The following is a 71213-nucleotide window of genomic DNA, read 5'->3' as shown; positions in this document are numbered from 1 at the left end:
TTAGTTATGCTCCCTGCAGCAGGAGGTCAGAGCAGACATTTTCACAGTTGCCACACACATCAAGCAAAAATTTTAGCACTTAATAGGTGCGTGTCTCTCTTCTAGACATTAAAAAAAAAAAAAAAAAAAAAAACCTGACATAGTTAAATATTCTATAAGAAACTTAGTTTCTTAACTTTCTGTAAGCCAGTAAGACTTTTGCAGTCAAGTCATTTCTGACTCATAGTGACTCTATAGGACAGAGTAGAATTGCCCCATACGGTTTCCAATGCTGAAATCTTTACAGAAACAGACTGCCTGATCTTTCTTCTAGGAAGAAGCTTGTGAGTTTGAACCACAGGCCTTTTGGTTCGCAGCTGAGTGCTTAACCATCGTGCCACCACAGCTCCTTAGAGATGCAAACATGAGTAATAGTAATACACATTCCTTGCCAGCAAATCGAGTGGCTAATAATAAAAGTTATCTCATTTGGTCTGCAACTGAAGTAAGCACCCGCACCCTATATATTAGCCAGAGTTTGAAAAGCAGAAGCTGTTTTCTAATACCTTATATTTAATTGACTTTTCAGAATGTTCATTCTTCCATTAAAAGTCAGCATGAAAAGGAAACTCTCTTTCCCACCCTTAGTTTCAGCAGGGGCTCTTCAAAGGTCACTGCTACCCAGAAAGCTTAACCATTTTTGTTCTTACCATTGAGATATTTTCAGCCCCAGCTCCTTCTTTGAGACAGTTTTGTACAATGCACTGAGTGACAGGTCTCCTGACATGCAAACAACAGGGAGAATACTGGAATAAAAAGGAAGGGGAGGAGACCACTATAATAGGGAAGGTTCTATTAAAAAGCATACGCCCATTCTATGTCCAGTTAAATTCCTCTTAGCACACAGAGTATAGGGATCATTTTTTAATGATTACTCAAAGCCAAATGAAATGAGAAGTCTTATTTCAGAAATGTGAGTATGAAATGGAAAATTGGGCAAAGTAGGAAAACAATTAGTTGTGATCTGTGTTTAAAAATGCTCACAGACTCACTTTAGAGATCAACTAGTCCAACTCAGGCTAAGGAAGTATAAATGACTTCCCAAGGTCACACACCTGCAGCAGAGCAGGGGCATGAATCTAGATATCCTGATGCCAATGTTCTTTCCTATTAGGGAATCTTAACCTAGGGTCCAGTTTCAGTCTATGCTTGAACTTCATGGGAGTCTATATACTACCTAAAACTATAAGTAAAATGGTGTATGTATATGCATTTGAGTATTTCTGTGTGTGGGAAGGTGTGGTGGTTAAGTTTGTAATGTCAACTTGGCTGGGCCTGGTTGAGTGACTGGGCAGCTGGATGTAGTACTCCCCATGATGAGACTGGTAATCCACTCCATGGTGGAATCTACTGTGAGCAGCTGAGTAGCTGCCTTTGGGATGTGGTCTGCTTCCTGTATATAAGCAGCAGCCTTGGGGAATGGTCTCCAGCTGATGGCACACTTGAACCCTGCATGTAGCTGTGTCGTTGTTCAGCAGCCTGCCATGCTCTGCCAACCTTGGGACTTTCAATGGACTTGAATTAATGGCCTGCTTTGTGGTTTGGTAACATCGGAATTGTGCGTTTTTGCTTGTCAGTCTCAGTAGCTGTCAAAGTGAAGAAAAGCTTCTAGCTCCAGAGGGCCATGAGCAGGAGGCAGAACTGAAGCCCAAGGTTGAGGGGCTTTCACCCAGTCCCTAGAGCCTGGCATTTTGAACTCAGATTTAAAGCCTCCAAAGTTGTAAGAGAATAAACTCCTGTTTGTTCAAGCCATCCCATTTGTGGTATATTCTTATCAGAGCGACACTAATAAGCAGAACAGAAGGCATGCTATAATTTTGTTTTGGTTTTTCAATCAGATTATACTAGTGAGAAACTATTGGTATAATAGTTTACATGGAATGGTTAAAGAACAGGGAGGTGGGAGGGTGGAAATAACTGAGCATACACACCTGACAACTATATACACAGCACTTCCTTTTGGGAAGTCACTGATAGGCATTGGGCTGAAAAGGACAAGGAAGATAGTGAGGAATATTTAATTGTACCATCATTTTGAACAAAAACAAATAGAATAAGGTGGGTTTTGTCCTTAAGAGATCAAATATTAGATAGCTGTCTAAGTGGAATGAAAGGTACAGATTGTATACGAACCACAGTGAAAATATTAAAGCAACGCATGAAAAAACTACACTATGTCAGATTACGCAATAAGCAAAGCAATTACGGGCTTACTTGTGCTTGCTTACTAATCTGTAGTTAACGATGTGGTGAAAAACGTGAAATGCAGAAAAACATGTTCACTATAGATTTACAAGGAAGCCGATGCTTACCTTATTGAGTAATCTGCCCCCGAAACTGTACCAAACTTTTTTTTTTTTTTAACATTATTGTGATTGGGATGAAGTTTACAGAGCAAATTCATCGTCCATACGCAGTTCACATATACTTTGTCTCATGACATTGACTGCAATCTCCCACAATGCAACAGCTCTCCTCCCACTTCCTCCCCATAGCCACCTCTTCCCTGTGCCCTTCCCTCCCAAGTACTCCTGCCCCCTGAGCTGTCTCCCTGTGCATACACTGCCCTTCTATCCTCCCATGATTGATCTCCCCAAGGAATGTATGTACCTAATGTAAATGTTCAGGTCATATGCTTGTCTTTTGTTTGGCTGAAAACCTCAGGAGTGGGTTCAATTCCAGACCTGAAGGGCAGCTAGGGGCCATAGTCTTAGGGGTTCCACCAGGCTCTATCAGACCAGCAAACCTGGTCCCTTTTGTGTGTGTGTGTGTGTGTGTGTGTGTGTGATTTTGAGTTTGGGTCCACACTGTTATCCCACTTTATCCAGGATCTCCTACATAGATCCCCCTCCAAGTGTTTGACAGTGGTAGCTGGGCACCATCTAGTTCTTCTGGTCTCATAGTGATGTAGGCAGAGGATCACTTGGTATACCAGTCCCTTGGACTAATCGTTTCCATGTGTCTTTGGTTTTCTTCATCCTTCTCTGCTCTGGATGAGGAGAGACCCATTGTTGCATCTAGATGGCTGCTTGCAAGCTTTTAAGATCTCGGTCCCTACTCGCCAAACTAGGATGTAGAACTGTGTTTCTGTGTAGTATGTTATGCCAGTTGAGCTTGATGTCCTCTGCGACCAGGGTCCCAAGCCCACAGATCCAACTACTTGTTCCCTCTGGGTAGCTGGCTGTGACCAAGAAGTGACTATAACCTTGTCCTTTGTCAACTCTACTATATACCTGGCAATTCTTATAGAGCATACAAATACACTTGTAGAAACATCATCTGCCAACCGTATATATACATGGTCATGGGCACACTCCCCCCTGCATAGATATACCTAATCGTTAAACCTGTCCACCCATCTATCCACTCATAGATCAATGTTTGCCATTACTGACAATGCAGAACTGTATATGCGAAAGGGTTCATCTTTGCTGTCTGTACCTCCCATGCACCTCTCTATGTCTTCCTCTTCCTCAATGACACCGTGTTGATCACTCACATTTGGTACACTGACCTTCCCTTCACCCAAATCAATACTGTCTCTACATATCTAGCAGTGTTCCCTCCCTTCCCCTCCTCTCCCACCCCTGGTAACCAACAAAGAAAACTTCCTTTCACATATAAGCCTTTCCTTGACTTTTTTACAATAACAGACTAATACAATATTTGTGCTTCTGTGATTGACTTATTTCACTCAGCATAATGTCCTCCAAGTTCATCCATATTATGCAGTGTTTTGCAGATTCTGTGTTATTCTTTAGGGTTGCATAGTAGTCTATTGTGTATATGTACCATAGTTTGGTTATCCATTCTTCTGTTGATAGGCACCTAGGTTGTTTCCATCTTTTTTATAGTAAACATTTTACAGCATAAACCAAACCCAACCCATTGCTGTCCAGTTGATTCTGACTCAAAGTGACCCCCATTGGGTTTCCAAGGCTGTAAAGTCTTACAAAACCAAACTGCCTCATCTTTCTTCCACGGAGCAGCTGTGGGTTTGAACCACCAACCTTTGTAGTAGCTGCCAAATGCTTTAACCACTATTCCACCAGAGTGCTTTTTTACAGCATAGAAAAAAATATAACTTTACCAAACATCTTAAGGGACTGAGTCACTGCCTTTGAGGGCTTAAGACCATAGTCTTAGGGAGCATCTAGGTCAACTGGTATAATAACAGTCCATAAAGACAATGTTCTACATCCTACTTTGGTGAGTAGTGACTGAGGTTTTAAAAGCTTGCAAGTGGTCATCTGAGATACAAACTATTGGTCATTTCCTGTCTGGAACAAAGAAGAGTGAAGAAAATAAAAGACTCAAGGAAACAATTATTCCAGAGAACCAATGGACCACACAAACTACAGTTCCATTAGCCTGAGACCAAAAGAACTAGATGGTGCCTGGCTACCCCTGCTGACCACTCTAATTGGGATCACAGTAGAAGGTCCTAGACAGAGTGGGAGTATAATGTAGAAGAAAACTGAAAATCATAAAGACCAGACTTACTGGTCTAATTGAGACTGGTGGAACCCCTGAAACTATGGTCCCTAGTCATTGTTCACACCTGAAACTGAACCTACTCCTGGAGATCACCTTTTAGCCAAACAATAGACAGGCCTATAGGGTGAACAGTACACCCGTGAGGAACATGCTTCTCAGTACAATCAACCATATGAGACCAAAAAGGCAACATTTGCTCAGAAACTAAGTTTAGAAGCCAAGAAGGGGCATAAAAGATGAATGAATGTAAACAGGGAACCCAGGGAGGAAGTGAGAAGAGTGCTGTTACATTGACGGGATTGTAACTAATGTCACAAAACAAAATGCCTATACATTATTGAATGGGAAACTTAATTTGTAAGCTTTCACTCAAACCACAATAAAATGCCCCCCCCCCAAAAAAAGTATAATTTTGTGTTCGGGGAGTGTAGATAAATGTATAATAAATAGGTGAAATTGGGTAAGTGAGAAGATTCTCCTTGATCACATCTGGATGACGAGAATAGACTGGCCTGGCTTAATTCACATTATCACAGAGGATAAAGAGATTGGTTAACAAAATTTCATCTGCACTTCTATTTTTAGAAGATGCTACTGAATTGCCCAAATATTCTACATACCTTTTATCATCTGTCTATTTATTTATATCTTTTTATTTCAACAACTATTTCTTAAGTACTCACTATGTGCATAGAAGGAGCCCTGGTGCCATAGTGCCCAAGGCATTTGATTGCTAACCAGAAGGCTGACGGTGCAAACCTACCAGCCACTCCTCAGAAGGAAGATGGGGCAATCTACTTCCGTACTAATACCACCTCGGAAAACCCAAGGAGGGGTTGTCATGAGTCAGATCCTGTTCAACAGCAGTGAGTGAGATGTTCATAGAACTGTGCTAGTCACTGAAAAAAGGTTCCTCCTGTGTAGGAATGTGTTATCCAGTGAGAAGATAAGCCACAATAACATACAATTACATTATAATTTCCAGTGCATTTTAAAGCAGAGACATATCAGTCTTCCACAGTACTTTTACCCAAAATTACTTGGTATTACTTAAAATAAATACTTGCTTTTCCCAAAATAATCTCTTCAAGAGCCATCCTAGGAAAACTGCCACACACCAGATACCTGCTGAATATTAATAACAGAAAAGTCATAGCACTTGATGATGTTTTATTTTGGTTGCTCATGGACACCACCAAACAGATTTTAAATGGAGATCTCTAAAATACATGCCACTCCTGGATAGGGCAAATACCAATAGCAAGAATTTAAATATAAGCATGTGCAAATCTAGAGCATCCCCAAGGAGGACAGTTACTCACTATTACTTGTTACTTACAATAATAATGTGAATTAAGCCAGGCCAGCCTATTCTCTCCTCAAGGAGATGTGATTAAGGAGAACCTTCTCATTTACCTCTCAATTTGAGACAGTAACTCATTCAACAAGGTGGGGGAGTAGAGACCCACACTGAGCAGATTGTTTGGAAGGGAAGGACTGTGAAGTAACAGTGACTTTGAGAAAGGGCTGTTGTATGCTGAAAATGTTCCCCCCTTTGCCCAATGTTCATGACCTAATCTTTAAAGCCTGTGAATGTTACCTTATATGGTAAAGACTTTGCAGATGTGATTAGGTTAGGGATCTTGAGATGGGGAAGATTATCATGGATTATCCAGGTGGGCCCTAAATGCAATTACAAGTGTACTTGTAAGAAGCAGGCAGAAGGAGATTTGATGGCACTCAGAAGAAGAGAAAGGGACATGGCTACAGAGGCAGATATTGGAGTGACACAGTCACAAAACAAGGAATGCCAGCAGCAGCTACTAGAAGCTGGAGGAGGTACGGATGGATTCTCCCCCAGACCCTCTGAAGGGAGTGTGGCCTTATAGATGCCTTGATTTCAGCTCAGTTGTATTAATTTTGGCCTTCTGGCCTCAAGAACTGTGAGAAAATAAATTTCTCTTGCTTAAGCAACCAAGTTTGTGGCAATTTGTTACAATAGCATTAGGAAACAAATACAAGGACTAACCCAACATTTCCAGGAAACTGGAACTATTCAGACCAATCAATCAGTTTAACTCCATGGTCATTTATAAGCAAAGAAACTATCTGTGATTCTGAGAAAGAAAAACAACTAACCACAGAATACCATACAAGATTCATTTGTTCAACCTAGAGAAGTAAGCTGGGCAAAATCTCTAATCATGTAGCCATACTTTGACATAAAAAGAAAGCAGCAATTCAAAACCAGTTTGAAAAAGGAAATGCAACAGTTACAGAGCAAGGAAAGTGACTCCGCCATTCAGGCCAGTCGTACTGATTTAGGATTGCTAACTGTCAAACATTACAAGAATGAACTATATATCATATGGGAAAAAAGGGGCAGATGAAACAGTAGTACCTACCTAACAGTGATACGTCACAGTTTTCAAAACACTTCCAAGTGCATAATAATAGCAACTACTCATTGAGTACCCAGTGATATGCTTTATATCTATGATATCATTTAATCCACACAAAATAATCAATATTGGTATTATAATACCCATTTTACAGAAAAGCAAGCAAGGAGCAAGCCACAATCAACAGATCTAGGATTTAAAACCAGTGTGTTCTGGCTCCAAAATCAACACTTCGTATTTCACTTTCCTGCTTCATGACACTGTTAATCCTCACACTTGCTCTGCAGAGTGGACTGTGAGCTTCATGAGGCTAGGCACTCAGAGTATCTATCGTCATCACTGCATCTGATGATCAGTAAGTATTTGGTAAATGAATAAATGGAACAGATGAAGCCTAGGAATGTAAAGGAATTTATCCTCGATCACACAGCTACTATTTGGCAGGGCCAGATTTTCTGATTCCACTATAAACTGAGTAAGACATTATAGCATACTGAGCTGTGTGTGTGTCTTGGGGTGGAGGTATGGTAAGAAGAAGACAAACAGGTAAAATACCAGAAGAGTTTTTGTAGAAATGCTGAGATCCTACATTAATGAAGTTAAGTCTAAAGACTGTGGCTGAAAAAGATGAATTTGGAGCAGTTAGGAAAAAAGATAAATGAATTGAAGACAATGGAGTGAAGCATTGCTGGGTGGGGGAGCAGTCTGGGCAAAGGCCAAAGTAAATTGTATACAGGGGACTACAGCCAGCCCCCAAATACCATGCCATCAGTCACAGAGTATGTGGGTACATGCCAATGGCAACTTTGCCTGTTAATCGAAGTAGAATAAGTAATTCCACGTGGTGAAAAGACTTCTGAGCCAAATCAACAGAGATTCTACTTGCCTGAAACGGAACTATCTGCCAAACTCTCCCAATGTACTGGCTGGACATCCAGACTGGAAATGAGAACTCAAGAGTAATGAGAAGGACTGTTGTGGGAGGTGGGGTGACTGGAGGAGAGACTCACCACGGAGTCTGCAGCTTGACTTGTTGCTCATTACAGCACAATCTCCTTGTAGGGAAAGGAAAAACTTTTCACAGGATGTTCAGATCAGAAGCCACACCAGAGGCTCTCCAGGTAATAACAGACAAGAAAAGGTATATTCCTCTGCAATTTTTAATAAACTTCTATCAGTTTCCAAGAGGAAGCTTTCTGATTTAGGGTTACCCCTTCTGGCTACTCCTATACCCAAAGGAGACAGTTGCTGATGGCAGTTCCATCACATAGCCCTGTGAAATCCAGGACTTAAAGAGGGGGGTGAGTATATTTCCTCTTAATGAGTTTTGGAATCACATCCATTTGCATCCCCAGCATCTAGGAAAGTGCCTGAAAAACAAAGGGCAACTGATAGTAAAGGAATCATTAGACATATAGCAAAATAGGTCTAAAAATCTGTTTTTATAGGAATCATTGGGCTTACATCATCAGTATTTGAGAGTGGAAGAAAATTAAACATCTTCTTCCAAAGGAAATATGAACCAACACATTTGAGATTTACCAAAATAACAATTACCAGTTAGTAAGTACCCATTATGTGTCAGGTGTGATATCTCATTTAATCCACATCATAACCTTTGAGGAAACTGAAGCTCTTTAAGGTGAAGCCATTTCCCTCTGGGGACAATAGCTGGTAAATGGCAGAGAATTAATCTGGAATTTAATCCAGACCTGTCTGACTCCAAAACCTCTCTGTGCTCTTTTCACTATACTTCCTTTAGAGAATAAAATAATAACTACTGTGTAGGGAAAGCCCTGAAATCTCTGTATTGTTAAACTATAAAGTTAAAGACATAGTCACTTACAGGCCAAACAGGACTGGCCAATCACACAGAATTCCATATCTAAATTTTGTATTATATATGCCTATTACTAGTTACTTACACTCTTACTTGTTACCCATTATTACTTGTTACTGATATAAATTTGGAACTTGAACTCAGGAAAATCTGTATTAGATAAAGGAAAACACAAAATCTTCACATCCCCTTTTCAGAAACCCTAGAAATTAGGCATCTTCACGATGAAGATTTCTAATGCAAACAGGGTTTCTGCCTGGCTCATACACACAAAATTTAACATCGAGGGAGCCAAGCTCTGGATTTTTTCTTAAGTTCCTGGCCAACGGCCAGGAAAACAGAGCCAGCCAGACAGAGAGGCCCAAGGAGAGAGGGTCCATACTACAAAAGACACCAAAGTGAAGTAGTAAGTCACAGGAAGCTAGTGTGGGGTTGATACGGGTCCTAGATTTAAAGACGTAAGTATTATGAGTGACTTGTGAAGGTAGGAGGGTTACCTAATGACTCGAAAAATCTGAGGCTATATTGGAAATCTCATAGTGAGTAATAAAGGAATGAAAAAGTCAACGTTAAGGAGATGGACTAAATAAACGGAGGAGTCCAACAATGAGATCACAAAAGATAAACTGAGAGGGTATGGGCAAGAAAAGCCTTTTATCTGAGATACAGGATAGGATCCACAACAAAGGGGAACAGAAGGTGTTAAGGCATTGAAGACAGAAGGAATTCCATTTCTGAAAGAGAAACGGTGAGGAAAAAAAAGAGAGTTTTATCTCAAAAAAGGGGTCCCTGGAGAATATAATAGTAACTTAATAAATGTGGGGAGGGTGCAAGTGTGCAAGTGTGTGTGTGTGTGTGTGTGTGTAGCCAGCAGGAAACTCTCCAAAAGGAAATGCATGTGAGGGCTCTGCGCCAGGAAAAGCGATCCAGAGGACTATAAGAGCGAGGCTCACGTAGGGAGGGGGGTCTCACAGGCGGCCAGACCCACAGACTCACCTCGGCCGTAGCCCTGGGTGTGCTTGGCGAAGCTTCTCACCACTGCCTCCACAGCCTCCCGCAGTACCGCTGGGCTGCCGGCCGCGCCGGGGGGCAAGGGCAGCCCGGGGCCCCCAGACAGAAGCAGCGGGGGCGGGGCGGGGGGCGGTGGAGCCGGCGGGGGGCCTGCTGGGGGTGTGGTGGCAGCAGCCGCGGCCCCAGTCACTCCTGGCCGCAGCGCTCGCAGAGTGCCCCTCCCGCCAGTGCCCACTCCAGGCTGCAGCCGCTGCGCTCGCATCGTCTCCATGTCGTCCTCCAGTGGAGTAGCGGCCCGGACCCTGCCAGCCTGGCGAGTTAACGGTCTCACCACCCTAACCAGCGAGCGGACCGAGGGCGGTGCCGTGGCCCAGCCATCAGTCAAGCGGAGGCGGGGACAAGCCAGGCCCTATGCCAGTCACTGGAGGAGGGGCGGGAGCTGGCGGGCTCCAGCTCCGCCATAGGCAATTTATTGAGGAGGGCGGAGGTTCTGAGCAACCAACTGCAAAAAGAAAAAGCGGTATTCTCTTTAAGGGAGAAGCATAGCTAGGGTGCGCCTCTGGAAGTCCTGTGGTGAGTACAAGAAAAAGAACCAGACTCCTGGGGCGGGGCTTGAAGGAAAAATAGGACTGGATACAAGACAGAGTGAGAAGATTTTTAGAAATCATTTGTGTAACCACCTTAAGATGTAAATGAGGAAACTATAGCTCAGATAAATGATGTGACTTGTCCAAGATCACATAAATTGGGTGGTAGAACCAATAAGATACGTTTAATGAGCATATACTAAATATCAGACACTATATAATGTGTATTGCTGCATTGTCTTAATGGTCACAGTCACTAATTGGATTTTATTATTTAGTGAATAAGGAAATTAGCATTCGGAGGTGCTAAATGGCCCGAAATTAAATAGCTAGGAAATGGCAAAGAAGGGTTCAGACATAGCTCTTTTGACTCCTAGTATTTTGATCTTTTCATATGTCACATTGTTGGGTATTTTTCTCATTTCACCTATTCTAAGGAGCCCTGTTGTTGTTGTTGTTGTTGTTGTTATGTGCCGTCAAGTCGTAGCTGACTCATAGTGAACCCCTCCTTGGGTTTCTGAGGCGGTATCAGTACGGAAGTAGGTAGCCCAACCTTCCTTCTGAGGAGTGGCTGGGGGGGTTGAACTGCCATCCTTCAGGTTAGCAGTCAGATGCCTTAGGCACTAGGCCACCAGAGTTCTTTAAGGAGCCTTAATGGTACAATTGTTAAGTGCTTGGCTGCTACCCTAAAGGATGACAGTTCAAACCCACAGCTGCTCCACAGGGGAAAGATGTGGCAGTCTGCTTCTGCAAAGATTACAGCCTGGGAAATCCTATTGGGCAGTTTTACACCATCCTAATCGATGCCAACGGAAGCAGCAGTCAGGACATTAGACGACATGTAGCATTGGGAAAGTCAACTGCGAAGGAACTGTTTCAAGTGCTGAGGAGCAAGGATATTTCATTGAGGACTAAGGTGTGCCTGACACAAGCCATGATATTTCCAATCGCCTGGTATGCATGTGAGAGCTGGACAATGAATAAGGAAGACCAAAGAAGAGTTGATGCTTTTGAGTTGTGGTGCTGGCGGAGAATGCTGAAAGTACCATGGACTGCTAAAAGAACTAACAGATCTGTCCTGGAGGAAGTGCAGCCAGAATGCTCCTTGAAAGCAAGAATGGCCAGACTTCGTCTCGCCTATTTTGGTCATGTTGTAAGAAGGGACCATTCCCTGGAGAAGGATGTCATGCTTGGTAGGGTGGAGGGTCGACGAAAGAGGGGGAGGCCTTCAACGAGATGGATTGATACGGTGGCTGCAATGATGGGCTCAAGTATAGCAGGGATTGTGGGGCTGGCGCGGGATCGGGCAGTGTTTCGTTCTGCTGTGCATGGGGTCGCTATGAGTCGGAAAAGACTCGACGGCACTTAACAACAACAACAAATAGGGTCACTGTGAGTTTAAATCACTTGAGGGAAATGGGTTTTAAGTTGCAGGAGGGAGTAAGAAAGAGTAGATGGGCAGTCCTCTACTGCCCATTAAAGTGAAGAAGAATTAGAATATATGCAAAACAAACAAACAAACAGAAAAACCCCAAAATGAGAGGTCTAGAGGGTAGAATAAGACAGGTACCCTTGTTTATAGAACCTGTCAGACTGGGTTTCCTCTGGTTATTCTTACATATACACACATACACTATACACCATTTGTCAGCTGACCAACATGTTATTTTTACCTAGTTGAGGGTATATACTAACTCCTCTCTTCTCTCTACACCCTACAGTGGCTCATGAATTGTGATAGAGTTGTGTCAGCTTAGCCGGACAATTCTAACTGGTTTAAGCAGTTGTGATGTGTATTATTCCCATGATGAGATTGGATGTATATGTTTTGAGTAGCCAATCCATTGAAAAGCAGTTTCCCAAGAGTGTGGCCTGCTTTCAATATATTTATGGACATCCTGGGAAAAGAGGCACTTTTCTGTGGATCAGGATCCTATTGTGCTGCCTACAACTGTCTGTGAGCGAACAATCCACCATTTGGCCTGGAGATCCTGGATTTGTCATTCGTTGGGAGTCAACAGCCGGTATACTGCCTGCCAATCTGAGCTCTTCAGCCCCTGCAGCTGTGTGAGTCGGGAAAAGCCTCCAACTTGACGTTTGATCCAAGAACTTAGGACTTGCCAGCTTCTATAAGTGTGAGCCATTTTCCTAAAATAAATTTCTCTCTCTCTCTCTCTCTCTAGATACATATATAAGCTTTACTGGTTTTGCTTCTCTGGAGAACCCCGACTAACACATGAATCAAGGAATGGAAAATAGAGGCCAAAAGTAGAATAGGTGAAACACACCTAGTGAAATGGAAGTTAGCCCACAAGGGAAAACTCTAAACCATCAAGTCAATTCTGACTCATAGTGATGCCCATCAGGTTTCCAAGGCTATAAATCTTTAAGGAAGTAGATTGCCTCATTTCTTCCTCCCATGGAGCAGCTGGTGGGTTTGAACTGCCTACCTTCACCTTGAGTGGAAGCTGTGCCAGTTGAGCAGCCCAATGCCTCAGCAGGGCCACCAGAGCTCTTTACAAGGGAAAACGCCAAGTGTTTAAAAAAACAAAAAACCATGAATAGTCAACCTACTTACTGGGATATATCTAATGAGAGACTCTGTGTAGGAATCTAAGTTTAAGTTTGAGGATGGACATAAGGGAAACTGGAGGAAAGGAAAGCCTGTCAAATGTCTTAAAACCTTTAGGAGACAGGACACTGACCTTTTCTTCTACAACCACAATTAGTTGGTGTCCTGGAAAGAAGGTGGCTGGAGCCTCTAAGTATCCCCTAGATCATTATAGCTATAGTTAGCATCACCCGCCTTTCCCATTCTTCATTCCCCCCACTCAAACACCCTGCATGCAGAAGAGTGACAAAACAGAGACTTCTGAATACATTTATTTGATATGTCAGTTGGAGAGAGGAGTAACTTTGGGTTACTCCCCACTTTTATCTGTAGTTCATAAGCTCAGACAGAACAGAGAGCAACTGAGAGCCCATGACCCATCCCCTGGGAAAATGAGACAACCTGCTGTAACGAATTGGTTGGTAGAACAAGGTAAGAATAAAAAGCAGGAAGTTGAAAAGGGAAGCTAAGAGCAAGAGGGCAGCTATAGAACTGAGGCTGGGGGGTTGCTGCAGGAAACCTCCAAGGAGAGTGAAGAGAAAGATATCCTGAAAAGTGGACCTGGAAGCAAAATGTGAACAAGGAGCCCAGCCTGGAAAGAGAAGCAAGACCTGTAGAACAACAGGGTGGGACATTCATGAAGTGGACTGAGTGTGCAAAATCATGATGGAGCCTGTGTTGTATGTAGGGCACACATGAAAAGCAAGGGGTTGCTATCCAGGGAAAGTTTTCAGCAGGAGGGCAAAGATCAGGAACTACCCCAGAGTAGGGATTCCCTACTGCTTCTGAACAATGCAATGAGTTTGGGGCCCATTTGGAACCCTAGCACAAGTAACCCTGTGTGTTTATCGGTGTACCATGCCTGTGGGTACACAAGTAATCCCACATGCATGTAAAGTGACCAGGGCATGAATGCACGTGTCTGTATGCCCAGCAAAGAGAATTTACCCTTCCCTGAACAGTAAGTGTGCTTGTGGACACATGTTTACCCATGTGTGCATGTACTGTGCCCATGAGCACATGCAAGAGACTCCTATGGTCCACGGCGTCTGTGTGAGCTGGTTCCCTCGCCTGTCTAATCAAGCCTTGATCCCACCCTCCCTAGATCTTCTCACTCCTGTCAGCGCCCTGGCTCTCCCGGCCCGCCTAGACTCTGGAAGCCCCCTAGCAGGCGGATCTGCTCAGTCTGCATGGAGTGGCGCCTCACCAACTTGCGCTTGGTCCTGGGAGAGCCTGGCGCCCCGGCTTGGGGAGGAGCAGGCAGCGATGGCGCCCGACCTCCGGGTTGGGGGCGAATGTCGGGGATGGGAGGATGGGGGCTGACGTTGAGTGGGGGCAGGAAGCCGGGCCTCGTTTGAGCGATGTGGTCCAGGAGCAACGTCCCGGAGCCCCTTCGCTCCAGCAGCCCAGGACTCCGCCTCCGCCCGCTCAGCGGAGATACTGCTCCAGGCAAACTTTCCTGGGACTGGCGCGGGGAGGGAGCTGAGCCCGCTAGAGGGAGGGTCAGCGGGGAGGCGCTGTAACGGCGGCGCTCCAGAGACAAGCGGCTAGACTCTGGAGAGTCGGGACAAAGATGTCCGGGGGTGTCGAGCTCCACCGGCTCCATGCGGATCAGTTTTTGTCTCAGCCCTGAGGATAGACCAGACTCCTGAGCCTCTGGCGCGGTGTTTCGGCGAGAGAGAGCACCCCCGCCCGTCACTTTCTCCGCCCATGGGGGCGGGTCCTCCGGGCCTTCAGTGCTGTGACGTCGAGAAAGACGGGGTCGACCGGTCAGCGTAAGGCCGTTGAACTCCATGGTCAGGCGTTCGATCCCCGGCCTCCCCTCGGCGGGCGGCACTGGTTGGGGAGGGGCCACTAGGCCCCAGGGCTCCGAGTTGAGCCTTTTGAGTGGTTTTGGGGGGTGACGAGGTGGTTTGGGGAGAGGCTCAGATGGGGTGGGGTCATCGGGGGGTTTGGGAAGAGGGAATTCAAATACGTCCCGCTTCTCCTCCTCCTCTTGGGCACGAGGGGATAACAACCCCCGCCCTCCTGCTGAAGTCTGCAATTGGATTTCCGAAGGCGACGTGCAGGCCCCCGGGCTAGGGGGAGCGGGGGCAGGTTCCTCCACCCCCGGGGACGGTGGAGAATTGAGATACTGCCGGGTCTTCTTGGTGCCCGACGGCGAGGTGTCGGTGGTGATGATTATGACCTCCGTGCCCTTGGCTTTGCAGGCATCTAGAAGCGTGGCAAGAGTCTCGCGGTCCCCGCGGTCCAGGGCGTGGACAAGCGCCGAGGCACCCGCGTGATCCCGGACAGAGGGGTCTGCACCGTGGGCCAGGAGCAGCGAGGCCACGGCGGCACCCCCACCTCCCGCGCAAGCGTGCATGAGCGCCGTGCGCCCCAGGCGGTCTGCGATGTTGGGGTCTGCGCCTTGCTCCAGGAGGTAGCGTACCATGCGCGCCTTGTTCTGGGGGTCGTCGTAGCGGGCTCGACAGGCCGCCATTAGCGCAGTCTCTCCCTGGGCATCACCTTCGTTCACGTAGGCGCCCCCCTCCAGAAGCAAACGGGCCAAGCGTAGCTTACCCTGACCCACGGCCCGAAGAAGAGCGTGGCCCTCGGTGTGCAGCATAGCTGCGGCTGAATGAAGCCAAGATTGGGACCTGCAGAGGATGGCTAGGGGCGCGGGGGTGGTGGTTGGAAGAGGCCTGAGGGCTCAGTGCCAAAGCCGACCCCTGCGAGAAAGAGAGAGACCTTATAGACGGATACAGACAGGGAAATTGAGGCACAGATAGAGACCCGGAGTGGGATGGGGGAGCTCTCCACCGTACATAGTCCTTCCTAACTCAAGCCTCTAAGTCGCCCCTTCCCCCCCCCAGCCCTAAACGCATGCTGGAAGAGGTGGGAAGGGTGCACCCGCACTGAAGGACTAGCGCGTGTGCAAATACGTACGTGCACGCGCAGGGATATCCGCACCCCCACCCTCACCCCACGGCTTATCAGACCTTTCCAGCACCCCTTTTTATTATCCGCATTTGGAATACCCCTTTCTAGGATGAACGCCCCCATCCACACACATGCATACATACATTCACAGATATCCCCATTCCTAACATCTTTTAGATTGCCACAGCCCCAGATATTGAGTTGGGGGAGGGAAGCAGCTTGCGTTTGGGACCTAAAGCGGGTGGGAGAGATTTTTTTTTTTTTTTTTTTTGCCCCTGCTGATATGTTCTCCATCACTCCTAGCTCTTTCCCCTCCCAGGCTATGCGCCCAAATAGATACCTGAATGTCCGCAGAATGTCCGCTGGGCCAGGGCTGAGGCCGGGGCCACGGGGCAGCCGGGGTGGGGGAGCCGGCTTCCCGGGGGCCCACATGGCGTGTGGGGGGGCACCTGGATCTCCTTGGTGTCAGTGTCTGAGGCCAGGCGCCGGATCCTTGTCCCTCCTCCCGGTGCGCCCCGGGCACAGCGCCGACTCGGGAGGAGAGAGGCTGGGCGGGGGGGAGGGGGGGCGGGCGGAGCTCTGCCATTCTATTTATAGCCGCGTCTCTGCGGGTGGGGGCGTCCGGCACCAAGTCGCTCCCCCACCCATGTACACACAAACCTTCAAAACCTAGAAGCTCCAATCCTGACTTCCCTTTGCCAGCCAACCTCCCCTCAGCCCCAACAAACCTAAGTAAGTGTTCCTTAGGGGAACGCCTCCGCGAACCCAGACCCAGACCATCCCGATTCCTCGCTGAGCTTCAGCAGCTCTTTTCCGCGCTTGGTGTGTTTATGTGCGCCTGTGCGCCAGACCTGACCTGCCACACACAGCACATGGTATAATGTGCAAAGTGGTGGAGAGAACCGACGTCCATACCGTGCAGCGATATCTGGCTGCCTTCTTGTAGTTTAAATGTCAAGAGAGCATGGTCCAGCCAGGAGTCGACACAGTACATGCTCACCCTACCTCCCCCAAAATGAAACACACATCACAGACAAGCTTGAATCTCAGCTCTCTTGCATAGACCTCTTAGTATAGGGAGGGTATCTGGAGTCATTTTTAGATACAGCAAAGGGCATTTCCAGATGCCTCCACAGCATATTCTTGGGGGGGGGTGGATAGAAAAGCGGCATAAGAAAGAGGTAACCTTGTAACACTCTCACTGCATCTCTTTTTAATCTCAGTCTTGCTTAGATTGATTATTTTTCATCTTGTTTTAAGGTCTCTGTCCCAATGGCTCCTTATCTGTCTTCTCTCTTCCTATTTGTCACTATGGGTCTCTCTGCCTGTGCCTCTCCTTGCCACCTGCCTTGTTTCTATGGTTACTATAGTTTCCATCTGCACATTTAGGCATGAGTTTGTGTCCAGCTGGGAGGCACCAGGGGAAATAAGGGATGAGAAAAATATCCTAAGGATTTGTAAAGCTCACCTAAAGTCCTGTGATATCTCAGAGGCTGGAGGCCACTAGACACAAGATACTAAAATAATGTGTCTGGGGAAGACAGAAATATTTGCAAGGAAGCTACACATCTTACCAGCTACCATTTATTGAACACCAACTATATGCCAAGTGTTTTACCTACACTATCTCCAATCCCATCCTCACAGCAACTCTATAGGTTAAGAATTATTGTCTTCTTGTTATGGATGAGGAAATTGAGGCTTAATAAGGTTAAGCAAGTTCTCTAAAGCCTTGTAGCTATGTTCTGTTCCAAAGACTGGGCACTTGTCACTATGCCTACAGCCTCTGAGTCTAGAAATTTCACTCTCAGGACCCAATATTGTCTCTGACATCTGGGGAATAATTCTTGACTGACTTTCAGATTTTATCTTCATTTTGACCTCTTGTCCTCAGTTTCTGTTGTCTGTAAGAGTAGGACTCCCCATTCCACCCTGACACCCTTTACAGGGAACTATGAAAGCCGTGGAAAATGCAGGAAACACGAGGTCCTGCCCAGCCTCCCCAGTACTTGTTCTCTGATCCTTAATCCTTTCTTCCCAAAACCTGTTCCCACCTTCTCACAGACACGGCAGCAACCCACAGAAAAGTATTTTTAGAAAAGAAGTATCTTTTGGTACTGCTGGAGGGGGCAATGTAGTATTGAAGGGAAGATGGGGTAATGGAGAAGAGGCCAAGCTAGGAAACCAGGGTCAGAGAAAGGCTGGTCCCCAAAAGAAGTTTCATAGAGGTTCATTTCTCCGTAGGGGCTGTCATCGTTTGGCCTCTCAGTGGGGCCTCCCTCGCGAATGTCCCTCGGTGAGAGCTGAGTGTCAAGTTCCTCTGTGAACTCTCGCTAGCCAGGTGCTCCTTTATTTAGGGTGAGGATGGAAATTAACTGATCCTTGGTTGATTCCGGAGCCCGATCTCTCGCCCCAACCCGATTCCCAAGCCTAGGTTCCGGCTGGCTCGCTTCCTCCTCCTGCTAAGCTTCAAGTGGGCGGACGTCCCTCCCCGGCTTCTCCCAGATTGGCCAGAAGAACCTACCAATGGGGAGCACAGAGAGGCGGGCCTAGCACTCCCTGGGCCGGAGGAAGACGAGAAAATTTCAAGTTGGCTGCAGTGTGGGCTCCGTATGGGGGAGGGGCGGCAGGTAAGGCTCGAACAGGGTGACTTTGTTCTGGTTCGGTACCGTACTTACTGTACTAGTTCACCGGGGCTGGGCTTCTAGATATGCAAGTTTTTTTCCAGCGGCGTGTTAGATTAGCCCCGGTTGGCTCCATACCCTTTCTCCCTTGGCTCCCATTGCTATGTTGTTTATATGCCAATGAACTGTACATTTGTTTCGCATAATACAGAAGAGGTAAGAAAGCACAGTGTGAGAAAGGTTCACTCTTGTACCTCTCTAACTCTTTGCAATGGCATCAAGCCCCCCCCCCCCCGGTCTGTTAATATTATTCCCCTAACAGCCCGATAAAACCAAAAAAACAAAAAGGGAGCTCTGGTGGCGTAGTGCCCAAGGCATTTGACAGGTAACCAGAAGGCTGGTGGTTCAAACCTACCAGCCACTCTTCGGAAGGAAGATTGGGCAATAAACTCCTGTTTATCTATGAAGTCTCGGATGAAATAGTGCCTGCTACCTGTAGCATTCCTGAATTCTCTTGCAGAATCGTTCTCCTCTCTAACTTTAGGGTTTTATGCATTCTTCATGTATACCCATACATACTTCTTCCATACGCTCACTTTCTTTTAATGTTTTTATTCTTTTAAGACTATAAGATTTTGGAGAGCAAGAACCGTACTTAATACTTAGTGTCCAATAAGACCAGAAGACTGGCGGTTCAAAACCACCAGCCACTCCTCAGAAGGAAGATTGGGCAATCTACTTCTGTAAAGATACCTCCTGGGAGACCCAAGGAGGGGCCGCTATGAGTCGGAATTGACTCCACAGCAGTGAGTGAGTGTTCAATAAGAGTTAATTGAATGGAATTGATTCCAGGAATTGTTGTTGTTAGGTGCCATCCAGTCGGTTCTGACAGCGACCCTATGTATAATAGAATGAAACACTGTCCAATCCTGCACCATCCTCTCAGTTGTTGCTGTTTGAGTCCATTGTTGAAGCTACTATATTAATTCATCTTTTTGAAGGTCTTTGTCTTTCCAGAACCTGATGCTTTTTATGAGGAGACAAGATTTAAACTCGTATATACTATACTGTGTTTTATTATAATTACAGAACAATAGAAGACAATACAATATAGAATCCAAAACCGAACCAAACCCACTGCCTGTTGAGTTGATTCTGACTAAATTTGTGGTTCATAATACAATTGCTTCCACAGTTAGAGAAGGAAGAGAGCAGGGAGCACTGGAATGGTAAGCAGAGGTTTTATTAATCACAAGGTCTCAAGTTTGTAAGCGCCCTTAGAAATCATGTATTCATTCATTCTAAAAATATTTATTGAGCACTCACTACATGCCAGACACAGTGCTAGACAATGAGGGTTATAGTGAATTCTCTATTCTAGGCATGAATCCTTCCTTTGATAATTCATATTTGGTAAATTATTATCTAGCCTTTATTTAAACATCTTTAGTAAGAGAAAGGCCTCTGATGGAGCAATGGATAAGGTATTTGGCTGCTATCCAGAAGGTTGGAGGTTCAAACCCACCAGCTGTTGCTCAGGAGGAAGATAAAGTAGTCTACTTCCATAAGGATTTACAGCCTTGGGAACCCTATGGGGGTTGCTATGAGTTGGAATCCATTTGTGACGGGGTTTGGTTGGGTTAGTAAAAGAATTCACTGTCTCACTCTGAAGGTCATTTCATTTTTGGAGATTTGTTTTTCAGTTAACATCAAACAAATATTCTACACAAGAAATATGTAGTTCAATGAAATGCATTCCACCCTTCCAGTGGAAAAGAGGAAGATGTGTCCTACTGACAACATTTTTAAAACAAAACTATTCTTTTTGTTTTCTGATTATAGAGGTAATATACATTTATGTAAAAAATTGGAAACATAAAGGTATAAAGAAAAAATACCTATTATTCCATGACTGTGATGTAGTGATAACCATTATTAACATTTCACTGTCTCCTTTCCATTTCTTTTCTGTATGGCTGTTTTGGTTACTTTGTGCTGCTCTAACAGAGAATACTACAGATGGGTGGTTTGAGCAAACAGGAATTTATTCTCTTAGAATTTAGGAGGCTAGAAGTCTGAGTTTAGACTGCCAGTTCTAGGGTCTGGGTGAAGGCCTGTTGGCCTTGGGCTTCAGCTCTGCCTCTTGCTCCCTGCCCACTGGAGCTAGAGGTGCCTCTTAACTGAGGCAGCTGCTGACTGCTCAGACTGACAAACCCAAGGTCCACAAGTACAATGGCACAATCCCAAAATTATCAAACCACACAGCAGACCACTAATTGAAGTTCATTAATAGTCCCAAGATCAGCAGACAACATGGCACACTGCTGAGCAATAGTTCAGCTACATGTAGGATGCAAGCTTCCCAAAAGCTGCAAGACCTTTCTCAATGCTTCTCCTTATGTGCTAGAAGCAGATCACATCCCTCAGGTAGCTACTCAGCTGCTCACAATGGATTCCACCATGGCATTGATTGCCAGTCTCACCATGGGGAATAACTACATCCAGCTGCCCAGCTACTCAAAACCAGACCCAGCCAAGTTACCCTTAACTATCACAATGGCCATATCATAGGTACAATTTTATACCATGTTTTCTCCACTTTATGTTATGTTGTAAGCATTTTTTGCCTTTACAGAATATTTAAAGTCTTGATTTTATGACTACATAATAGTCTAAAATGGATATATATTTTTAACTTTTGCTTTATTACTGGATCATTTAGGTTGTTTTAGAATTTTTGCTACCATAAATAAGTCTTTGACGAATATCCTTGAACCCATATATATGACTATATATCTGCTGGTTGCTTTAGAATGGATTTTTAAAGTAAGATTACTTGAGCAACTTAAAAAAAATGCTATCAGCTCAGTTCAGGGTGATCAAATGTGTTGTCAGAATAGAGCTATGCTTCATTGGGTTTTCAATGGCTGATTTTTATGAAGTAGATTGCCAAATGGGAGCTCTGGTGGTATAGTGCCAAAGGCATTTGACTGCTCACCAGAAGGCTGGCTGTTCAAACCCACCAGCCACTCCTTGGAAGGAAGATTGGGCAATCTACTTCCTTATTGATACTACCTTGGAAACCCAAGGAGGGGTCACTATGATGGCAGTGAGTTTGTTTGTTTGTTTTTTCAGATTGCCAAGTGAGTCACCACTGCATGAACTTAAACTGTCAAACTTTACACCACCCAGGAACTCCTGGATTAAGGATACCGAAAACAAATTCCCTTCGGTCGAATCAGTTTCTTCCATCTTCCTTCCAAAGAGTGGCTAGTGGGTTTGAACCACCAGTCTTCTTGTTAGCAGCCAAATGCCTTAGGCACTATACCACCAGAGCTCCTTGGATTAAGGATGTAAGCATTTAAAAGACTTGATGTAAGTTGTCAAATTGCCTCCCTGAAATATTGTATTTGTTTATACTCCTTCCAGTGAGGTATGAGTCCCCATCTCAAAAAAAAAAAAAACTTCATCACAGCATGATTATTACTGAAATCTTTTTCAGTTTTATAGATGAAAAGTGGTTTTATTAACCATTCTCTCTTCAATTGCCTGTTCATGTCATTTGCTTACGTTTCTTTTTATTGGGGTGATTTTTTAAATTTGGATTTCCAAGAGTTGTAGTAAAATAAGAATGTTAACTCCTCACCTTATTTATTTAAAATATGGCAAACTCTAAACATTAGAGTGCCCGAAGATCCAGTCTCTGAATCTCTTTTCTCTGTTCACATTTCACTCCTTTAGGGATCTCATTAAGTTTCATGTCTTGGAATATCAAAATATTATTTATATATTGATGGCTCCACTAGATTCTAAGCACCATTAAAATCCCATGGATGGAGCAGATTTTTGTTCATTTTGCTCACTTCTGTGTCCCTCGCACCAAGAACACTTCCTGGCACTTAGTAAGCACTCAATAAATATGTGTTGAATTAATTAAAGTGGTATTAGTCCCATTTTTACAGATGAAGAAACAGGCTTAGAGATCCTAGATAAGTTGCCAAAGACCACATAACCAAAAAAACAAACAAACTCATTGCCTTCAAATCGGTTTCCCTCCTTGGGTTTCCAAGAAGGTACCTCTATGGAAGTAGATTGCCCAGTCTTCTTTCTGAAGAGTGGGTGGTGAGTATGATCCCCCATCCTTCTAGTCAGCAATCAGATGCCTTAGGCACTATGCCACCAGAGCTCCCAAAGAGCACATAGGTAGAAAATAATGCGATTGGGATTCAAAGCCACATTCTTAACCATTGCACTATTCTGCCTGTCTTAAATTTGATGTAATTGTGAGAGTGTTTTTCTATTGAAACCTGTTTATTAGTAAATTCCACAGGTATGCATAATTGGGAATGAGTGTAGTATGTTGTTGTTGTTTTGGGGAAAAGAGCAGTGCAGGATTGAACACTAAAGAGGGTTAGTGTAAGGAGTAGCAGATTGGGACCAGAGTGTATGAGACCTTAAATATCCTCAAGAATTTAGACTCAACATACAGCTAATTGGGCTGAGGCTCACCACTGTGTTCCGAGCACCCAGCACACTGTAGGTGCTTAATAAATGGTTGTGGAAGGTTGCAGGCTTTAAAAAAAAAAAAAAAGAATTTAGACTCAGTTACAATCTGAAATAGCAGAAACTCATGATAAGTTCCTCAGCTGGGTGGGCTAGAAATGGTTTATAGTTTCTCAACCACCAACTGATTGTCTGGATAAAATAAAATTTTGTCTTCTTTTGATCCTGCTTCCTTGGTGGTTACTCAATTAGTATGTGGAGATAGAGTTACATTTGTCTAACCTCAAAAAAAAAAAAAAAAAGACTCAAACCCACTGCCATCTGCCATTGGGTTTCAGAGTCGGTAAATCTTTACAGAAGTAGATTGCCTGGTCTTCTTTCCACGGAGTGGCTGGCAGGTTTGAATCGCCAGCCTTCTGTTAGCAGTCAAGTGCCTTAGACACTGCACCACCAGAACTCCTCTTTTAACCTCAAAAGTCATGGCCTTTTTTTGACTCCTCACCACTTTACAATCAAGATAGCTTCTATCTCCACAGCTAGAACTGTATCATTCAAGTGGAAAGGCACATAAACCAGCTAGTTAGTGTACTCTTTCCCTTGAAAAGGGTTGAAGAAATGACAATTCTTACTCTTTCCTTAGTCCCACCTCCCCTAATTTGCCCTTTTCAAACATATCACAGTTTAATCTGTTAACCAACGCCATTTTTCCTCACATTTTGCTTTGCAATTGAACTTGAAACTTTCCAACTTTCTCAGACACACACTACACTTTTCTACCCTTACCTTACTGCTACAGATTAGCATGAGGTTAACATGAGGTTAACATTAGCATAATCTCATGAGGTTAACTAATTAATCTCATCAATTATTCTGTTACTGGATTTTTAAATTTCATATTACTATTTTTCCTCTTATTACAAAAGTAGAACCTATTCAGTGTGTGTGTGAGTGAAACTTAAAATATTCATGAGAGGAATAGATTAAAACTTCATCACCTCAAATTAACCAGTGTATATTTTTGGTGTATGTATGGGTCCGACTCGACGGCACATGACAACAACAACAGCAACAACAACATCCTTTAAAAAAAACTTCTTTATTCGTGTGTGTGTGTGTGTGTTGGGATTAAGATTCAAATCCACATTCTTAACTACTACACTGTGCTACCTGCCTTAAATTTGATTAATTGATAGTGTTTTTCTGTTGAAACCTGCTTCTTAGTAACTTCCATAGGTATGTATGATTGGGAATGAGTGTAGCATGTGTGAGATGTTGTTTAGGGGAAGGGGCAGTGCGGGGTTGAACTCTAAAGAGGGTTACTGTTAAGGAAGAACATACTGCTTTCTAATGTTTTTTTTTTTTTTTTTTTTCACTAACTAATCTTTCTTTTGCAAACTTTTAATTGCTACTCAAATTTTATTTGTTTTATTAATGTGTATTTTTTAGAACAGTTTTAAGTTTACAGGAAAATTGAACACATTGTATAGAGAATTCCCGCATACTCCTGGCATATAGTTTTCCCTATTACTAACATCTTGCATTATTAGTGTGGTGCATTTGTTACAATGAACCAATATCGAGACTTTATTATCAACTAAGGTCTATATGTACTTGAGGAGCTCTGGCAACATAGTGCCTAAAGCACTTGACTGCTAACCAGAAGGCTGGTATTTCAAACCCACCAGCCACTCCTTGGAAGGAAGGTTGGGCAATCTACTTTCGTAGTGATACCACCTCGGAAACCTTAGGAGGGGTCACTGTGAGTCGGCTATGACTCAACAACACATAACAACAACAACAACAACAAATGTACTTGATTCAGATTTCCTTAGTTTTAACCTAATGCCCTTTTTTGGTTCCTAGATCCCATCCAGGATAACACATTACATTTAGTTGTCATGTCTCCTTAGGTTGCTCTTGGCTGTGACCCTTTCTCAGACTTTCCTTGCTTTTATTGACCTTAACAGTTTTGAGAGGTATTTGTCAGAATCCTCCTCTATTGGAATCTGTCTGATGTTTATTTTCATGATTAGATTAGGGTCACGGGTTTTTGGAAAGAGGATCACAGAAGTAATGTGCTGTTTTCCTCACATGATATCAAGGGGAGCATCATGGATTGAATTGTGTCCCCTAAAAATATGTGTCAACTTGGCAAGGCCATGTTATATGGTTGTCCTCCATTTCATAATCTGATATGTTGTTGTTGTTGTTATGTGCCATGGAGTCGGACCCGACTTATACCGACCCCTCCTTGGGTTTCCAAGGCAGTATCACTACGGAAGTAGATTGCCCCATCTTCCTTCTGAGGAGTGGCTGGTGCATTTGAACCACCAGCCTTCTGTTTAGCAGTCAAGTGCTTTAGGCACTATGCTACCAGAGCTCTTTTAATGTGATGTAATTACCCCCAATTTTGTGATGTGTTGTGAATCCTAACTTCTGTATGTTAATGAGGTAACTTGATTGTGGAGTGTATCTTGAGTCATAGCCTTACAAGAGGGTATAACTTGAGTTGCATCCTTACTCAAGTCCCACCCTTACCCAAGTCACCATCCTTACTCAAGTTATACCCTTGCTTAAGTTACACCTTTTATCTTAAAAGCGATAAAAGGAGAGAGAAGAGAGCAGAAAGGAGAGGAACCTCACAGCTATCAAGAAAGAAGAGCCAAGAGTGGAATGTATCCTTTGAGTCTGGGGTCCCTGTGCTAAGAACTTTCTAGACCCAGTGGAAGATTGTTGCCAAGACACACGGAGATCTCCAAGGAAACCTGGGCCCAGAGTTGTTGAAAGGAGACAAAGACCTTCCCGCCGGTGCCCTGAATTCAGACTTCTCCTTCTAAACTGTGAGAAAATTAATTTCTGTTTGTTAGAGTCATCCACTTGTGATATTTATGTCACAGCAGCACTAGAGAACTAAGACAGGTACATGGTACATACTATCTACCTGCCTTATGACTGGAAATTGACCTTGATCATTTGGCTAAAGTAGTGTTTGTCAGATTTCTTCACTGTAATGTTACTTCCCTCTTCCCCAGCCTTCCATACTGTACTCTTTGGAAGGAAGTCCCTATATGCTTACGCATATATGTGCTTGAGGGAGTTATGGTTTTCCTCATTTAGGTTGGAGTAGCTATCTAATTTATTTGGTATTCTGCGTGGGATATTTGTCTCTTCTCCTTCACTTATTAATTTATCCAATCATTAATATCAGTATGGACTCATGGAAATTTATTTATACTTTAGGTTATAATCCAGTACTACACCTACTCACTTAGGTTCCAAAGACCAGATCATTATATGAAAATCAGTGTTGTACAAAAATGGAAGATGACTACATCATTACATAACTGCCAAATTACATCATTACATAACTGCCAAACCACTGACAATCATGGCCCAGCCTAGTTGACACATAACCTTAACTATCACATCCAGTGTTACTCTGACCTTGCATGGAAGTGAGTTCAATTCCAGATCTGAAGGGTAACTAGAGCATGGTCTCAGGGGTTTCACCAGGCTCTATTAGACCAGTAAACCTGGTCTTTTTATGATTTTGAATTTTGTTCCACTGTTCTTCCACTTTATCCAGGATCTCCTGCACTGATCCCTTTCTGAGTGGTTGACAGTGGTAGCTGGGAACCATCTAGTTCTTCTGGTCTCATGGTCATATAGGCTGAGGTTTCCATGGTCTACCAGTCCCTTGGACTAATTGTTTCCATGTGTCTTTTCTTTATTGTTTTTTGCTCTGGGCACGGAGAGACCCACTGCTGCATCTAGATGGCCACTTGTAAACTTTTAAGACCCCAGTCACTACTCACCAAAGTAGAATGTAAAACAATGTTTTTGTGTAGTATGTTATGCCAGTTGAGCTTTATGTCCCTGCAACCATGGTCCCAAGCCTACAGGTCCAACTACTAACTCACTCAGGGTAGCTGGCTGTGGCAAAGAAGTTATCATAACTTTGCCCCTTGTAAGCTCTATTATGTATATGGACATTCTTATAGCACATACAAATACACATGTAGAAGTATCATTTACCAGCCTTATATGTAAAATCTTATATATAAAGTCATGGGAGACATAAGGGAACAATAAGTCCAAGGGACTAGTAGGCCATGTGATCCTCAGCCTATATGACCATGAGACCAGAAGAACTAGATGGTGCCTGGCTACCACTGTCAACCACTCAGAAAGGGATCAGTGCAGGAGATCCTGCATAGAGTGGGAGAATAATACGGAACAAAACTCAAAATCATTAAAAAAAAAGACCAGGGTTACTGGTCTGTTAGAGCCTGATGAGACCTCTGAGACTATGGTCCCTAGCTGCCCTTCAGGTCTGGAACTGAATTCACTCCTGTGGCTTCCAGCCAAACAAGAGATGGGCACCTAGGGTGAACATTTACATCAGGTAGATACATTCCTTAGAGCAATCCATCAATCATGGGAGAACAGAAGAGCAGTGTTTTCACAAGGAGATGGCTGGGGGACAGGAATGCATAGGAAGGAAAGACACAGAGAAAAGTACTACAGGGAGGAAATGGGAAGAGAGCTGTTATACTGTGGGGAATTGTAGTCAATGTCATGAAACAAAATGTGTATGAGCTGCTATATGGAAAATGAATTTGCTCTGTAAACTTTTACCCAAATAATAATAATAACCTTATATATGGTCACAGGTATATTCCCTTTTGCCTAGACATATCCCATCATTCAGCCTGTCTGTCCAACTATGTTGTGCATTAACGATGTACATCTGGCAGTAACTAATCACTCTGTCTATTGTGCCATCATTACACTGTATTGCAGTTATCCATCCTGTTGGGACTGTGTCTTATCCATGTCTATATTACCAGCAACTAGTACCCTGTGGCTTCTCAGTCAGAATTTGTTGAATGATACTGGCTTTCCAGGTCTCCAGGAGAGTAGAGTAGGTATCTTGTATTTCTTTGGCTTCCCCTCCATTCTACTGTACTTGTTTTTCTCTTTATTCGGTTTCTCTCACAGGATCTCTGGATACCTAGGCCCCCTCCACCATGGCCAGCCGGGGTGGGGGCCGGGGTCGTGGCCGGGGCCAGTTGACTTTCAACATGGAGGCTGTGGGCATTGGGAAGGGGGATGCTTTGCCTCCACCTACCCTGAAGCCTTCTCCACTCTTCCCTGTGAGTATCTCCCCTCCCTTCCCAAGACTTCCGTGTGCCCCTGGCTGACTGTACATGATCCTGGATTCTTCCTGGAACATCATTAAACTATCTTCATCTTGCCCCTCCCAGTCTCTGCCTCCCAAATCACTTGGGATGTTTTTCAGACAAGGAAGTGCCCACCCTTACTTGTCACATTCCCAGCTCCCCAGCTTTCAGAATCCTCTGTCCCTCTGTTCATTCTCTTTTGGCCCTGTGCTCAGTGGTGAACTGACCACTGCCCCCTGCCTCCTTAGCCCTTGGAGTTCCGCCCAGTGCCTCTGCCCTCTGGAGAGGAAGGGGAATACGTCCTGGCACTGAAGCAGGAGCTACGAGGGGCCATGAGGCAGCTCCCCTACTTCATCCGGCCAGCTGTCCCCAAGAGAGGTCAGTTGGAATGGTAGCATCATGTTGAGTGCCTCCCATGGGCAGTGTGCTGTACTCAGCACCACTGGAAGCCAGAGAAGCCAAAAACAGTATAGGAAGCTCACTGTCTAACAGGGGAGATCGGCCTAATTACTCTTACATTTGAAATGCAATATAGCATTCATAGTTTGTGTTGAGTCTCACAATAGTCTTGGAAGAGTGGGAAGTATTATGCTGATTTCACAAGTATAAATGAGAAGATGGATGAAAAATTTTAACAACTTGTGTATTATGGGTACCACACAATCAGGAGGGTGCTGGCGCTGACAAAGTAGTAACCCTTTAGTTAGTGGGTTGTCAGGAGGCACTGAAGAATGGGGAGCACTTGAGAAGTTCTGGACAGTGGTTCTTTACTAACTGATGTAGAGTTCAGTATTTTGACCACCATGGTTCCCCACTGAAGCCCATTGTCTTCTCACGGAAGGTGAGGCTTGGAAAGATGAAAGCAGTAAATGGAAGACTGAAACACTAGGGTCTTGCTCTTTGGTATACTTTCCATCACACCATATTACCACTCAAGACAGCCACACCTTTGGGCTAAGGGAGGAAAAGAAAAAAACTATCGTGATTTTGGGTGGGAGCAGTAGTGGTTCAGTGGTAGAATTCTTGCCCTCCATGTGAGACGCCTGGGTTCAATTCCCTAACAATGCATCAGGCTCAGCCACCACCCGACTTGTATGTGGAGTCTTTGTGTTGCTGCGATGGTGAGCAGGTTTCAGCCCAGCTTCCAGACTAAGGAGAAAATCAGCAATGAACACCCTATGGATCACAATGGCATGAGTTGAGGGCAACATGACTTAACAGCAAACAACAACAGTGTACTTTCCACTGTAACATACTGCCTCTCAAGATAGCCTTAGGTTAAGGAAGGGGAGGGGAGATTGTAATTTTGAGTGGCAATGGGGGTGGTTACAATTGTGTTGAAGATTTATACTGAAACTTGCCCCCTGGGCTCTGGGTTTGGTAAGTGAGGGAACAGACAATTCCTGAGTATTGAGAGGGCTGGGCCTTTAAAAACAACACTGTTGTGAGGCTCTGAAGGGATAAAACTTTGACTCTTAACCTCTCACCCTTCAGATGTGGAGCGTTACTCAGATAAATATCAGATGTCAGGGCCGATTGACAATGCCATCGATTGGAACCCTGGTAGGTAGATTGGAACCCTGGTAGGTAACGGACCCTTTCATTGAAGGCTCTTCTTTCAAATGCTTAAGAAGGCTCAACCCACAAGCCACTCCCTTCTCACAACCCCCTCCCTCACCTGTTGTTATTAGCCATGAGTCATAGGGACATAGGATCCTTGGGTTTCCAAGGCAATATCACTACAGAAGTAGATTGCCTCATCTTCCTTCCGAGGAGCGGCTGGTGGGTTTGAACCGCCAGCCTTCTGGTTAGCAGTCAAGTGCCTTAGTGTTTGTGAACTGGAGCTCCTAGTTGTGCTCTGGGAGCTCTGGTAGCATAGTGGCTAAGGCACTTGACTGCTAACCAGAAGGCTGGTGGTTCAAACCCACCAGCCGCTCCTCGGAAGGAAGGTTGGGCAATACTACTTCCGTAGTGATACTGCCTCTGCTCGGAAACCCAAGGAGGGGTCGCTATGAGTCAGGTCCGACTGGACGGCACGTAACAACAACAACAGTTGTGCTCTAAAACATTCCTGGACTCTACCTGAAAAACCTCTTAAATAGCCTCTACTTCCCTGGAGACATATAAACCAGTTTTGTTCAGAGTGCCTTTGGCCCAACCTCTTTGTTCCCCCACCCTTACCCTCACCTTTCCTTCCTTTAAAAGCAGTCCTCATTCATAGGAGACTCCAGGTAGGGTACCACTGACATCTGCATTTCCCCTATTCCCAGACTGGCGACGTCTACCCCGGGAGCTGAAGATCCGGGTGCGGAAGCTGCAGAAGGAGCGTGAGTGTGTCTGGAGAAAGGGGGAGAGGAGAGGTTTCCTTCGTCACCTGGAGAGCTGAAGCTGCTAGTGGTGTTGATTGCTTTCCGAGCTCTGGTAGCATAGTGGCTAAGGCACTTGACTGCTAACCAGAAGGCTGGTGGTTCAAACCCACCAGCCACTCCTCAGAAGGAAGATGGGGCAATCTACTTCCATAGTGATACTGCCTCGGAAACCCAAGGAGGGGTCACTATGAGTCAGGTGTGACTCGACGGTACATAACACCACCACCACCGTCTAAATGTCATGGTTGATGTCTTATTGTCCACATGAGGGCAGCAGAGTGACGTAGTCACGACAAGAGGATGGGGTAGAAGGCTAGCAAGATTTACCCTCTGATGACTCACCTGTTCATTCCCCTCCCCACAGGGACTACTATCCTACTTCCCAAGAAGCCCCCTAAGACCCCAGAAGATAAGGAGGAAACAATACAGAAACTAGAGGTGAGGAAGAGTTGTACATACAGACCACCTGGGCTCTAGATCCATTCCCTGTTTCTTGGCCTATGTGTGCCTCAGTTTTTCCCTCTGGAAGCTTAAGTCTGGGTATCTCTTCCAACTCATCTTCACATAAGACCCTGGAGAAGAAAGAGGAAGAAGTTACTTCAGAGGAAGATGAGGAGAAAGAAGAAGAAGAAGAGAAGGAAGAGGAAGAAGAAGGGGAGTATGATGAAGAAGAACATGAAGAGGTAAAGGGGACCTCCTCCCATCTTTGACTCCACTCCTTTTCCCTCATAATCTCAGGGGATCTCAACTCCTTTTCCGTTAGGGCTCCCTCTTTTTTTTTTTTTTATTAGGATTTGGGTGAAGATTTACAGAGTAAATTCACTTTTCATACAGCAGTTCACATATACTTTGTCTCATGTCATTGACCAAAATTTACAATGCAGCAGCTCCCCTCCCACCTCCTCCCCATAGCTACCTCCTCCCAGTGTCCATCCCTTCATACTCTTCTGCACCCTGAGCTATCTCCCTGTGCATAAGCAGCCCTTCCTTCTCCCATGATTGTTCTCTCCAGGGCGTGTGTCTACTTGAGGTAAATGTTTAACTCACATGCCTGTACTTTGTTTGGCTGGAAACCACAGTTGTGGGTTCAATTCCAGACCTGAAGGGCAGCTAGGGGCCATAGTCTCAGTGGTTACACCAGGCTCTATTGGACCAGCAAACCTGGTCCCCACCTTCTTCTTCTTTTTTTTTTTTTGTAGGGCTCCCTCTTCAGAGGGTTGGAGGCCAAAGGAGATAGTGCCTCCAAAGTGTAGAAGCTTCCCTCTACTTCCTGTTCTCAGGCTCCTCTTAATAATGAGCTTCTTCAGCAGAAGGGAAAGACTCTGGCCTAGAATAGTGTAACGGGAAGGAAGAAAGGGGCTTAATACATATGGAGGAAGGAGAATGCCGGAAGTATGCCTGATTTTTACCTCTTTTTACCCATTTTAGGAAACTGACTATATCATGTCATATTTTGACAATGGAGAAGACTTTGGGGGTGACAGTGATGATAACATGGATGAAGCTATATACTGAAGAAGGACCCTGAACAACATCCTAAATCCGACATCCCAAATCCTCATATCTTTCTGGATTTGAGATGCAGAGATTAACCATCCCTAATAATTGTTTTTGTGGTTAAGTCATTCTCCTGACTCTTCTCAGAGACCATATAACCAGTTTGGTCTCTGGAGGTGGGAGTGGAGATGGCAACAGGTAGCTCTTTTCTGCCCTTATACTCCCTCCTCCTTATATCACCTCTGATATCTTGTGGAAAGGGCAAAGGACCAATGTCCTAATTATATAAAAGGGAGAAAAGAGAATTGAAAGAAGACAGACCTGGGGTTGTTAGAGTTGAGACAGCTGTATATATACCCCTACCCATTTTTACAGCTCTTTGTGGAGCTAATTGGGGATGGGAGCACTTAGAAACAGGCCAGTTTTATATTTTTAAATAAAATTTAATATTTTTAAATTTGTCTTTCTGTCCATGAAGAGAGCCTATGGGAGAGAGCTGGAGGAATGAAAGAGATGCCTTGCCAAGACATTCTTCTCTTACCTGTCAGTCCAGTGAGACACACTGAGGGTTACAGCCTTCCTGTCTTTTGCCCCTTCTTTTCACCCCCATGGTGGGACACATACTCCCAGTCTAGCCCTGCCAGGGCACGTGCAGGAACTCATCTGCAAAGCTGCATAGAGTGAGCAGTAGGGGAGAACAAGCCCTGTGTGAAGGCAGCAGACCAGCTGGCTTATGAGCCCCTGGTCCTCAGGCCAGCTAGCTCTGTTCACATGTGTTCATGGGGACACAGGCCTTCTCTTTCCCACACTTGACCTTGATCTTGTCCTTGTTTACAAGGAGTAATTACAGCTGTTTCTGTGGCGAGAGTCAAGAAAGTCAGGTGCAGGGAGAAACTAGGGAGTAGGTACTGACTCTTCAACACACTCACTTTTATTCCAGGCCCTGGAGACCCGATTTTGAAAGGTATGTTAGTACACAGGAAACTCCCTAAATGCTTTATTTTCCACTTGCAGAAGAGGGTGTATGGCTGAGTTGCAGTTTCTCTTTTGAGTCTTCCCTTTGTGGTACTTAGTTAGCTTTTCTATTCCCATCTCAGCCTTCTCTGGTTAGAGGGGGAAGGGTAGGCATTGTGCTTTACAGGAAGTAAGGAGGGTGAGGAGGAGGGGAGTGACTTAGGACACTCAGAGCTCTGAGAGATGCTTTCTCGCCCACACAGCTCTCCCTTGGGTGAGGTCACTTCCTTAGCCCCTGATTGGCTTCTGAGGAAGCCCCAGATGCGCTGATTGGTTCCAGCCACTTGACATGCAACAGTCACGGGCAATCCACGTGTCCAGAATACAGACTGAATAAGGAAGCAGGCACAGATATCTGGGGTGCTATCATGGCAACCCTCCTAAGATTTTGAAAGCCATAACATGGGTTGCAGACAGAGAACCTTCAAGAAATTTCCCAACAGCAGACTGAATTTCCTATAGCAGCAAGTGATAGAGACTGGCAATCTAAGCTTAGATATTTCTGACTCCATTGTAAGGAATGAAGAGAGGCTGTAACTCCATTGACAGAAAGTACTTTAAAAGCCTGGTTAGGGTGTGGTAGTATTAAGATAGAAGCAGCCAAAAGAACAGAGAAGGAACAGGAATAGAAAAGAACATTCCAGAGTTATTGTGCAATTTGTGATGATTGATGTTTCCTTTTCTATTTCTCTGCGGTGGTGTGTGAGTAAAGTAGGGGAAAGGACCAGGGTACATATCACTGGGGTTCCCCATAGTCATACTTCAGCCTGTGATTGTTGTCGGGAGAAATCAGCAAAAAACAGAAGTAAAAGACATTGAAAACCCTCCTTTTGCTCTTCTCCCCTACCCCTACCAACACACACACACACACACACACAATTCTAACTCTCTCAACTATATATCTGTGCCTATTTGAGGGCACAGCTACCCCCTAAATCCTGCCTAAAGCAGACATAGAAACTTAAAAGGATAAAAACAAAGATCCTAGACAAGAGACAGTAGAGGGGGTTAGGGCCACATCCTTGTCCTCTCCCTCTATATACACACATCCATTTCTCATGAAATTGGAGGAAGGCAAAGGTTGGAATGACCAATTGAGATCAGCTATCCTGCCTCAAAGACAAAGTGTCAGAAAGATCAGACTATTCTTAGACACTGCCTTGTCTGGCTTCCTGCCCCTTCTGGCAGGTGATCTTACTGAACAAAACCAGAGAGAGACACGGGACCTAACAGCTTCCCCAAATTCCAGAGCCTTTCCGGGCATGTGCTAGAGTGTTTCCATTGACCTCTCCCCTACTTTCCATAGATAGTACTGGGCAGGCTGAGTCCTAAGACTTGGTAAACAAGGTGAGGCTCCTGTTCCCTCTGGAGGACCACCTGAAAGGTGAGGAGCTGAGGCTCTGCTTGCAAATATTTACAGAAGACCCACTTGGTGCTTGTTCAGCCCCATACTTCATGCCTGCTAGGGCCTGCTTACACTGAACAGTTTGCTTCCACATCCACACCCCGGGCTACACTGGCCCCAGGCAGGGTAAGTCCTCTGGCAAGAATCCTATCCTTCCCTACTCTTACTTTTTATCTCTAGATTACTGATCCTCTCCCACCTTGGGCAGGAAGCCTGGGAGGAGTGTGGTCTGAACCTAGGTGCAGAGGCTGAAGCAGTTTGAGGGAAGGTTAAATGGGAGAGTGGCGTGTAAGATGCAGTTTAAAAGACTGAGGGTGGAGAACAAAAAAATTGGAGGGTCAGAGGTCAGGGGATAGGGTGATAGGCAGCCATGGTTTGGTGAGGAAATGACTGTTCTAATTTATGCCTCAATTCACTTTAATTGCCATCTGAACTTTGAAAGGAAGGAAGGGTGGGGTTGTAGGTGTCAGCTGGTTAAGAACTAATCCTAGGAGAAGGGCTGCTACTTCAATTGGACTATCCAGTGCAGAGGGCAAAACACTGTTTATTGTCCTGGTTTCACCACTCCATAGCTTTGTGTCCTTGGGAGTGCCGTATCAAGGCTACAAGCCTCAGTTTCCTCATGTGTAAAACGAATTTACATTAGATGCTCACTAGGAATTCTTCTAGCTCTTACACAATAGGGGTGATGTTGAGCCACTTGATAGTCCAATTGCTCTGAGAACAAAGGTCAGGACATGTCCAGTTTTTGCTGAAGTCATTTCATCTGTTGGTTCCCACCTTATTTTCAGCCTGGGCAGGCTAAAGATAACCTCACACATCTAGCCAGTCATTTCCAAAAAACTGCTTAAGCCCAAGTAGCAGGAGGATCAGCAATTCCATCAGCTAGTAAGCAGGGAGACAACCCATTCAACAGACTTCACAATCACAAATCACAAGCCAGGACTCAAATCAGGCCACCAAGAGATTTCTGACAAGGAAGAGGTAGATGGGGCAGGCCCTTTCCATCTCCCCTCATACATCATGTCTGGCCAGATGACAGAGAACAGAAATGAACTAGACAGGAATAGTGCAGATACCTAATCTGACCAGACCAGTGGTAATCCATTCTCCACTGTCCTTCCCCCTACTGAGACCTACTTTTTCTCAAGGTCATTCTGGGACTAGAAACCTAGAATAAGGAGTTGTTTTCCCAGTAAAAGCTCTGGTGCTGTAGTGCCTAAGGCATTTGACTGCTAACCAGAAGGATGGTGGTTCAAACCCACCAGCCACTCCTTGGAAGGAAGGTTGGGCAATCTACTTCTGTAGAGATATTGCCTCAGAATCCCAAGGAGGGGTTGCTATGAGTAGGTTTTCCTATTATCACCCTGAAGGCTTTTGCCTTATTCTCAACAAGACTTAATTTGTCTCTTATTATCCTAGGGGCCACAGTGGCTGAAATATTTGGCTGCTAAGAGGTCAGCAGTTAGAACCCACCATCCACTCCCCAGGAGAAAGATGAGGCAGCCTGTTTCTGTAAAGATTTACAGCCTTGGAAACCTTATGGGGAAGTCCTACTCTGTCCTAAAGGGCTGCTATGAGTCAACATCTACTTGAGGACAGTGGGTTTGGTTTGGATTTTTTTATCCTGGAGGGCAGGGAGTTTCCCCCAACACACTCCAATGGGAGTCAGTAGGAGGAAACTGATGTAACCCTAAGCATAGGACCTGAAGTGCTATCACCTTGGGAACCCAAGACTCAGGCGGTAATCCAAGAGTTCCTCGGACCCAGTCCTGACCAGTGCAGGGAGAGGCTATGTCCCCATGAATGTTGAGCCTGGGACTATTCCTCGTTCTCAAGCCTCCTATCCTCCCAGGATCCTCAGCTGGACTCCCCAAAGCTTGGACTCTATCCCTTCCAAATCTTCCCTGTGATTCCATTTTTCTTTGTGTAGTGTGGAGAAAATACCTAAAAACCAAAGCTACTACCATTGAGTCAATTCCAACTCATAGCGACCCTCTAGGACAGAGTAGAACTGCCCCCATAGGGCTTACCATTCAAGAGTAAGTTTCAGAGTCTCCTCTGACATCCATTTTGGTTTTTTCTTCCTTTTTAATGACATTTTGCTTTCTTAATAAATGATGTTCTTGATGGCATCCCACAATTCATCTCATTTTTGGTCACTGGTATTCAATGGGGACCTCTGGTGGTGTAGTGTCTAAGGCATTTGACTGCTAACCAGAAGGCTGGTGGTTCAAACCCATCAGCCACTCCTCGGAAGGAAGATTGGGCAATCTCAGAAACCCAAGGAGGGGTCACTGTGAGTCAGGATTGACTCAACAGCAGTGAGTTTGGTTTGGTGGTTTTGAGTGCTTTAACCATTGTGGCACCAGAGCTCCTATGTGTAATGTGGAAACAAACAGAAAAACCGAACTCATTGGGTCAAGTTGATTCCAACTCCCTAGGTTTCCAAGGCAGTTCCCTAGTCTTCCTTCTGAGGAGTGGCTAGTTGAGTTTGAACCACCAGCCTTCTGGTTGGCACTCAAATGCATTAGGCATTATGCCACCAGAGCTCCTTGTAATGTGGAGGGAGGACAAAAATATCTGAATCTTGTCTTTAATGTTCTTTGTTACACCCAGGGAACATTGATAGTCTTGGAATAGAAGGGAGATTAATTGGACCTGCATTTGTCTTACCAAAATGGAGGAAAGGAACCTAAGTAAGCTGGGGATGTAGATTTGCGGTCTATTCTATCTTGGAGAGAATAGGTGCAATCCTATTTAGAGAGGGCTAGAAGCCTTAATACCTCATCCTTATTATGCTCTGTATAGCCAGAGATGTAGCCATTCTGGAGAGGAACTTCCCTCCCTCATCTTAAGATGTCAAGTTAATGCTTTTACTCCATTTTCCTCAGGCAGGGATGGTAAGAGGAAGTGAAACAAAATAGGCTTAGTGGGGTGAAGGGCAAATGCTGACTTAAGCTTTATCAAGTTCTCCATTTCCATTCCCCAAGCCTCTCTCCTGGCCCCTAGATAACCTTTCCTGTCTTGGCTGCTCTTGGCACCTCACCTCTTCCTTACTTGGCCTTGCTCCTACTTTGGTTCTTAGTTTCCACACTAAGCCACCACCAACCACATTAACACCTATCCAGAGATATCAGGATGTCTACAAACTTCTTAGGACCTACACTGGGCCAGGGCTGGGCAGGTGGCTTCGAGCCAGAAAGAGAGGTTATCACCTAGACTCATTCTTGGTATCTTTTAGATTCCTCTCCTCTTCTTGACACTTGCTTTCTGACCAGGTCTCTCTTTGTGCTATGTCTTTAGCACTGTACTGCTTAAATTGGGTTACTCATGGGGTGAGGTGGTGAGTACAATTTGAGGTCACAGGATACATATGGCACATCTGTCAGAGTATCGATTTTACTTTAAAGATTTGGTAGGGGAAGGTAAATGATTTTTATATTACAACCAACACAAATATATTATGCATTGTAAATCAAAATTTACATTTTTCAAAAGATAAATAGGTACTTCAAATATGTATTTCTGGCTTGTATGTATGGCCTACTCTGGACTGCTCCAAGAGCCCTGGGAAAAACGATTCACTCTCCCTAATGATTCACTTTCTCATAGAGGTTCTGTAGAAGAAATATTGAGAAGCTCTACTTAGAACAGCTCTGGTGGTGTGGTGCAGTGGAGGCCTTTGACTGTTAGCCAGAAGATTGTGCGTTCAAACTTACCAGCTACCTGTGGAAGGAAGATGAGCAATGTATTTCTGTAAAGATTTACAGGCATTGAAACCCAGTCGGGATTGCTATGAGTTGGAATCGACTTGATGGCCGTTCCAGTTACCTAGTGCCGCTCTGACAAGAATATACCACAAATGGGATGGCTTAAACTAACAGGAGTTTATTCTTACAATTTGGAGGCTAGAAGTTCAAAGTGCCAGGCTCTAGGGGCTGCATGAAAGCCCCTCAACTTTGGGGTCCAGCTTTGCCTCCTGCTCCCGGCCCACTGGAGCTAGAGGCGTTTCTTCACTCAGACAGCTGCTGGCTGCTGAAGCTGACAAGCCCAAGGTTGACAAGTAAAAAGGCACAGTCCCAATGTTACCAAACCACATGGCAGGCCATTAACTTAAGTCCATTGTAAGTCCCAAGGTTGGCAAAGCATGGCAGGCTGCTGAACAAACACACAGCTTCATGCAGGGCCCAAACGTGCCATAAGCTAGAGACTATCCCCAAGGGTTCTCCTTATATACAGGAAGCAGACCACATCCCTAAAGCAGCTACTGAGCTGCTTGTGGTAGATCTCACCATGGAGCTGATTGCCAGTCTCATCATGGGGAATAACTACCACCAGCTGCCCAGCCACTCAACCAGGCCCAGCCAAGTTGACATACAAATTTAACTACCACAATGGCAGTGAGTTGGTTTTGGAGTTTGACTTAGGGCAAGAGGTGACAAACCTAAAATAAACCTAAATACCAGACAGGAGTCAGGCAGGGGTAACAGAGTAAAGCAGGTAAGTATAATAGTGAGAAGTGCCCATCCTGAGCCTGCCTGGCCTCTTTGGCGCCAGCTGGTTGAAACCATGAAGGAACGTGGGCCAGCACTGTAGATTTTAAAAAGATTTAGTTTTTTTTAGTGTATGTGGTTATTTAAAAAATTTTTTTTTTTTTTTTTTGGGGTATTCCCTTCCTTTCCCTCCCATCCCTGGTAACCAAAAATGAAAGTTTCCTTCCATATATAAACCTTTCCTCGACTTTTTACAATAATGAGCTAATACTATATTTGTCCTTCTGTGATTGACTCATTTCACTCAGCATAATGTCCTCCAAGTTCATCCATGTTATGTGGTGTTTTGCAGATTCTACGTTATTCTTTAGTGTAGCATAGTATTCCATTGTGTGTATGTACCATAGTTTGGTTATCCATTCCTCAGTTGATGGACACCTAGGTTGTTTCCATCTTTTGGCTATTGTAAATAGTGCTGCGATGAACATGGGTGTGCACATATCTGTTCTTGTCATGGCTCTCACTTCTTTAGGATATATATCTAGTAATGGCATTGCTGGATCAAATGGTATTTCTAATTGCAATTTTTTTTTTTAATTTATTTTTTCTAAATCCACCTTTTCAAGGAATTACTGCTTTCCACAATGGTTGTATTATTTTACAGTCCCTGTGTGGTCATTTTTATTACTGTAATTTTTTTTTAGCCTTTTTATTTCCTTTTTAAAAAAGAAGCTCTAGTTTTTAAATGTTTGCAGTCAATTCAAATTTTTAAGAAAAAACTGTACAGGTTGATCTAAGTGTCTGCAAACTGATTTGGCCTATGGACCCTAGTTCACTGCCTCTGATTTAGGGTCTCCTCCAGCCATGCTTCAGTTCACCAGCCTTAACTAAAACTGAAGCACAGTAAGAGAAACACCAGTAACAGTGTAATTTCCTCTCCCCCAATCCCATCTCTCCCCCGGCTTCACATCAACCTTGGAGCACCCATGTCAGGGGCCACAAGCAGGGAGGGCAAGATCAGAAAAGGGGTGAGATGTAGGAAAGGAGCCAGCCACCTTTTTCTGCATCTATAGGGATATAGAGCTAAAAACATCCCGCAAAAGCCAACCACCTTTTTCTGTATCTATAGGGATACAGAGCTAAAAACATCTTGGGGTCTAGAACAGAAACCAAAGTTTGCTCAGGGTTGGAAGGTGAGACAAGTATGAAAGATAGGGAGTGAAGAAAATAGGGAGAATAACAGATAAAAAATTAACCATGAATGAGCCTAGATGTCACTAGGCAAATAGATTGCCCAACCTTCCTTCCAAGGAGTAGCTGGTGGTTTTGACCCACCAGCCTTCTGGTTAGCAGTTAAATGCTTTAGGCACTACACCAGCAAAGCTCCCAATAGACGAAGGAGGAAGTCAGGTGGAGTGGAGTGGGGTGGTGATCTGCAAAACCATGTAAGGGAAGCACAGTTCTCATGCCCCTGAATGTCTCCCTCCCCTAGCCACTGAAATCCTTCCTCTGTCCATCTGTCCAGGAGGTTAAAAATAGCAAAGCTGGGTACCCAGCCAGACATTTCTAAGAACCTGTTTACTGAACATTCGTTTGATTTGGAGAGGTAGTCAGCAGCTCTATCACCCAAAAAGGAATGAGAATAGACCCTGATTGACATCCTAGGACTCAGGGCATGTGTAATTCACAATCGTGTCTCCGTGATCTCTCTGTACTCCTCCTCCCATCATTCTGTTGTTGCCTAGAAATGACCAATCAATTGCTAGTCAGAACAATTCCAGCCTTCAGAGTCTTTTCATTCTTTTCTTCTTACATAACAGACCCAGGGGAGAATTGGGCGAGGTTAAGTCAAGGAAAAGATCAGGACAGGACAGGAATAGCCTTAATAAGCTAAATTGGGCCTCATCAGTAGGCTTGCTGCCACTCAACTTTGTGCTACTTAGCCCAGTCCACCTTGTGGGGGGGAGCTCTGGTGATGTAGTACCTAAGGCATTTGACTGCTAACCAGAAGGCTGGCTGTTCAAACCCACCAGCTACTCCTCAGAAGGAAGATTGGGCAATCTACTTCCGTAGTGATACCACCTTGGAAACCCAAGGAGGGGTCGTTATGAGTCGGATCCGACTCGATGGCAGTAGATAGGTAGGTACCTTGGAGGGGGGAATTAAATGAGATGCAATACCTTTGAATAAGGAGTCTGACTTCACTCTCTATTCCTCAGTTTATCACTCCAAATTGTGGGGAGATTTTCCCAAGAGTTATATACTAAAAAGATTAAAAATCTCAATTAATTTCCAGAATATCCTGCCAGGGTTAATCCAAAACCCTTTGAAGCACACTGGAAGTATGGGAGAGAAAAATTCTAGTACTCTAGGGTTATACCATGAGATACTGGGGGTATGCAGAGGGTCCATATGGCCTTTGGGGGTGGCAGTCCCAACGGCGGGCTTCCTCTCCCCTGCCACAATTAACTCTAGGCTGAATCCACTGCTATACACTGACCTCTTCTCTGGACTTTTTTGTTGTTATTCCCCTACAAAGTAAGGGAATCAAGAGGAGCGAAGGGACAGTGGTTTTAATTGTTGTCATAGGTGAAGAGGAAGAACAATTTGGGGAATGTGCCTAAGAGTGAATTCTTCATGGTGATGGTGGAGGGAGGGTATACTTCTTTTTATTTTATTTTAATTTTTTTAAATTGTGATTTAGATGAAAGTTTACAGAACAGATTCGTTTTCTATTCAATAATTTATACACATTTTGTTTTGTGACATTAATTGCAGTCTCTACAGTGTAACAGCACTCTTTCTATTTCCTCTCTGTGTCTACCATTTCCCTTCATCCTTCTTTCCTATCCCTTCCTGCCTGGCTAGCCTTGCCCTTTTGATCTCCTATAGCTGATTGTAGGAGCTCTGGTAGCATAGTGCCTAAGGCACTTGACTGCTAACCAGGAGGCTAGCAATGCAAACCCACCAGCCACTCCTCAGAAGGAAGGTTGGGCAATCTACTTCAGTGGTGATACTGCCTTGGAAACCCAAGGAGGGGTCTAGGGCACATAACAACAAACAACATAGCTGATTGTTCTAATGAGTGTGTACCTCCCTGGTGTTATTGTTTACCTTATAGGCCTATCACTTTGGCTGAAAGTTGAGCCACAGGGGTTCTCCTTTTATTTTAGATAACAAGAACTTGCCTGCCATTTTTCCAACACTTCACATATATTAACTCTTTTAACCCTCATAATTATCCCCATTTACAGATGAACAGACTGTGGCACAGAGAAGTTAAACAAGTTGCCTAAATTCACATAGCTGGTTAAGTGGGATTTGAATTTAAATAGTTTGGCTCCAGGGTCCAAGTGCTTAACTTACCAAAAAACTAAACCCGGGAATAGATTCTAACACATTGAAAAAACAAACAAAAAAACTCACTATCATCAACTCAATTCTGACTCAGGGACCCCCCACTGGGTTTCCAAGGCTGTAAATCATTTTGGAAGCAGACTGATTCATCTTTCTTCCACAGAGCAGCTGGTAGGTCTGAACCACTGACCTTCTGATTAGCAGCCAGATGCCTTACCTACGCCACCAGAGTACCTTATTCTAACACATACAAGCAAAACAAGACCCTCACCGCCATTGTCGCGATTCAGACTCATAGCAACCCCCATCAGGTTTCCGAGGTGGTAAATCTTTACGGATTGCCCCCATCTTCCTTCTGCCAAGTGGCTGGTGGTTTGAACTGCCAACTTTCTGGTTAGCAGTCAAATGCCTTAGGAACTGCACCACCGGAGCTCCTTATCCTAACACATGTTGTTGTTGTTTTCATGTGCTGTAGTGACCCTATATTATTTCTCCTAAATAATATAGGCAAGGCCCCTGGGTAGTGCAAATGGTTTGCACTCAGCACTTTTTTGTTGTTTACTAACTGAAAGGTTGGTGGTTTGAATCCACCTAGCACTGTTATGGAAGAAATACCTGACAATCTACTCTTGTAAAATTTAAAATCCTGTGGAGCACAGTTCTACTCTGACACACATGGGATTCTCATGAGTTGGAATTGATTTGATGGCAACAGATTTACTTCTTTTTTTGTTGTTGTTGTTGTCTTTGGGGTGATAGTACAAGAAGGCTAACTCCGGAACTTTTTCCAGGTTATAAATTCACCTAATGGTGAATTTAACATCACTGTAGCCATCTCTAAGAGGGAGAATTTCAGTTTAGGTAATGGGGATGGAAGTAGGGTCAGAACAGAGAAGGAAACAAAAGTTTCAGTCTCCTAGTCCAGAACTATTGAGGTTAGGATGTGTAGGGGCAGGAATTGTGGCCATTAAAAGATCAAAGAAATTTTTTCTTTATCTACCTTATATATTCTATCACTTCATCACCTTTAGGTAGTCCAAGGAAAGAACTCTAGGAGGGGTTAGTAGACTGCTGAAAAAACTGGGTAGAGGTCACTCTTTCACCCCACTTCATGCCCTTCAGCTTCTCTGTGATCTTTTCTTACTGGCCATGTGCTTGGTCAGATCCACTCTCCACATGTCCCTTCCAGTGCCTCCTCCCAAGTTAGATCTTTGTGTTTCTACTCTCTTCAAAGGTGTTGTGGTGGTTATATTTGTGTGTCAACTTGGCTGGACCTGACTGAGTGGCTGGGCAGCTGGTGGTAGTTATTCCCCATGATGAGATTGGCAATCAACTCCATGGTGGGATCTACCACAAATATCTGATAGCTGCCTTTGGGATGTGGTCTGTTTCCTGTATATAAGGAGAAGCCTTGGGGATAGTCTCAAGCTTATGGTATGTTTGGGCCCTGCATGAAGCCGTGTTGTTGCTCAGCAGCCTGCTATGCTCTGCCGACCTTGGGACTTAAAATGGACTTAAGTTAATGGTCTGCCGTGTGATCTGGTAACATCGGGACTGTGCCTTTTTACTTGTCAACCTTGGGGCTTCCCAGCCTCAGCAACCAGCAGCTGTCTGAGTGAAGAAACACCTCTAGCTTCAGTGGGCCGGGAGCAGGAGGCAAAGCTGGACCCCAAGGTTGAGGAGCTTTCACCTGGCCCCTATAGCCTGGCACTTTGAACTTGGACTTAAAGCCTTCAAATTATAAGAATAAACTCCTGTTTGTTAAGGCCATCCCATTTGTGGTATATTTCTTGTCAGAGCAGCACTAGGTAACCAGAATAGGTGTCAAAGTAGCCAAGGACCCTGGTTATGGAAGTACCTACCTGTCTTTTTCTTGTTAATTTTACTTTCTCTGGCTCTTTTCTCTCACTAGATAGTTTTCTTTCTGTCTCCCCTTGGATCTTTCTGCACCAGATTGGGTCTAATGAATAAATGATACTCAGAACTAGATCTCCTCTGATGGCTGTACATGTAGGTTACACCTCCTTAAAAATTAAAAGGCACAGTGAAGTTTGCACAACATGGTGAATGCAATTAATGTCACCAAATTGTACATGTGAAAAAGGGTCAAAATGCCAAATGTTTTGATATACACATTTTACCACAACAAAACATTGAAATAAAAAATAGGCATATGAGAAGAACATAGAAAAGGAAAACCCAAAATATCCATCCATTTAAATGGAGAAACAGCTGGGCCAGTACTGGGAATTGCACTTAAGGGAGGCGTCACGCACAAAATGCCCTGGGGTGGGGTAGAAGTTGTGTGGAAAGGAAAAGGAAGTAAAGTGGGGCTTTTTGTGCCCTATGGGAGAGAGAGGTTTCCTCTAGGAAAATAGCTGTAGCTATCTGCTTCCTTTCTCAGACTGCTGTGTTGTTCAATAGGGTAATCACTAGTCATGAGGCTATTAAAATTAAACAAACGTTTTTAAATTTAGTTTATTAGCCACATCTCAAAGCTTAATAGACCCATGTGACTAATGCCTACACTGTTGGACGGCCCAGATATACAACTTTGATAGCATCATAGAAAGTTCTACTGAATAGTACTGGATTAGGGGTGGTATGGGATTAGGAGGGGATGCATATGTTCTGGCCCTTCCAAGATCAAATCTCTGACAGGTCTTGGACGAAAGTTATCTATCCTCTCCCCGCCATCTCCTTCTCATATCATGTACCAGTAGCCGAGCTGTGTACACAACCAGCCCCGGGCACTCCCTCTCCAAGGATTCTCCATCTTTCTCTGCCCTCTAGGCTGCACTTGTCCTTGCTCCACCCTTCCAGTCCCTGGAAAACAAGCTGCAAAATAAACTTTTCCATCAACTTTGACCTAGTTTCCTGGTCACACATTGGAAGGGGAGGGGCCGCTATATTCTTGAACAGATGAGAAAGGGAGGGACAGAAGTCAGGTTTCAGATGAGAGTCACCATGACAACAGTGGAGCGGTAGAGACTGACACATTAATAAAGAAAAATTGGGAGAGTCAGAGAGCAAAAGAGCTACTGAGAATGAAAGATGAATAAACAAAGGGAAATTGAAATAGAAAAAGATCTTTTTAATTTCACTTTCTGTTCAGTTCACACTGATTTTACATAGAACTTCCAGCAGTCTAATATTTGGAATTATGCGGAGGTCAGTAGAAGAGATAACACTCAAATAAGGGCCAGGACTAGATCTGTCTGCAAGGGTTTAAATAAGCCAGAAATCAGAAAGTCCATTGATCATCACCATCTTGGGGTTTCTCACCATAGTTATTCCTTTTAAAACGAAACCACTGCCATTGAGTCTGTTCTGACTCATAGCAACCCTGTAGGACAGAATATAACTGCCCCACAGGGTTTCTAAGGCTGTAAATGTTAATGGAAGCAGACAGCCTCATCTTTGTTCCAGCCAGCAGCTGGTAGATATGAACTACCACTGGTTAGCAGCCCAATGCTTTAACCACAGCCCCACCAGAACTCCTTAGTCATTCCTTTGTTGTTGTTTGGTGCCATCGAGTCAGTTTTGACTCCTAGAGATCCTATGTAGAACAGAACGAAACACTGCAGTCCTGAGTCAGCCTCACAATCCTGGCTTGAGTGGGTCATTGCAGCCACTGTGTCAATCTGTCTCATTGAGGGTCTTCCTCTTCTCCTCTGACCCTCTACCAAACATGATATCCTTCTCGAGGGACTGGCCCCTTCTGACCCCATGACCACAGTCTTTCCTTTAGCGATAGTAAAAATTACCTCAAGTAGTGGTAGAAGTGTGATATCAATCCATTATTACCCTACAAGGAAGTAATGTTGTTATTTGCCGTCGAGTCGCACCCGACTCATAGCGACCCCTCCTTGGGTTTCCGAGGCAGTTAGCAGTACGCAAGTAGGATTGCCCAACCTTCCTTCCAAGGACTGGCTGGTGGGTTTGAACCTCCAGCCTTCTGGTTAGCAGTCAAGTGCCTTAGGCACTATGCTATCAGAGCTCCTTCACAAGGAAGTAATAGGAACTGCAAAAGCATGTCCTAAGGGACGAGGGTGGGGCTGAAGATATAGCAAATATTTACTGAGTTATAATTATATGCTTAGATAGAAACTATGCTAGGAACTACAGGGATAAACACACCGGCTGTCTTCAAAAGTGTTAATACTTGTAACTTTAAATTCTGAAGTCCTGAATTATTACTCTTAGGGTCAGCAGTATAACCAAGTTGGTTGCTAACCCAGAGGCTCCTCAGAAGAAAGGGCATGGTGGTCTAATTTCAAAAAAATAGCCATTGAAAACCCTGTGGAGCACAGTTCTACTCCAACAGGGACGAGATCCCCAAGTCAGAACCGACTTCACAGCAACTGTGCTCTAGGAAGAAACCCTATGATGGAACCAAATTATAAAAAAGGACATCTTGATGCTTTTCCTTCTAAATTCCTTCACAAAACTTACTTCCCTCTATTTCAAGAACTCATGTACTCCAAAACGGGAGAAACTTAGTAACGATTAGCTCTAGATGTAACTAGCTTAGACCACCCAAAGACCCAGGGCAATGGGATGGGAATGAAAACTAAATGTAGCTCAAATTCCTTCCGTCTTCACCCCTCCAACCCCCACTGACTACATTCTCCAGCATCATCACAGGTTAGGATCTTCTCCACAGGGTTTTCAGTAACATGAATTATAACATAGGGGGAGAGCACCTTCAGGTATACCTTCTTTCCAATGATTCTCCAAGGCCGTATCAACAAAAAAACAAAACATTTTGTCATTAAAAAACTTTATTTTTTTTTACAAAGAATATTCCCACTTGGGGTGAAAATATATCTGGTTAAGTACAAAATATAATTTTCATCATACAAAAAGATATGCAATTTAAAAAGAAACAAACAAAACCACCTTCAGCCCATATACTTTCTAGCTATAAAATTCTCAGAAAAAGGTGGAGCTCAGTGCTGACATAGGACAGGGAACAAAGTGCTAGGGGCTGCAAGGAGAGGGGCTGTCAACATCCTGGTCTCCGAACACCGGGCAGGAAAGGGGCCCAGGGCCTTTTGTGAAGAGCTGCCCTCAGTTTCTCATGGCAGCACCCAGAGGCTCTGATCAGTGTTGGGGCATTCTTGATCTAGAGTCCCTTCTTGGGTTTTGAGAAGTCACAGTGGGCAAGGCTGGCAGCAGCAACCATTCTTACATGATTAGAGTGTCAGAATTACAAATTCTGTACACTGGGACAAAGTATCAAAAGTAATGAGTAACACTTTTTTTTTTTTTGGCATTGTGCTTACTCCTAGAGACATAGTAGACCATTTAGCTTACATTAGAGATGGGGGGGGGAGGGAACTTGACAGAAACTAAAGTGCTAATAACATCACCTTAGAATCAAATCTAAGGAGTCACATGAAAAAAAGAAATACATTCTCCCATACGAAAATGTTTGCAACCGAACACAGTGCAACAGACTTTAAAAATGGCTTTTAAGACCTTTGGTGGGACATTACTACTACAGCTTTAAGTCAGGTTATGTAGTACATTCTGAGCAATGACAACTTACAGCTTCTTCCCTTTTAATTCACAGGGAAAGCTATCTCCAAAGTTTGAACCAAATCAGCCCTAGATGTTTTTTCCTTTTTTTTCTGTAGTAAGTGTACAAAGGGTAACATTGATTTTAAGAACCTCCTTTTCCCAAAGTTTTGGCCACAGTTCTCCCCCCCGCCGCCATTTTCCTAAATCAACTCTGTTCTACATGGCACGAAAGTTCAAGATCTCATGTTGTTACAACAATCTATAATACCTCCTCCACAAAAACCTTGGGAAGACCATGCCAGAGAGCCATTTCTACCCTTTGACTCAACACTACCGAAAATGCCTCAATTTTCAAGGAGATCTGAGAGAAACCAGACAAGCCTGAGGTTTTTCTAGTGTGTTTTTAAATCCATCCAGCAAACACCCTTATATCACAACACTGGCGCTGGCTAAGGACGAATCCACACTGCTCAAGGCCCAGTAGATGGCCTGCTGATCACCTCCTACAACGGGGAGTCAGAGGCTGGGGCGGACCCATACCCCACTGTAGAGACTGTTGAGTCTCTGAAAATGTGAGAGTGCAGGAAGAGAGTCAGAAAGAAACAAGTAGGTACAGCTGCTTCTTTTCTTTCACGCGCTCACTGCACATTGTTGTTGAGGATGCTGGGATCCACCTGGGAGGAACAAAGAGGAGACCATTTTAGTTTGAGTAGGAACTAAAAGAGTAACCTAGTTTAGCAATCTTTCCAACTCAACACCCTATAGAAGGCTTAGGACAAATGATGAAAAGTCTCACCTCACTGTAAGTAGGTGGTGGCATGAACTTGAACTCAGGAGCATACATAAAAATAGGGCTGTCTTGAGAACCATCTGTGTCATCTAGCAGGGGGGTGGTGGGACTCTCCAGTCGGTGATCTTCAGGAATGATATCCATATAGCAAGGAGGAGCTGGAGAGAGGAAATATGGAGCTAAGAAACCTGGCAAAAAATGCCTGGCCATTACAAATTACAGACCCAAACACGGGACCAAATGGGGAAGAAAAGGCATTAGGTCTGGCTCACCTTCTGGGGTATCAGGGATGTTGAGATCTATCCAACTCATCTCGGAACTGGTTCGGCTGGCCATGCTGGATGTCCGGCTGCTCAGACCTGACCTGCTGCCAATGACCAAGGGCAGGTCAAGAATGACTTTCTTAGAGCCAGGGACACTAACGTAGATCTATAAAAGAAGATAACTGATTGTTAGTTTACAGGTTTGGAGAAAAGACTATTGTTGTAGAGACCAATGAACGGTTCTTTCCTTCCCACTCACCAGTAAGGAGTATTCAACTCGAAGAATGTTGCAGCCCAGAATGGAGGGCCTGATCCTCTGCACCCGAAGGCTCTTGCCACGCCACGATGCACACGTGCCTGAGATAATGTGATTGCCTCTGACTGATGACAACTTCTGCGTCAGCACCTTGGTCTGGCCATTAGCAAGGTAAGTGTGGCGGGCTACTATGGCAGCTTTTGGGACCACGATGCGGGAGCATGTATTCTCAAAGTCAGCATGGATGGAAATCTCATCTCCTAGCAATGAAAAACATTAAGATTTATTAATTGATATTCAGTATAGTAACACTTCCTCTGCCTTCTCTCACTCCCAAAGCTGTGAAGTTCCTGTTATTATTAATCTACCCATTTTAGGCAATAGGTTTTTTACCTTCACAGAATCCTTTTCTGTCAATTCGGGCAGATACAGACACTCTCCCATCAGGAATAAACATGCAGGAAACTTTCTTCTCTTTTTTAGCAGATACAGGTGCCTATGTAGAACGGAAACAATGAAAAAACGCGTTTTAAAAAGTTCTAGAGATCATTCCAGCCTCTTTCCTTTACACTCCTTACATGAGGCAGCTTTCTCTCCCACCTTGGTGACTAGGGCTTAAGGTCATCAATCTAATTTCCAAGACACCTGACTTTTTACCACCAAAACCCAGGAAAAGTGAATCTTAAAATGAATCTCACCATTAAATCAGGGGTATTGACATCCACTAGATCCATCACTTCAAAGCTTTTCTTTGTCTCTTGTGTTGGCTGGCTAGGACGATCAAGAAAAGCCTTCACCCAGTAATCTACACATCCATATTTTCCTTTGAAGGATGTTCCCAGAGGCCTGTGTCAAGAAAAATTGAACAAAATTTTTTAAATGTTTACCAAGAACAGTAAGTTACCAAAGGAGGGGAAGATTTTGAGAGATATAAAATGTGTTCAGCTGATACCTACCCCTGAGGAAGCTCAAAGCCAAACTTGTACTCGTATTTGTTTCCAGGTCTCATGATCACCATCTCATTCTCACCTGAAGGGAGAAAAGTGAGCAACCATTAGGTATATTGTTACGCTTAAAATGAATCTGTGATAAGAAATGCTTCAGCAGCATGTTAGGGTATTGTAGTAGCCCTGCTTTCATCCTTTATGTTCTTAACTGAGAGATTCTGAAACATTTTTTTGGGGCAGAAAGTTGTATAAAGCCCTACGTTGTTCAAAGACTGAACATGGGCAGTTAAACTATCATCTCAAACAGAAAACAAGCGAACAGTAAGGAACTTTATGCATAAAAAAATCTTTGGATAGCTGAGGCAACACCCTCAGGATCATCACTTTCAGGACATAGTACCATAATAAATTGTATTTAATCACCTTTTTTTTTGGGGGGGGCTGTTTGCAAATTAAAACTAAAAAAAAAAAAAGGATCAACACAAAATTCAAACTATTCAATATCAGCGGCTTAGAATATTTAGTGTAAACGCCATTTAATAATTTCAGTTCTCTTCTCTAATCAGCTTTCACCCTCCCGACCTTGCCTAACAAATAACCAACCTTGGGACATTCCCTCAGAGGGGCAGAAGTGAAGAGTCATTTTCTTACCTGTCGGCTGGTCTTCCAGGAGAAGCGTGTCTTCGTAGCGCAGGTACTCCAAGGTCTGTTTGCACTGCTGTGAGCCCTGCATCCACAGGACTTTGGCTACTCCACAAGCCAGGACTCTGACGGCTTTGACTCGAGTCACTTCACACACCTCCACTATCACCCTGCCAGCCACCTTCTCCCCACTGCCGTACACCTTCTCTGGGTCGTTAAAGACCACCTCAAAAGACTTGATTTTCTTGAACATCACCATGATTGAGATGGGTTGGCTCAAGAGTTAGGAACAGAAAAAACAACACAACCCAAAATCCAAAAAGGACTTTTTGAGATTATTTCACTCAAAGTGAAGAGGATACCCTTAAGCAGATTGAGCTTGAAGGCAAAGTAAAGATTTAAAGAAGCCAACAAACGACTCTCAACTACTAAGCTTCCTAAAAGGTGTCAAAAAGAAAATTGAGCTGTTGGCAATACCAAGAGATTTCAAGATAAAAATTAGTTCTTTCTTTCTCCCAATAACTGGAAGAGAGCTTAGGACTTCCGCGTGCAGGTAATACAACCACCAACTCAGCAAATGAAAGAAGGTTTCAACAAGGAGCCGGAAACTGCTTTATATAGTAGCCGGGCTAGTAAGAGCCACGCGAGCGCTGGCCGCGAAGCTCGTGCTGCCCTCGTGCACAGGCCTCCCATTGGCTTCCTATCCCTTGTTTACTAGCAGTCCGACCAATCAGCGAGGTCGCAGAGGCTCGTGGACACAGAATGCTCCTGGCGCGGAAAATGGTTGTTTTGCCTGGCACCCTAGCACAGAGGTGGGGCGGAGGGGCTGCGGAGCTGCTTTCCTTGAGCGCTAAGGAAGGAGGGCCCCGCTGACCCGTAAACCTATCCGAGGGCAAGGGGCTGTCGGAGGGCGGGTGCGGATACTTCTTGTTTGGTAGCGGCATTTTGAGGTAAAGGAAAATGTGCTTATGAGGGAATTTTGTGCCTAGCCTTAGTCAGGGCAATTAATATAGAGACAACTGTTTATCCTGGCTCTCAAATCACAAGCCGGGTGAAACACTATCCCACACCCCCTAAGAAAACTGTATAATTGGGGCAGAGGGCAGGGAGTAGCGCGTTATCATCCAGAAGACCCTGCATCTCTATTAATTAAAACAAAAAACCAGCTGCCTTTGAGGACAAGGAGAACTTGTCACAAATCTTAAGCCTTTATTCCGTTCTACTGGGAAAGCTGGTGTGTGGGATTCCCCTCGGGGCTTGGAGGCCGTGTGCTTGCGCGGGTCCCCACCCCCTGTTCCCTCTAGTCAGTTCTCTCTGTTCTTTGGAGCGGAAATAGTAAGGGCGTGTTTACATCCTCTTGCTTATTCTCTCATCTCTTCGGTGTCTACCTGCAAAGTTGGAGAACACATTGTTTGTTCCCCATTTACCTCACTACTTGTTTAGTAAGGTATGTTCTTAAGGCTCTGATTATCTCTCTCTCCCTCCATCTCCTGGAAAGGAAAAAAAAAAAAAAAAGATGCTTCAGTCTTCACTCTTTTCCAGAGTTACTTTCACTCATTCTTTTCTCCATCTCCTCTCCAACTCACTAAATCAAAAGTACACCAGTAAATCTGTTACCCAATACTCCTCAAAGCCTTCAGGGTACTTAAGAGCAGGAAAAATTATCTTGTTTATAACCAGTGCCAGTAGAGAGATGGCCTTACCCTGTTTGAAGGAAGAAGTTCCTTGTCTTTAAAGTTGTGGGTGTCCCCCCCACCACTCCAAGCACTTTAGAAATTGGTGAGAAAGAAAGGAGAAAGACGGTTCAGAACACTATAAATTTAAGGTAACGAGGACCATGTCTCCTTATTCTTCTGTGTTGGTTCAATTTGACTGTGTCAGAGGGGTTTTTCCTTAGGTAGCCATGAGATGCCTTAAGAGCGGATGCCTGAGAGATTTCTCATAAATGTAATAAAAAGCTTGCATTCAGTAGTGCAGGAATTCTTCTCCCTTTTCTTTGGTTCCTGGTCTCCTCTCATATTTGTGTTGAGGAATCAGGAAATTATAGCCTTGTGCCTTGTGCTGGAAGAGGAAGATATGTCCCCAATACTGAGATGAAGAAGTAAATAGAAGCATTAGAGTATATAGAATTCCTACTCTTCCAGCAATAAGAAGCCTATTCATTGTTGTTAAGGATCATTCTTTCTTCCTTAAACACTTTAACTAGGTTGACATCCTAAGGCTAACAAGTTATAACTGAACCCCAATATTAAGTAATTCGGGCCTGGAATTGAACTAGTTCCCATGGCTTAACTCAGCCAAACAAGAGACAAGCCTACCAGCCAAACAACTGCACTAGGGAGATGTACTCTTTAGAACAATCAACCATGGAAGATCAGAAGGGCAACTTTTTTTTTTTTTTTTTTTTTAATTTTTATTGTGATTTGGGTGAAAGTTTACAGAGCAAAATCATTTTCTGTACAGCAGTTCATACACATTTTGTCTCATGACATTGACTGTAATCTCCCACAATGTAACAGCTCTCTTTCCCCTTCCTCTCCATAGTTACCTCTTCCCTGTGTTCTTGGCTCCCACGTACTCCTGCCCCACCCCACCCCACCCCAGTGGTCTCCCTGTACATACACTACCCTTCTGTTCTCTCATGATTGATCTCTCCAAGGAGTGTATCTTCCTGATGTAAATGTTCGGCCCATATGCCAGTATTTTATTTGGCTAGAAGCCACAGGAGTGCGTTCTGAAGGGCAGCTAGGGGACATAGTCTCAGGGGTTTCATCAGGCTCTATCAGACCAGCAAACCTGGTCATTTTATATATCTGTATATAATCTTGAGATCATCAGAAGGGCAACATTTGCACAGGGAGAAAGGTAGGAAGGCCAGAATGCATAGGCCAGAAGGACACAGGGAAAAGGGTTATCATAGAGAAGAATTAGAAAGAGAGCTGTTACACTGTGGAGATTGTAATCAGTATCGCAGGATAAGATGTGCATGAACTGTTGAAAGTAAAATGAATCTGTTTTGTAAAATTTCATCAAAGTCACAATAAAAAGCTTAAAAAAAAAAAGGATCAGAAATCATGACTTTGTTGGGAAACAAACAAACCTCACACAACACCAACCTTCAGGAACAAAATGAGAACATGTTGATCCTTAGGATGTGTGGGTTTGAGGCAGCACCTTGTTCTAGAAAGTTAATCAATGACTCATGAGGTGTTTTCAGTCAGTCAACAATGTTGATTGAGTTATTGTGAGCAATACCAAACCAAACTCACTGCTGTTGAGTCGAATCCAACTCATAGCGACCCCTCTTTGGGTTTCCGAGATGGTATCACTATGGAAGTAGATTGCCCAATCTTTCTTCCGAGGAGTGGCTGGTGGGTTTGAACCACCAGCCTTCTGGTTAGCAGTCAAATGCCTTAGGCCCTATGTCACCAGAGCTCCCTATTGTGAGCAAGTAAAATAATTTTGAAATTTCAAAATTGTGGCTTCTAGCAGTATTTTTAGTTTGATGGGTATGAAATTATACATAAATATGAAAAGAACAAAATGTTTACAGAGAAATATGTGAGTAAATATTGTTTAACAATGTGATATGTCCATAAATTTTAAGAGGATGAGAGGAAGTGGGTAGTAATGAATTAGGGTGGTGTTAAAACATCTCAGAGAAAAGGAAACACTGATATTTATTTGGGTACATTATGAAGTACAGTCCATGGTATATTTAATATTCTTCGCCAACACCATACATTCAAAGGCATCAGTTCTCCTAAGGAAGATCGAAAAAGAATTGATGTTTTTGAACCATGGATTCCCACAGGAGCAAACAAATCTGTCTTGGCAGAAGTGCAATCAGAATGCTCCTTAGAAGCAAGGATGGTGAGACTTCATCTCACATACTTCGGACATTGTTATAGGAAGGACCAGTCCCTGGAGAAGGACATCATGCTTAGTAAAGTAGAGGGTTAGTGAAAAAGAGAAAGACCCTCAATGAGGTAGATTGACACAGTGGCTGCAACAATGGGCTCCAACATAGCAGGGATTGTGAGGATGACGCAGGACTGGGGAGTGTTTTGTTCTGTCTTACATAAGGTCACTACTAGTCAGAACCCACTCGATGGCACCAACAACAACAATTTAATGCTTAAGGATCCCTGGTGATGCAGTGGTTAAACCGCTTGGTTGCCTCTTCTCAGGAGAAAGATGTGGCAGTCTGCTTCCATTTACAGTCTTGGAAACCCTGGAGGCAGTTCTGCTCTGTCCTATTGGATGGCTGTGAGTCCGAATCTACTATGGTCATGGGTACAGTATGAAGTGCAGAATTTTCAGTTTTTAAAATTCCCATAGTTCTCTCTTACTCTGTTTCTCTCTCTGCTTCCAGTTTCTTCTTTTCCTTCCTAATTCACAGAGCTCAGTACAGACTATGTGTTTGCTCTGTGGTATGCCTGGGTTCCCTTGAATGCCAAAAAACTATTTGGCTTTGGCGGCAGCAGCTGCCTACCAGGACTGTAGCCAAGGCATGTTCTGAAATGGTGCCCTGTTAGATGGGGTTGTTTTTGACCTTTCACCTTATTACCTGGTATTCTGGTAAAACTCTACCCCTTGATTCTTCTTTCTCTGTTCCTGGGTTGAAGGAAGAAAATATCTTGTAAACCCCTGTCCTGAAAAGAGGGTGCAAACACTTGGAAGCTATGAAAAAAAAGACAGGCCTAGGAAGAGCAAGAAAGTAGAGCTTTGCAAATTAGATCATGTTTACCTGTCATTTCCTCCACTCTGTGCAATCCCACTGCCAATAGGAAACCAAGAGATGATTGTTGTCTGTTTGCTTTAGTGGAAGAAAACAAATCAAACACGCTGCTGACATCGAGTCAATTCTTACTCATAGCAACTCTTTAAGACAGAGTAGAACTGCCCCAGAGGGTTTCCAAGGCTATAAATCTTTATGGAAGCAGACTGCCTCATCTTTCTCCCACAGAGCAGCTGACAGGTTCAAACCTGGACCTTTTTTTTTCCAGTTAGCAGCTGAATGTCCTAACCACTGTGCCACCAGAGTGCCTTTACTTTACTTGCTTTTAACAGAGGTGGCCAAATAAAGCCAAAGGTTTCAGGGTGCAAGCTCCCTCAGCACTCCGTTGCCAGTCAGAGACAAGTCACTTCTCTTCTTTAATCTCTGGCCTGACAAACACTTAGAACTCTTAAGATTCATAGTTCCCAATGCAAAACAAATCCCTTTCTTTGTCCTTTTAATCACTTCTGTCACCTCTACTCTGTAAACATCCCTTTCACCCTTGTTCCCTCCCTTCCCTCTTTGCCCCTAAGGAATGTTCTTTTAAAGGCTCAAATGAGAGTGTGGAATTCAACACTGTCCAACTGTGTATATAGCTCCAAGACATAGATAGATGAGAATATATTAATATTTGTGTAGCATCTTAGAATTCAAAGTGAAATGTAAGTAATTCTCAATGTGCATATTTATAAGGTCGTTTTGTTCCAGACAGGATTTACCAAACAAAACAAAACCCACTGCCATGGAGTCAATTCCAACTCATATGGGCCCTTATAGGACAGGATAGAACTGCCCCATAGTGTTCCCAAGGCTGTGAACAGTTAAGAAGCAATCTACCTCTTTTTTCTCTTGTGGAACAGTTGGTGGGTTTGAACTGTTGACCTTTGGGTTAGCAGCCTAAATGCCTTAACCACTACACCACCAGAGCTCCCAAGGGAACTCAGGTTTAGTTTATTTCACTTAATTCTCACAATGCCCTGAGACTCAGGGTTGATTAAGTCAGGTCCAGAAGGTTTATGTAACTTGTCTAAAGTCATAGATCATGTGAATGGAAGAAGATTTTGAATACAGGCCTGTCTCATCTAAAGTATGTACTGTTTCAACTATGTTTTGTTGTCTCTCAGTGTTTTAACACGTAGTATCTTGTTTGATCTTCACAACAATCCTGTAAAGCATTCAGGTCACTTACTAGACTCAGAATTTTAGAGCTGGAGGGGACAGCAGGTTTTCCTGTCAACTATTTCCTTTATTTTGGTTAAGTGACTTGCCCTCAGACACACTGGTGAAACCACAGCCCAAATCCAGGACTCTTTTAATCTATATACTTCTAATACTAATCTAGATACACCCTCCCCCCAAATTTTTAGAATTGTGATTTGGATGAAGATTTACAAAGCAAATTTGTTTTACTCTCAACAGTTTACACACATTTGGTTTCATGGTTCCATTATAATCCCCAAACAAAACCACTCTCCTCCCTTCTCCTCCCTGTGACTACCCCCTCCCTATGCCCTTTTTATCCATGTATGCCCACAGGTTGATCTAGGGTTGCTCTAAAGCGTAGATGAATGCACCTCCCTGGGGCAGGTGTTCTGCTTGTAGGCCTTTCTACTGTTTGGATGAGAGCTAATCCATGGAAGTGATTCCGGTTCCAGGCCCAAAGGATAATCTAGGGCCATAGTCTTAGGGGTGCTGCCAGTCTCTATCTGACCAGTAATTGTGGTCATCTGTTTAGGAGCTCTGGTAGCATAGTGGCTAAAGCATTTGACTGCTAACCAGAAGGCTGGCGGTTCAAACCCACCAGCCACTCCTTGGAAGGAAGGTTGGGCAATCCTACTTCCCAAGTGATACTGCCTCGGAATCTCAAGGAGAGGGGTGGCACATAATAACAACAAACAATGATACTTTCTTGAGGCTCTTTGACTGTGAGTCACAATCCACTTGAAGACAGTGGGTTTGACTTTTTTTTTTTTTTTTGGTTCCAACTCATAGTGACCCCTCCTTGGGTTTCCGAGGTGGTATCACTATGAGAGTAGATCGCCCAATCTTCCTTCCGAGGAGTGGCTGGTGGGTTTGAACTGCTAACCTTCTGGTTAGCAGTCAAGTGGCTTAGGCACTACGCCACCAGAGCTCCCTTTGTTAATTTAGTTTAAAAAAAAAAAACAAACCACTGCCATGTAGTGGATTCCAACTCATAGTGAACCCCATTGTTTTACGGAAGTAGATTGCCTCATCTTCATCCCACAGAGTGGCTGGTGGATTTGAACTACGAAGCTTCTGGTTAGCAGTCAAATGCCTTACATACTGTGCCCTAGCTTTAATTAGTTTAAAGCGCTCATCTGAAAGCACACATTTATTTCATGTTTATTGGGCTCTCTTTTTCTGTCATGCTGAGGGAAAAATGGAGGTATTGCCCAACGTTTTCAGGGAAAAATGGGGACAGGGCTGAAAATGAACTTGTGTCTGGTCAGAACTATTGCAGGCTCATTTAAGCTATTCCTTAAAGTTCTCTTTTTAAAGAGTAAAAAATCTTATTTTTCTTCTCTTGTTATCACTTCACTTCATCTCATTTTTTTCTCCTTTACTTTCAAAGGGACTAAATTTGTCCCTTTGTAGTCTGGCTTCTGCTATCTCTGAAATGGTTTTCTTCAAGGTTCCAGCGTAAGCCAGAGTAGTTTTTTAGGTCTTATTCCCCTTTGTTATTGTTATGTGCCGTCCAGTCGACCAGATTCATAGCGACCCCTCCTTGGGTTTCTGAGGCAGTATCACTATGGAAGTAGATTGCCCCATCTTCCTTCCGAGGAGTGGCTGGTGGGTTTGAACCTCCAAGCTTCTGGTTAGCAGTCAAGTGCTTTAGGCACTATGCTACCAGAGTCCCGATTCCCCTTTACTTCTATATAATTTGAAAACTGCCATCTTTAATATTTTTAAACATCTATCTTGACTTTCGTACTTCATTTTTTTTTCCTTTGCTATTGTTTTTGTGCGCTGTTGAGTTGATTCCGACTCACAGGGACTCTGTGACAGAGTAGAACTCAATGTGTTCAGAGTAGTGTTCCATAGGGTTTTCTAGCCTATAACCTTTACAGGAGCAGATTTGCCAGGTCTTTTTCTCCCACAGAGCTTCTGGATGGTTTGGATCAGCCTACCTTTCAGCTAGCAGCTGAGCATTTAACTGTTGTGCCACCAGGGTTCCTTTCTCCTTTGCTACTAACTCTTTTTCTCTGTGTACCTTGAAAACTGGAGCTCTGGTAGTGTAGTGCCTAAAGCATTTGACTAGTAACCAGAAGGCTGGTGGTTCAAACCCATTCAGCTACTCCTCAGAAGGAAGGTTGGGCAATCTATTTCTGTAGTGATACTGCCTCAGAAACCCAAGGAGGGGTGCTGTGAGTTGGATCCAACTCCACAGCAGTGTGTTTGACTTTTTTGGTTTGTACCCTAAAAACTTTTCTCAAGGGTTTATTATTTACCCTCGTTTTTCTCTATCTTTACACTTTACCCATCTACACATCACTTTGTGTAAATGACTTTAAAATCATATTATACCTCTTGCTTGTCTCCAAAGTTCCAAACTGGCAACTCAAATTTAATTTATCCAATAATCAATTTGTAATCTTCCCTGTGTGCTCAAACCCATTTCTACTCTTCCCATTCTTGTTTATTTTAATGGAACCATGATTCATTCCCCTCGTTATCAAGGCTTAAAATCCAAGAACTGCATTTTATTCCTTCCTCTCTGACAATCTTGACCTCCAATCAACTGCCAAATTCTGTAGAGGTCATCTTTCCAGTGTTTCTATAATCCTTTTCTTGTTTTTCACTCCACTGCCATTACTCTGGCTCATGCCCTTATACTTTTGCCTAGATTATTTTAATAGCTTGACTGACATTCATACTCTAATCTATAGATCACAATTGTACTATCCTAGAAAAAGTTTGAGTTCTTATATGTTTCTGTAAGGAGGCCTCATGACACAGTGGTAAGGTGCTCAGCTGCAGACCAAAGTCAGTGGTTCCAACCCACCAGCTACTCCAGGGGAGAAAGATGAGGCAGTCTGCTTCAGTAGAGGTTATGGCCTTGCAAACCCTATGGGACAGTTCTACTCGGTCCTGCAGGGTCACTGTGAGTCAGAATCAACTCCATGGGCAATGAGTGGGTCTGTTTCAGTGATGCTCACCCATTGCTCACTGGATTAAATATAAGTGCTTAGAAATGATTCAATCTGGCCTTTAAAGTCTTCATAAAATGATCTCAACCAAACTTTCCAGTCTCATTTCTCACTACTTCCTCATGTATGTACCCTATGCCTCAGCCACGCCCGAGTACTCATAGTTCCCCTAATGTATCCGCTGACTTTGTATCTTTGCTTTTGCTTTCCTCAGTACCTGGAAGGCCTGACCTTCCTTCCCCAGCTCTGCCTTTCTAAATACTACCCACTTGTGGAGACAGCCAAATGGCATTTCCTTTATGAAACCTTTCTTGATTTCCAATCCCATCATCTTTCACCTGCAACCAAATATGATTTCATTTTCTTTTGAATACTTTATAGCATGTTGTTTATGTTTCTCATACAGAACTTATATCACCTTGTGAAAATTGCCTTTTCTCTCCTAGATAATGAATTGCTAGAGAGCAGCAACTATGTCCTGTATTCTCATTGTCTTTGTGTTCTTCGTATTACCTAGCACAGTACATTTCACAGTGTAATTATAAATTGGATTGATAGGTATATCTCTGCAGTAGAATACGCCACTAATTAATTGCATGTTAAGCTCTGACCTCAGTTCCTTCTGCTATACTGTAGCATGCATAACCAGGCCCTCCTTAAAGTTTATGGCTCAATTATGTATCAGAGCAAAGGGGTAAGGCGGTGAGAGGTGATGGCTTGTTTTTCTGTGAGGGAAAATTGCACTGTTTATGTATTTGTAAGCAAGAGGGAGATGGGACATTGAGTGCTTAGCCTAACTTCCCCTTTTCTAAGAAATTTGTTCTTACATAATTCCGGAATCCAGTTAGCTCAGCCCTGCCACCCCGTGGGAAGATGAATGTACCGTCGATATCTTGTTATTAAGTGCCCTGGAGTCAGTTCTAATTTATTTACTCCATGTCAACAGAACGAAACATTGCCCAATCCTGTGCCATCCTCACAATTGTTTTTATGTTTGATAGATCACCAGGTCCTCCTTCTTAGTCTGCCTCAGTCTAGAAGCTCCGCTGAAACCTGTCCACCACAAGTGACTCTGCTGACATTTCCTATATCAGTGGCATGACTTTCAGCATCACAGCAACATACAAGCCACCGCAGTATGACAAACTGACAGACTCAAGATCCTTAGTCTAAGAATTGTCTCAAATACACATAAGTTTTTCTGAGACCTGAACCTTGACCCAGACCACTCCCCTGAGTGGCAAAAATGATTCTTCTGCATTGAGAAGAAGGTGCAGAGGAAGGAAATACGGTGTTCATGATTAAGAGGAAGAAACAATATATTAAACCAGTTTTCTGGTTTTTATCCAGACTGACAACAATACTTCCTTTGTCAGTAGCATTTTACAGGTTATGTTTTCTTTCTCTTTCAGTTGCCTTTGAGTTGATTCCAATTCATGGCAACCTTATGTATGTCAGAGTACAACTGTTCTCTATAGGGTTTTTAATGGCTGAATTTTCAGAAGTAAATGGGTAGGACTTTCTTTCTAAATGCCTTTGGGTGGACTTGAACCTCTAACCTTGCAGTTAGCAGCTAAGCATGTTAACTATTTATACCACCCAGGGATTCTATAGTGTCCATAGAGCTATATGTATGTGTGTGTGAGTACTATACAGCAGGGGTACAAACATTTTATTTTCACCAGGTAGGCAGGCAGATATTATCCATTTCATTTTACAGATTAGATTAGTGGAGCTTAAGTGACTTGCCTAAGGTCACACAACTGTGATAAAATTCAAGGTCATATGATTTACGGTTTAAAGATCTTTTCACTACTGCCTCTCTGATTCTTTAAAAAAAAAAAAAAAGTCATTTCCTTTGTAAACTTTCCTCTGATTTCTCCAAGAAGATTTAATTGCCAACTCTGTTTGTATTCCAAGAGTTCTGGTAGCATAGTTCCTAAGGCACTTGACTGCTAACCAGAAGACTGGTGGTTCAAACCCACCAGCCACTCCTCAGAAGGAAGGTTGGGTGATCTGCTTTAGTAGTGATACTGCCTCAGAAGCCCAAGGAGGGTTCACTGTGAGTCGGGTCTGATTCCAAGGCACCTAACCACAACATTTGTATTCCTACAATATGTTGGGCATACCTTTATATATTATGAATATTGATCACTTATAATTATCTCCCTCCACTCGTCTGTTAGTTTGTCATACTGTGGTGGGTTGCGTGTTGCTGTGAGTCTGGAGGCTATGCCACTGTTATTTCAAATACCAGCAGAGTCACCCATGGTGGACAGGTTTCAGCAGAGCTTCCAGACTAGGAGAGACTGGGAAGAAAGAAGAGGCCAGTCAAATGCCTTAGGCACTATACCACCAGAGTGCCTTAGTTTCAGCAAAGGCCCTTTTAATTCTTGGCTGGGATGTGGTGGGGTGGTAGGGCAGGATGAAGAGGCTGATTAATTTTTCTTTTTAAATCTGGTTTAAAAAATTACTCAAAGAGAAGAGAGGAGGAAAAAATGCTATATCAAAGACTATCTGAAACCCTTGCTATTAAAAAGATTGTCATTTTTAAAAAACCAATAGCAGAGAATGATTCCAAAATAGCCATGAAGTGGAGGTAGACTCTAGTTATCTTTTCCGGTTTCCCTTTTACTTTCTCTAAGTTCATCCTCCATTCACATATAAATTTGATCTCAGGAAACATATGTAACTATTTCTCCCTATTGTTGGGGGGATGATGAATACTTTGGGAGTAGGCAGAAAAATTAAAGAAGATCTTTTATTTTCTATTTTCTGCCTTCTTCCCTTTCCTTAGTGCTGATGAAGTTTCCTGGCACTGATTTTGACAATTGTAATTATTGGGCCATGGATATTATCTCTATTTCTTTGAAAAGAAATGTGAGGAGGAACTTAACATGAAGTATATAGAATGGGTAGGGTAGGTAGGGAGGTGTTGTGTTGATCTGAGAAGCAGTTGAGATGGCCATAAGTTGAAGAAGGGAAGAAGCTCAGGACTGGCCAATGTGAAAATGCCCCCCCCGCCCCCCCCCGCTCTTAAATAAAAATAATGTAACATAATGAAGTTAATGAAGCAGAATTAAATAAACAAAACAAATTCACTCCCATCAAGTCAATTCTAACTTGTAGTGACCACCTTTGGGTTTCCAAGGTGGTAAATGTTTACAAAAATAGATTGCTCAGTCTTCCTTCCACAGGGAGTCTGGTGGGTTTGAACCACTAACCTTCTAGTTAGTAGTCAACTGCCTTAGGCACTACACCACCAGAACTCCTTATGTAAGTAAATGCTTACTCAGAATGTAGCAGTCCTCAGGTCCCTCTGCTGAGGCAATCTCTTCTAATTCTTTCAGGTTTTTAATCTGCTTCTGACTTCAGATTTCTAAATGATCTTATTCTTCTTTTATTTATTAATTTACAAAAAAATATTAGGCATATCAACTATCTTTTGGTTACAGTAATTGAAATTTCAGTTCTCCACATCACACTCTATCCCCACTTCCCTTTTCCCTTTTCTCATCCTTTCCATGGACTTATATTACAATTTTGGCTAGATCAGTGATCAGTGTTTGCATATCATCACTGTGTGAATAATAGTAAATAATATCCATTGTCAAGCTAAGTAGTGTATTTTGATTGTTTCATGTTGTGAACAAACTTACTTGTGAATATAGTACTTGGCTCATTTAAACACTTATTTTGTATATTATGCTCTTCTTTTCAATTTATTCCTAAAATGCTCTATTAACTATGTCAAATACTTATAAATTTATTTCCTAAAACGGTCAAACATATCAGGTCATCTACCAAATTTTCTTCCTGGAAATCTCCCCAGCCACTGTGAATAATTCTTTTAGTCACCAGCGCCATCTGCTGACTATTGGTGAGAATGTCGTTTTGGAGGATGGAATGTGGCGGATGTGCTGTCAGTAGCTAGCTAGCTAACTAGCTCACTGCCATCGAGTGGAATCCGACTCATAGCGACCCCTCCTTGGGTTTCTATCTCTACCGAAGTAGATTGCCCAACCTTCCTTTCGAGGAGTGGCTGATGGGTTTGAACCACCAGGCTTCTGGTTAGCAGTCAAACGCCTTAGGCACTACGCCACCAGAGCTCCCTGTTTATAGGTCCACATGTGAGGATTTTTGTTCTCTTTTTATTGAGATGTAATCCAGACTGCAGATTGTAGTCTTCAGTCTTCATTAGTAAGTGCTTCAAGTCATCCTCACTTTCAGCAAGCAAAGTTGTGTCATCAGCGTATCACAGGTTAATTATTCTTCCTCCAATCCTGATGCCACGTTCTTCTTAATGTAGTGCAGCTTCTTGGATTATTTGCTCAACAAGCAGATTGAATAAATATGGTGAAAGGATACAGCCCTGACACACTCCCTTCTTTATTTCAAACCATGCAGTGTCCCCTTGTTCTGTTCGAAAGACAGCCTCCTGATCTATGTACAGGTTCCTCATGAGCACAATCAAGTGTTCTGGAATTCCCACTTTTCTCAATGTTACCCATAATTTGTTATGATCCACATAATCAAATGCTTTTGCATAGTCAATAAAATATAAGTAAACATTTTTCTGGTATTCTTTGCTTAAGCCAAGATCTGTCTGACATCAGCAATGATATCTCTCATTCTACATCCTCTTCTGAATCCAGCTTGCATTTCTGGAAGTTTACCATCAATATACTGCTGGAGCCGTTTTTGAATTATTTTCAGTAAGATTTTACTTGCCTGTGATATTAATGATATTGTTCAATAATTTTCACATTCCGTGGGATCACCTTTCTTTGGAATGGGTACAGATATGGATTTCTTCCAGTCAGTTAGCCAGGAAGCTGTCTTCCAAATCTCCTGGCATAGCCAAGTGAGTGCCTCCAGTGTGGCATCCATTTGTTGAAACATCTCAATGGGTATTCTGTCAATTCCTGGAGCCTTGTTTTTCTCCACTTCTTCAATGCAGCTTCAACTTCTCCCTTCAATACTGTGTTAGACTGGGTTCTCTAGAGAAACAAAACCAGGAAAGCTTATATATATAGAGAGAGAGAAATTTATCTTAGGAAAATGGCTCACACACTTATAGAACCTGGCAAGTCCAAAGTTCTTGGATCAAACGTCAAGCTGGAGGCTTTTCCTGACTCATGCAGCTTCAGGGACTGAGGAGCTCAAGGTTGGCAGGCTCCAATGTTGACTCCAATGAATGACGAATCCAAGATCTCCAGGCTGAATGGTGGATTGTTCTCTCATGGACAGTTGTAGGCAGCACAACAGAATCCCGATCCACAGAAGAATGTCTCTTTTCCCAGGATGTCCATAAATATACTGGAAACAGGCCACACCCCTAGGGAAACTCCCTTTCAATGGATTGGCTGCTCAAAACATATACATCTGATCCCATCATGGGAATAATCACATCACAACTGCTTAAACCATACAGAATTGTGGTCCAGCCAAGTTGACACACAGCTCCAACTATCAGGTTCTTGATCACATGCCACCTCCTGAAATGGATGAGCATCAACCAGTTCTTTTTGGTACAGTGACTCTGTGTATTCACTCCATCTTCTTTTGATGTTTCCTGCCTCATTCGATATTTTGCCCATAGAATCTTTCGATATTGCAACTCGAAGCTTAAATTTCTTCCTCAGTTCTTTGATCTTGAGAAATGCCAAGCGTGTTCTTCCCTTTTGGTTTTCTAACTCAGGTTTTTGCACAATTTATTATAATAATTGACTTTGTCTTTTTGAGCTGTTCTTTGAAATCTTCTGTTCAACTCTTTTATCTTGTCATTTCTTCCATTTGCTTCAGCTACGCTCCATTCAAGGGCAAGTTTCAGAGTCTCTTCTGACATCCATTTTTGCTCTCTTCTTCCTTTCCTGTCTTTAATGACCTTTTGCTTTCTTCATGGATGATGTTCTTAATATCCCACAGTTCCTCTGGTTTTCAGTCATTGGTGTTCAATGCATCAAATGTTTTTTTAGATAGTCTTTACATTCAGGAAGGATATATTCAAGATCATGTCTTGGCTTTAATGGACTTGTTTAAATTGTCTTCAACTTCAAGTTGAACTTGCATATGAGCAGTTGATGGTCTGTTCCACAATCAGTTCCTGGCCTTGTTTTGGCTGAAGATATCGAGCCTCTTTCTCCAGATGTAGTCAATCTGATTCCTGTGCACTCCATCTGGCAAAGTCCACGTGTATAGCCGCTGTTTGTGTTGTTGAAAAAAGGTATTTGCAATGAATAAGCTTTTGGTCTTGCAAAATTTTATCATGCGATCTCCAGTGTTATTTCTGTTACCAAGACCAAATTTGCCAGCTACCAATGAGTGATTCTTCTTTGTTTCCAACTTTTGCATTCCAATCACCAGTGATAATCAACACATCTTGATTGTATGTTTGGTCAATTTCAGACTGCAGAAGTTGATAAAAATCTTCAATTTCCTCATCTTTGGCTTTGGTGATTGGTGTATAAATTTGAATAATAGTAGTATTAACTGGTCTTACTTGTAGGTATATGGATATTATCCTATCACTGATAGTATTGTACTTCAGGACAGATTTTGAAACAACTTTTGTGATGATGAATGCCACACCATTCCTCTTCAATTTGTCATTCCTGGCATAGTGGATCATATGGTTGTCTGATTCAGAATGGCCAAAACCAGTCCATTTTAGCTAGGATATCAATCTTAATGCATTCCATTTCATTTTTGACAACTTCCAATTTTCCTAGATTCATGCTTTGTACATTTTATGTTCTGATTATCAATGGATGTTTGCAGCTGTTTCTCCTCAATTTGAATCATGCCATGTCAGCAATTGGAGGTCCCAAAAACTTTACTTTATCCATATCATCAGGGTTGGTTCTATTCTGATGAGGCAGCTCTTTCCCAGTCATATTTTGAGTGCCTTCTGACCTAAGGGGCTTGTCTTCTGGCACTGTGTTAGACAATGTTTCTGGGCTATTCATAAAGTTGTCCAATAGTATATCAGACAGTGTTTCTCTGCTATTCCTAAGGTTTTCCCTGGCCAATTTTTTGAGAAGTGGATGGGCTCTTCCTTCTTCCTAGTCTATCTCAGTCTGTAAGCTGCGTTGAAACCTGTGCACCGCGTGCAACCCTGCTGGCTTTTGAAACACCAGTCGCACAGCTTCCAGCCTCACAGCAACATGCCAGCCACCACATACGACAAACAACAAGTTTGTCTCCCTTAGCTGTTCAGTACCTCTCTGCCCTCCCCTTATCTGGATCCTGCTGCTTTGTCAGCCCTGACAGAGTCACAGATGGGGGAGTTGCCATGGGAAGATATATTTACAGGCAGCAAAGAAATGTTAGTCATTGACAACAGCCACTAGAAGCTAGGAGAGAATCATGGAACGGTTCCTTTCTCAGAAACCTCGTAAGGAATTGACACAGGTGATACCCTGATTTGGACTTTAGCCTCCAGAATTGAGTCAATACACTTGTGTTCTTCAAAGCCACCCACTTTATGGTATTTTGTTATGGCAGCCTAGAAAACTAAGATAGTGGGATACCCACTTGTTTTAAATTACAGCTTTATTGAGGTGTAATTGTAAGATAAACTGCAGCTATTTTAAATGTACAATTTCATAGGTTTTGACGTATGTATACCCATGAAACTACTGTCACAATCAAGATAATGAATACATCCATCACTCCCAAAAGTTTCCTCATAACTGTTGTAAAACATCCCGCCCTCCCTCTGCCTATCCCCAATGAATGAAAAATTTCTTTTATAAGGATCAGCACAAAGCTGGTTCCTATGAGGCAGAGGTTAAAGATCCCCAAATATCCAACTTTTCCACACTGCTATACCACTCCATCATCTCTAATATCAACTCCTCCTCCACTCAGTACTCTCCCTGCCATCTTTGAGTTCTGAAATTTGCTGCAATGTTTCACAGAACTCATGAACTCTCAAGGAAATGGCTTATGCAGTTGTGGAGGTTGGCAGGTCCCAGATCTGTGGGTCAGGCATCAAGCTGGAGGGTTTCTCCTAACTTATGGTAGTTGCAGGGGCTGGCAGTGCAAGGGTGTGATTTGAATAAGGGTAGTGAGGGTGGTGACTTGATTTGTGCCCTCTACTAAGGCGGTGACATCCCATCCTAATCCTGCCTCATTAATATAAAGGACAACTCACTCCCAAATGGGACCATAACTGTCGGCATAGAGGCTAGGATTTACAACACATCTCAAAATGGAAAACAATTACATCATTAAATAATTGCCAAACCACTGAAAATCACGGCCCAGCCAAGTTGACACATACCTTTAAACATCACAGGTTCCACACATTTTATTTGCATTAGCAGCAACCTGTCCAATCACCATGATGGGCCACATATATTATTTGTATAGTCCCACCCAGTCATTGTGTGGGAGTCACAAAGACAATGGCTAGAAAGGCCATATTAAATTCCAGGCAACCATTGGTTTGCTTTCTGTCACTTAAGTTGCATTTGCTATAATTTTATATAAGTGGAAGAAAACGTTATATACTTTTTGTTTGTTTGGCTTCTTTCACTTGAGTTGTTATTTTGAGATTCATTCATGTGGTTGTGTCTATTAGTAGTTTGTTTCATTTTATTGCTGAGATTTAATGCAATTTTTAGACATTTACCTGTTGGTGGGCATTTGGATTGCTTCTAGTTTTTGGTTACTAAAAATAAAGTTGCTATGAACATTTGTGTACAGTGTGGACACATGTTATCATTTCTCTTGGGTCAGAGCCTGTGAGTGGAATGGGGGTTATATGGTAAGTATACTCTTAATGTTTTAAGAAACTGCCAGGCAGTTTTATAAAGTGTGCCATTTTACATTCCTAACAACAATATATGAGAGCTCCATGCTTTGCCAACACTGGGTTTGGTATGTGTCCCCCCAGGTGGTACAAATGGTTAAGAGTTCAACTCACAGAAGAAAGGCCTAGTGATCCGCTTCCAAAAGATCACAGCCACTGAAAACCTATGGAGCATTTCTGAAACACATGGGGTCACAATGAGTCAAAATGGATTAGATGGCAACTGGTTTGGGCTTTTGGTTTTAGTGGATGTGCATTGTTTTTCATTGTGATTTTAATTTGCATTTCCCTAATGACTAATAATGTTGAGCATCTTTTCACATGCTTATTTTGGGCTACCTATTTTTAAATACTCCATTGGTGATAGGGCTGACCCAAAGTCTGGGCAAAAGTACAGTGTTATATAACAAGTGCTATCAAAGAATCTCATTTATCAGCTGACTATGAAATTCTTCTTAACTGACTTGAAATTTCCACACCTAGGGATGTGCCTGACACAAGCTATGATATTTCCAATCGCCTCGTATGCATGTGAGAGCTGGACAATGAATAAGGAAAACTGAAAAAGAGTTGACGCTTTTGAGTTGTGGTGCTGGCGAAGAATGCTGAAAGTACCATGGACTGCTAAAAGAACTAACAGATCTGTCCTGGAGGAAGTGCAGCCAGAATGCTCCTTGGAAGCAAGAATGGCCAGACTTCGTCTCACCTATTTTGGTCATGTTGTCAGAAGGGACCATTCCCTGGAGAAGGATGTCATGCTTGGTAGGGTGGAGGGTCGACAAAAGAGGGGGAGGCCTTCAACGATATGGATTGACACGGTGGCTGCGATGATGGGCTCAAGTATAGCAGGGATTGTGGGGCTGGCGTGGGATTGGGCAGTGTTTCGTTCTGCTGTGCATGGGGTCACTATGAGTCGGAAATGACCCGACGGCACTTAACAACAACAACAACAGGGATAAAATGACTCTTGTGTTAAGAAAACCAGTATAAGAAGCAGTTTCTTGAGAAGATATTTTGAGGTAAAGTGATTATGTTATCTGTAAGTGAAGGGGGGCACTCTGGTGGTGTAGTGCCTAAGGCATTTTACTGCTAACCAGAAGGCTGGTGGTTCAAACCCACCAGCCTCCTCAGAAGGAAGATTGTGCAATCTACTTCTGTAGTGATACTGCCTTGGAAACCCAAGGAGGGGTCACTATGAGTCGGATCTAACTCAATGGCAGTGAGTTTGGTTTTGGCTTTGGTAAGTGAAGGGACATCCCTGGATTTTTTTTTTTTTTTTTTTTTCCCATTTCCTTCCATCAGATTAACTAAAAGTCATTTCAGAAAATACAGACAGTGTGCTTTGAGGGAATGGCAGGGTGGTTGTGGCCCTTAGAGGGAATGAAGAGGAGGGAATAGAGGATAAAAAACTGGAGGAAAAAATTGAAGTGGTACCAGACAGGGCACCCCGTCTGATAAGCACTGGCCAGCATGTCTACAAATTTGGGGAAGTATTGTGGAGTAAGGGGGGCTGAGAGGAGAGGGGGAAGATAACGAACACATGATTAGATCAGGGAAAGCAGACCCCAGATGATGGAGCACCTAAGAGGGGAGTAAGAAGGCTGAGACCGGAAAGAGGGGGGAGATGCTGAAAATAAAATTTACCTCCTTTGTAGTTTTGTTCTAAATTTATTCATAGATTTATTTTAAAGCACTGTTACTTTAAAACAACCATACTTGAGTAGCTTCTTTTCTCAGTCTTCTCTTTTACAAACTGGACTCCTTCAACTTAAGCTTTCCCCTTCTCCCCAATTCTTTCCTTTCAGCTTCTTACAGGAAAAGAAAAAAGAAGGTTTTGTGGTAGCATCCACTGACAGAGTGCTTTTTCCTGACCAGCTTCACAACCATAATCTTCAATGACTCTATTTCTTTGACTTGACAGTATAGCGTACTGGTTAATAGTTCAGGATCGTGATTCAGATGGCCTGGGTTCAGATTCTGACATCTCCATTGATCGGCTGTGTAACTCTGGCAAGTTGCTTAGTCTTTTTATACTTTGATTTCCTCCTATTAAAATTAACAAGAATAGTATTCCCCATCAAGGGAAAGTGATTTACAGGAACAAGATGATTCAAGATGGGGAGTAGTTAAGGAGGAAAAGGAATAAAGAAGTTGTTGTGAGGATTAGATGAATTAATATTTTAAAAGTGTTTAGGACATTGCCAGTCAGATGTTAAGTGCTCAATAAATGTTAGCTATTGATTAAATTTTAACTCCTTAGCACCACTTTCAAGGTGCTCCATGATCTGGCCTCTGCTCATCTAACTGTCTTTTCTATTACTCCCTGTCCACTTCATTGGAGCCTTGCTGATTTCCTCACTGAATTATGAGTCTGTGCATAACTCCGGATGGTTTCCTTTGTTTGGAAGGTCTTTACAATTTGAATCCTATCCAGACTTCAAAGCTCACTTCAAATCCTGTCTTCTCTATTACACTTTATAACTTCTTATTTCTTTTGTTCTCATCAACCATCTTCCCACCTGAATTCACAAGACCATGGAATTCAGTGAATAATTATGCATATTCATTAGTCTTTCATGTAAATCAGCTTTGTCTCTTCAAGAACCTATAAATTCCCTGGGGGTAGGGATAATATCTGATACTTCTGGGCCCTCTTCCAGTGGAT

At 43.4% G+C, this 71213-nt stretch overlaps 4 protein-coding genes across 4 annotated transcripts in view; 1 reads left to right on the top strand and 3 right to left on the bottom strand.

The window, feature by feature from the left end:
• Positions 1–10060, bottom strand: part of LIX1L (limb and CNS expressed 1 like) — a 32706-nt gene extending 22646 nt beyond the window's left edge. Inside the window, exons 1-2 of the mRNA XM_042782118.1 lie at positions 9775–10060; positions 5662–5664 (exon numbers count right to left, since the gene is read on the bottom strand). Coding sequence (XP_042638052.1) covers positions 5662–5664; positions 9775–10060 — 289 coding nt within the window. The remainder of the gene's footprint in view (positions 1–5661; positions 5665–9774) is intronic.
• A 4047-nt stretch (positions 10061–14107) lies between these two features.
• ANKRD34A (ankyrin repeat domain 34A) lies at positions 14108–15595 on the bottom strand. The gene has a single exon (XM_007948185.1). It carries the CDS (start codon positions 15593–15595, stop codon positions 14108–14110), a length of 1488 nt encoding a protein of 495 aa, XP_007946376.1.
• Positions 15596–28066: 12471 nt separating this feature from the next.
• POLR3GL (RNA polymerase III subunit GL) lies at positions 28067–32103 on the top strand. Its single transcript, XM_007948173.1, has 7 exons — positions 28067–28192; positions 28468–28597; positions 29714–29782; positions 30490–30546; positions 30953–31026; positions 31158–31271; positions 32017–32103. Exons 1-7 carry the CDS (start codon positions 28067–28069, stop codon positions 32101–32103), a joined length of 657 nt encoding a protein of 218 aa, XP_007946364.1.
• A 16418-nt stretch (positions 32104–48521) lies between these two features.
• LOC103203197 (thioredoxin interacting protein) lies at positions 48522–51040 on the bottom strand. Its single transcript, XM_007948167.2, has 8 exons — positions 50791–51040; positions 50149–50221; positions 49891–50038; positions 49586–49688; positions 49196–49452; positions 48946–49102; positions 48680–48831; positions 48522–48557 (listed from the first exon to the last, which is right to left on the bottom strand). The coding sequence occupies exons 1-8, from the start codon at positions 51038–51040 to the stop codon at positions 48522–48524; spliced, it is 1176 nt and encodes a 391-aa protein (XP_007946358.1).
• Positions 51041–71213: the final 20173 nt, after the last annotated feature.

Source organism: Orycteropus afer, unplaced genomic scaffold (genome assembly GCF_000298275.1).
Source record: "Orycteropus afer afer isolate SDZICR_OR568_19922 unplaced genomic scaffold, OryAfe1.0 scaffold00010, whole genome shotgun sequence".
Classification (NCBI taxonomy): domain Eukaryota; kingdom Metazoa; phylum Chordata; class Mammalia; order Tubulidentata; family Orycteropodidae; genus Orycteropus; species Orycteropus afer.
The sequence above is the reverse complement of the archived record's forward strand: the minus strand, read 5'-3'. Positions and strand labels throughout refer to the sequence as shown.

Excerpts from the sequence above, each read along its gene's own strand:
- ANKRD34A (XM_007948185.1), bottom strand. The coding sequence starts at position 15,595 with ATGCTGCACACCGAGGGCCACGCTCTTCTTCGGGCCGTGGGTCAGGGT.
- POLR3GL (XM_007948173.1), top strand. The coding sequence starts at position 28,067 with ATGGCCAGCCGGGGTGGGGGCCGGGGTCGTGGCCGGGGCCAGTTGACT. Across the intron at positions 29,783-30,489 it reads TGCCATCGATTGGAACCCTG|ACTGGCGACGTCTACCCCGG; the intron begins GTAGGTAGATTG and ends CCCTATTCCCAG. Across the intron at positions 31,027-31,157 it reads AAACAATACAGAAACTAGAG|ACCCTGGAGAAGAAAGAGGA; the intron begins GTGAGGAAGAGT and ends TCTTCACATAAG.
- LOC103203197 (XM_007948167.2), bottom strand. The coding sequence starts at position 51,040 with ATGGTGATGTTCAAGAAAATCAAGTCTTTTGAGGTGGTCTTTAACGAC. Across the intron at positions 50,039-50,148 it reads GGCTTTGAGCTTCCTCAGGG|GCCTCTGGGAACATCCTTCA; the intron begins GTAGGTATCAGC and ends TTCTTGACACAG. Across the intron at positions 49,453-49,585 it reads CAGAAAAGGATTCTGTGAAG|GAGATGAGATTTCCATCCAT; the intron begins GTAAAAAACCTA and ends TTTCATTGCTAG.